Source organism: Lytechinus variegatus, chromosome 5 (genome assembly GCF_018143015.1).
Source record: "Lytechinus variegatus isolate NC3 chromosome 5, Lvar_3.0, whole genome shotgun sequence".
Classification (NCBI taxonomy): Eukaryota; Metazoa; Echinodermata; class Echinoidea; order Temnopleuroida; family Toxopneustidae; genus Lytechinus; species Lytechinus variegatus.
In genome coordinates, this window is record NC_054744.1 from 47,626,185 (window position 1) to 47,698,273 (window position 72,089).

Here is a 72,089-nt window from a genome sequence, read left to right on the forward strand (position 1 = left end):
AAGGAATATAAAAACTCTCCTCGGACCCACACAAAACTCATTCTGTTTTTCTTTACTTACTCAATATGAATTGTCATGGTCTTGGGTCGTTTTCACACTCGGTTGCGAATCCTCAAGGCTTCATCAATTAATCATTGTCATTTTTTAAAAACTTCTGATACATGCACCACATTGCTTTACTTTTACCATGTTTACGGGAACTATACGCCTTCTGTTTTCCTGACATTTGTATTATTCATAACGGAAGAAAATGACTGTTTATTTGAATACATAAAATAATTTTGAAATATCATCAGTGAACATGGTGAAGCAGCACTACATAGTACTGGAAAAAAAAGTTCTTCTAATGCTTAATTAAATTCACCTGTATGGATAATAACAAAATTTCGCGGTATTTTAGGCACTGTTTAAGTAAGGAGTATCAAAGCAGCGTGTGAACGGTCTGATGATTATAAAGACAAATCTTCATTATAATGATGATTCAAGATTCTCGTGGAAAAAGGCCAAAAATCACAATAATCAATATATACATGACATATTGGGTAAAAATGCTCCATAAGGGTATTTGTGTCGAACCAACATCGAGCAATTTTTAGGGCATTTCTATTTATCCAGTGTGATGAAAATTTTGCTCATTCTAAAGCAATTGTTGCTTTTTTTAACCTTTTGCTTCCTGCATCGGGTAAAATATTGCCCAAAATTGTTTGGACACCTCATAATTACCCTCATGCTGGTTAAAATTTTACCCAATATTTTTTTTTACAGTGTACTTGTATACGTTGTTTTAGCAAAAATTTAGTGCAGTATAAATGCTGTGGACATGATGGATCGTCATGCTTGTTATCATCATCATCATCATCATTATCATCATCATCTTCCTTACCATTTTCATCAGCCTAATCATCATCATCATCATCATCATCATTATCATTATCATCATCATCTTCCTTACCATTTTCAGCAGCCTAATCATCATCATAAACATCATCATCATCATCATTATCATCATCTTCACCATCATCTTCATCATCATCTTTAGCATCAAGTTTACCACCACAACAGGGAGAGAATGTGAATAGTTAACCAAACAAACACAAGGCTGAAATTCTCATCAAATATTGAAAAGGTATTTTTTTATTTCACTAGATAACTACTCAGGCCTTCATCTTGGTTGGTAATGAGGTAACTTGTGGCGTCATCCACTTACTAGTTTTATCTTTTCTGTGATATACATGTATCTTGATTTAGTATCGTACTATGATGTGAGACAGGGTTGGTTCATCCTTCATATGGGATTGATGCAACTAATTGTGATCCAATAAATATGAAATATTCCATATTCATACAATAAAATACAAAAGAAACATTGAGTGCGTGGCATATCGTCAACTCTCTCATTTGTATGTCACCCGTTTTGTGCGTGTTTAGTTAACAGAAGGAAATCAGTAATATCATAACTAATTTTCCGCATGTTTTACGTCCGATAAAAAAAAACACCCAATGTAATGCTTGTGGGAGTCTTGTCTGTGTATTCGAATCTACTCCTCGTTGGACTGGAATTGCATAATAATTATGGTGTGGTTTGTCGTGATATCAAGTTGGTTGTAATGAGATCATGATGATCATCATGATCATATGTATGTTTTACGAAAGTCCATCAATGAAGTGAATCTTTGACATTATTCTACACTCAAAGTCAAATATAATCTCAGATTATTGCTCTTTCCGAGCACTCATTTCCTCCGGATTAGACCGAGTACCAATACATTCTAAGTGTTAACGTGTTAGGTGAAAATTGAATAATCCAGGTTGATTTTAAACAAATCAGAGTGATTGCATTACCGATTTCTGTGGAAGTATTCATATTCTTTCTTTAATATAATAAATGTAACATGGTGACGATGGGGATAATCGTTGTTCATCCGGTGGATGAGATTCGTTATACATGTAAAGGCAAATTGGTCACTATGATCACGTTCGAGATTCTAGACTGACTTAGGAACGTTCTACGTTTATATCTGCTATCAAGATTTAATATAAATTTTATTGTTACCATTAGTATTACTATCATCATTATTATCATTATTATTGTTATTACTTTAAATGACTTAACAGCTCAAAGTAATATTCTGAGAGTGGGTAAAATTCTCAACCCAGGTTTGAATTATAACAATTCATTTATATGAATATACTTCTACAAAGTATTAGGTCTCATAGAATAATGTACTAGTAGAACTTTATCAATTTACATAAGCTACTTTATTTTAATATTTGCACATTATTATTACAAAAATGGTGCTCTTCTTCCTTCGTTTTTCCCTTTCTGTCTTTGGTCTTTGTCAGCTTTCGTGTTTGTCATGAAACTCGGTTGCATGCACTGTTTTTGTACATTCGATCATTTGTAATTCAGCAAGTAGGCTGCGAAAAGGATAATGTCAATAAATAACATAATGTCTTTTCATTTCGTTTATTTCCATTTCCAACTTCATATCCAACGTCGTATTATCTCAAGTTTTCCTAACCTGCCCAGAACATAGCAAACGTTTTTAGTAAGATCCATTTCCCAATAAGATCCTAATTTGAATTAGAACATTCTTTGTTCTTTGTTGAATTAGAACATTCTTTGATCCTAATTTGAATTAGAACATTCTTTGCGGCCGAAATAATTCCATCTTAATGTTTATGCAACCAATTTCCATGATATCACCACATTATCATTTTATTATAGTACAAACTTTTTTTGATATCGATATTGTTGCCTTTAAGATTAGCACCTGTCACATGCGTTCAATATATAATGACGTGGCCTTATATACATATACCTGTCATAAGGGTACATGGTCTATAAGCGACAACTGCCATATTAATCATAATAATGAATTAACTGCTCAAATATCCTAAAAGTGAGTCTTAGTCTACCCAGCATGCCCAGTGTTGATAGGTAGCCATTTTAACCCAATTCCACCCAAATAACAAGTAACTCTGAATTAACAAAGAAAACATGAAACAAATGTTTACGTTAATGATCCAGTTAAAGAAATAGTGTTAGAATGCAACACGGATGATATTCATAGGAGGCAGTAAGTCAACATTCACTCTTTATTTTGAATTATTTTTTTATCTTATATCCTTATCGAATCTTCAAGGAATGACTAATCTTGAAATACGTAGGCGTGGGAGAATGAACCAGAGACCAACGCGTAGTAATTCTACCTCTCCTCTCTGCAGGGAGCGATGTCTAGGGTTGAGTCAAGAGATCGTGAGGTTAATTGGGATGTAGTATTGCACGATAGATGTAGTTCCATCTTAATACAAACCACATCATAATCAAGTAGTTGCATCCTTTCAATTTATTTATTTTTTGTCATCGTCATAATGATTTTAATGATGTATTTTTTATCTTTATTTTTTATCTTTATTTTTTCATACATTTTCAAAGTAGGGTTGAATTTATTTTCACAAGACCAATCTTTCAAAATTACTTTTATGATTGCAACGATATCAGCTTGATTGAAATTTGCTCACTTTCATTATTTGTTGAATAGATCAAAAGTGATGGACTATACACTCAAAAAAAGTAGGACCGCGTTACATGAATGTGAACATTGATGCTGATAGAGACTTACTTATCTTATATTACAACGCCATTTTTTCTATTTTGCCTGTTATTAAAGGAGAAGTTCACCCTTACCAATAGTTTATATTTAAAAATAGCGAAAAAATAATAATAAAAATCCAACAACGAATACAAAATTTATTCGAATTTCAGTTATTTGATTTGTGAATTCATATGCCAGCAGTTTTCCTACATGTCGTATGGTAAAATATCAATGAATTGTCATTTTCTCAGAACATTGAAAATATTTCTACTGCAACTTCATTGTATCAATAGAAAAATCATTATCACACCCGCTCTAAACGAAAAAAAAGCAACAATGTCCTCACAAACCATTACAAATTAGAAATTTATGAATTTATATTACATAACCTGTGAGACATCTGCTCATTTATGACGTACAAGGTTCAAAAATTAAAATTCTAAAAACTTTTCAATCTTAATGGATTTTCCTCAAACGTTCACCAATACTTTGTTTATTTTTCTTTCTGCAATTTTTATAACAAACTTTTCTTCAGGGTGACCTTCTCCTTTAATACTCTCCAGTCATTTTCGCGAACCAAAGGGTACCACTTATTTTGACGAAATGTGAAATACATCATGCCTTAAACTAAGAACAAGACAACAAGTATAAATCATCTCTTCGGAATAAAGATTAAAAACTCTTCAACAATTGGACTAGTGGAATTTTAATATTCTGACGCCATCAATGACTCATTCGGGTCGAAACAGAAAAGGTCAAAAGTCAAAATAAACAACTGCCACTTTCCATTTTTATTTTACTTTCGTACATTTTCATCTCAGTGCCAAGTCTTGGGTATCAAAATAGTCTAGTTTTGTAGACATGTTAAATTGTCTGTTTAACAATGAACTGTATGATGTATAGAAACGGACTAATCAATTATGGCAAGTAAACTAGAAAGCTTCAATACTATTTTTAAAGCAAGATATTAGAGATGTCTTTATTTTAATTCGGTATTATAACTAGGCCCTATGCACTTTCAACCAAGACCTTGAGAAAAGCAAGCTGTTAACAGTTACAACTTTGATCCTGCTAATTTTGTTTACTTTGGTCATTTTAGAAATAGTGATAAAAGCATTGAAATAATACTCTGTTTAATGATCTCAATTATTGTGTGTATACAGTATATTTTAAGGTACCTGGCACATATACATGACTTTGTATACGTATTATTCTCTAAACATCATCCTTTCCTAAATCATTAATATTATTCCATTACTTCAAAATAATAACTGTACATACATGGCCTTGCCTACAAATTCACAAAATTCTCTTGTGACTGTTTACCCTCATCATGCAGGCTTTTTAACATATTACTGTAATTAATCATTATTAGTTTCTCTTCAAGTGAATGTATCATTTTTACAATTTTTCTGTTTTGTTCTTTCGTTGAATTATGTTTCTCATGCATTTTCACATTTGTTATCTCGTTTCCTACACAGAAGGTATCCTAGGTTATGTATTGTAAATATGCTGGCATCAAACTAATAAAGTATATTTGCTTGAAAGAAACCCCCAAAATCAGCTCAACGTATATATGGCAGATTATGTAGACACTGACTATACACAGCAAAAACTGTGGTGTTAACGGGTGTACATAGAGGACCACACCAGTTGTTTTACACCGGTGTTAAATTGGTGGTGTTAATTTTATACCCATAGCTGTTATTACAACACCTTTGGTTGTTGCATTTACACTCTTTGGTGTTATGTTCAATCTCTAGGGTGTAATTTTAACACCTCAGGGTGTGGTCCTCTATTAACACCAACTGGTGTCAGTTTTAACACCACAGTTTTTACAGTGTACCAAACAAAGTTTGTTTCAGCGACTAAGTAAGTTTTAATAGCTCTGATCACGTGACTTGACGTCAGCTGCCTGTTGATCGAGTACCCACCACTCAGCGAAGCGAGTAAACAGTCTTTTCGAAGTTGACATTAGGATCGGGTGCACAATCTCTGAGTAATCAATGGATTGACTTTCTAAGACAGACAGGTTGTGGTTTTACGGCTAACGTATATCACAAGAAGTCATCACAGCTTCACAGTGTCGGAATCGAAAAATATGATGATTGCAGATGAAACGTATGACAGCATTCGTTCTCTTCCCAATTATTATCAAACAACTGGCTCTGAATAACGTGGACAAACATAAACGTTTATAATTTTCGGAAGAAATATTTTCAATAGCTTTTTACGCTTTCGATGCTGACATTTGTTGGAGAACCAAGGTGTAGTTGAATCAAACATTTATCTTGGAATTTTTAGAGGGATTTATGAGAGGATTTTACGGTCTACTTGTATCATCAAAAGGATGAAAATGAAAACGTACATCGTCATATCAGTGATATTAATGGTTAACTTGACGATGACTTATGCTATAAATCTTCGCCAGGGTCCCCGGGCGGCCCTAATAAGACCAGGTGCTACAGTAACACTTGTTTGTGATGTTGATCAGAAGGCTGCCATCACAGTGTACTGGTATCGGGCTGAAACGAATGAATACCTTAGTCATGATCGTACTATATTCACTCGATTACCAGCTGATAGACGACGGAGGTATTCCATCATAGGCGATCGAACACAGGACGTATTCACGCTACAGATAACCAACGTGGTTCTCGCCGATGATGGCACTTACCAATGTGGTTATGCTGATGGTATAGGCAGGTTTAACGTTCTAGCATCGGCTAAAGTGACTATTCTCATCGCTCCGTCCGAAAATTCCCCTTTGTGCTATATAACCACCTTAAATGGCGAGTCAAACGTTAGAAGGGTAAGTTCCATAACGATATTCTTGTATTCTCTTTGTCAGTCAAAATGTCTCAAACCAGGCTTACTTTTTAGGTTACTAACTACGGGGGGGGGGGGGATATGTAGAAAAAGTGGAAGAAATAAAGATAAACGTAATGGGTGAATAAAATATTATTGTATTTATTATATTGATGTTATATTATATTATATTAGTTATATTATATATATACAGTGCGTCCCAGAATAAACGAAACCGAGATTTAGCGATCATTTATCATAACTTAATCATAAATAGAATAGATAAATGACCTACCAATTTAAAGCTTAGAATCTCCTCTTTCATCTGATATTACTTAGGTTATTTCTTATTCACGCATGAGTGAGCAAAAACAATTTGAAGAAAGGATACCAAAAACTAATTTGGCGATGGGTATCTGGGTTTCAAAAAGAAACCACATTTCTGAAAAGTTCAATACCTGCTCTTTAATTTGGTACCTCAATTACAGAAAATGGTCAAGAAATAAAAAAGTTCTGGTCATTTGAAATAAGGCTTGTATTTCCATAATTTCATGAGATAATCGTGTTTTCACTGGTTTCCCACAGAAGCTTTCGCATGGTGAACAAAAGATTTAATGCATGGCTGATCGTCAACAAAACGGAGTGTTGAGTGAGTTTGAAAGCCAGCCTGGAGAACCTCTTCATTTTATGAAATTATTGAAATTCAAGCCTTATTTCAAATGACCAGAACTTTGTTATTTCTAGACCATTTTCTGTAATTTAGGTATCAAATTAAAGAGGAGATATTGAACTTTTCAAAAATGTGGTTTTCTTTTTGAAACCCAGATACCCCCCGCCAAATGAGTTTTTTATATCCTTTCTTCAAATTGTATTTGCTCACTCATGCGTGAATGAGAAATAATGTAAGTAATATCAGATGAAAGAGGAGATTCTAAGCTTTAAATTGATAGGTCATTTGTCTATTTTATTTATGATTAAGTAATGATAAATGATCGCTAAATCTCGGTTTCGTTTTTTCTGGGACGCACTGTATAATATTATATTACATTAAAAAAATTGTCACACCTTTTTTAAACATTACTTGCTAGGGTCTATTATGTGTTCCTCATTCCTGCTGTTCGCATTGTCTGTTTATATAAACATGTTGTACTAAAACATCCCGTTTTCAAGTCAATATACACCAAATATGTTTTCTCGCACTTCGAGTTATTATTGTTTTATGTAGTGACATATGCTTCATTTTCATGACTACTTAAGGTGATTGCCCCAGGCCTTTTAAGGTCTGAATATAAAACAATCCCAGTCCGTGCTTATTTTTGCATCGGTGGCGAGATATGTCTGATCTTTATGAAATCCTGAAACAGCCCTTAAAATGTCCCCTTTTCTGGTCTGAATATAAAAAATAATTAGATCGCGCTTCGCGCTCACATTATACGTATGGTCTTGGGTAATTCCCAAAAACAAGCTTTAAAATGCCCGTCTTCAGGTCTGAATATTCAAAATATTCAGCTCGCAATCTTTGATTAGTGAGATACGTAGGCCTATCGTCTTGATCGTGTTCATCATTACAATGACTACGAAATGTGCTCATGTGTTTAGGGGTACTCTAACAATATCAGCAAGTGCTTGCGCGCTCACATTAGATGAATATGCTCTTCATGATTCCTTTAAAAAGTCCTTAAAAATTCCCTTTTTTAGGTCATGAGTATAATTCAAGAATTTCAGCTCGCGCTTCCTGCTTGCATTGATTGTTAAGGGAGACAGTTACGTGTTGTGATTACACAAATTTGCTCATAATGCCAGTTTTTCATGTTCTTAGGTCTGAATGTCAAAATCTCCAGCTTGCGCTTCGCCCTCGCATTATTTGATCAGTAAGATATTACATCCCTTGAATGGCACCGTCCTTAAAGTATATCTGATAATTTAGCGCGCTTTGCGCGCCCATGCACACAGTGACTCATTTTCTTTTGCTGGTGCCCCCCTGCCGTGACCCACGGTACGCCACTGGTTACCTAGCCTATAATCTAGGCGGAGTCTATTGTCTTTGCTGTTATCTGTCGGATGGTGAAGTTTAAGGTCGTTCCCCGACTAGACGTAAGAAATCATACTCCTTTGGTGTCGACTTTTTGGCAGGGACTTTCTTGTTTGGTGCCTTCTCTTTCTTCTCAGTAGTCTTAGTCTTCTTTACTGACTTCTTCACTTTCTTTAGTTCTGCCTTTGCCATTTGTGCGGCGGCAACCTTCTGCTTCTGGTGAATACATGGCTGTAAAAAACCCCCTCAATTTCATATAAACACATACCCTAAAGCACACACACCAATTCAATTGCATGAAAATTAGACAAGGTACGTTAGTATGTACGTTTGAATGACTTCACTCTCTACTAGTTAAATCTTTGGATTAACGACAATTATTTCGTTTCCGGATTACCAGAGTCTTCGAACCTTTGAAATCTGTTTTGGTCATCAATATAATGAGCAAAGTTTATAAAAATCCATGATTTTAGGGCATTAAGGAGCGTTTCCTTCTCCCTTTTAAGAAACCTCGGAGTCCGCTTGCATTTTTTTCTTTCGTATTTAGTAAATCTTGGCTCTGTAAATTTAATATTCAAACATCTTATAATCAATCATAGGAACTTAACTTCCCTCAAAACACACATATACTAATATATTTTACAGTCATGTATACTGCGTTTGATAACCGATTCTCTCTTTTTTGTTGCTACACAGTCACCTTCAAACGTGTTTCATCATAATTAAATTGGTATGACATTTCACACTCAGTGACGATTGAGTAGCAAAAGGCTACAATTATTAATGCAGAGTCATAATTCAATTATCATAATTAAGAATGTAGTCTGGCACATAATTATTAGCAAGTACATTTTGATGATAGACTATCCTGATTTCTGATTTTGTTTAGTTTGTTCGACTATAATCTCGCCTAATGCAGAGCTTGTGATTATGCGTAAACTAGGAAATTACCAATCGTTATCCTTTTGTATCTATGAACATGATGAATTTATCAATCGATATTAGCACAATATCAGGAGTACAAATATAATTTTATGTTATTTTGATTATAGTGAGTTGTTGGATTATACAGTTCCGAGTAATCATCGAAATCCAAGTGTGATAAAGAAGATGTCACTTATCCTGACGTCAGATGGGTATTGTAGTCGTAGCGGGGGGGGGGGGGGGTTCTCGGAGTATTTTTCCAAGTGGTTGATAAAACCAGCTCCATTATAATAGATAGTCATACTTCATCTACGTGACACCATTATCCTTCGTGGCATGCATACAGAGACCTTTTTTGTGTATCTGATCTGTGATAAAAAAAACCCTATTTACCTCAGTCTGATTTCCATCAATTTAGTTCATTCAATTTTGTGCTTTATCAGCATAAAAGACCAAAGTTTTTCTTTTTCTTTTTAATACAGGAATTTTTATTAATGGAACCATATCAATATACTCTATTTTATACTTCTATTTCGTTTACAATTAACACCCATCTTGCAATCACCGATATTGTTTTTGTATATGAGGCTCATTCGCTAATTTATATCTGATCTATATTACTTTCTACAATTTTTTAATGGAAATGAAAGAATTGAATTAAATTAAGCTAAGTTATAAATATATTACCATCTCTTTCTGATAGCGATGACCTCCTTGTTATTCTGAAATACATCACGGACGGTTCACCTGTTATAATCACTATGACAGCTGATATTTGGAAGTGTCTTGTCATAATTGTTTTGGCACATTATCTAATGTAAAAGATGAAACATGTTTTACTTAATTCAGTTCAGTTAATTCAGTTTAGTTCATTTATTTTCCATTAAAAATTCAATTGAAATAAATACATACAAAGTTCACAACTAAAAATCGGAAGGACCCCAAGAAAAGCATAGCTTGCGAGGATGGGGCCCTGTACAATCATTAACAAAACAAAACAGATCTTACATTGTTAAAACGTAAAGCAGATAAACAAAAAAAAAACTGTCTCATACACACACACAATCACACCAACACACACCCATATGCAGAACATTGAGAAGTTAACAAAGAGTAAGAAAGAGAAGGAAGCGATAGAAAAGGAAAAGGAGAGATAGGGAGAAAGAAAGAAAGAAAGAGGGAAGATAGAGTTCGAGAGGGAGAAAGAATACCCTCTACTCAGAGCACATCAAACGTTTAAACAATAATTGTTTACATAAGTATTTGAATCTCGTTAAAGTTGAAGAATTTTTCACAACATAAGGTAACAAATTCCAATCATGAACACCCTGAAATTGTATGTTGGGTTAATGAGGTACGTGCAAAAGGAATAAGAAATTTTGATTTGTTTCTGGTAGCATAAGAATGATAAAAAGAATTTGTTTTAAACATATCATTGAATATTGATGGAAGCTCTTTTTTATGAAAATTGAACATAAATATTAAATTGTTTACTGTTACAAGATCAAAAACAGGCAAACATTTTAGGTCACAAAACAGAGGAGTACTTGGTGTCATGTAGTTAGAATGAGTAATTATACGGATAGCACGTTTTTGAAGAATATGAATTTTGTATAGGTGTGTCTTGTAAGAGTTGCCCCATATCATATTACAATAATTGATATGTGGTAATATAATACTGTTATAAATAGTTAATAAAATATTTTTTGGCAGTGTGTTTCTAAAGTGTGATATAATACCAACTCCCCTTGAGATTTTAGAACAAACATGAGAAATGTGGTGAGACCAATCAAGCGATTCATGAAGTTTGATGCCTAAAAATTCTACAATATTAAATTTCTTAAGAATATCATCATTTTTAATATACACAGGGGAAACCTGACAAGAAACTTTTTTCTGTTTGGAATGAAATATTATGTAATGTGTTTTATCAGCATTTAAAAAGAGTTTGTTACAAATATACCATTCACTTAGTTTCTCTAATTCAATATTTATATTACAAATTAAAATATTTATATCTTTGTGAGATGAAATGACAGCAGTATCATCAGCAAATAATGAAAATTTGAGAATATCTGAAGTATGTGTAATATCATTTATATACAACAAAAATAACAGTGGCCCAAGCACAGATCCTTGTGGAACACCAGTATTTATATATGAAAAATCGGATGCTACACCATCGACCATCACATACTGTTTCCTTTCAAATAAATAACTTCTAAACCATTCAAGAGATACACCTCTTATACCATAATAATACAATTTTTCAAGCAGTATGTGATGGTCGATGGTGTCAAATGCTTTGGAAAGATCCATAAAAACCCCACAGCAAAATTTACCTTCATCAAATTTACGTAATATATAATCTGTAATATTTAATATGCTTAAAGAAGTAGAATGTTTTTTCCGGAAGCCAAATTGTTCTGAAACTAGAAGATTATTTTTGGATAAAAATTTATAAATTCTTTTATACATTATTTTTTCCAGTAATTTTGAAAAAGTAGATAAAAGTGCAATGGGCCTGTAATTTTCTATACAGTTTACTGGACCTTTCTTATATAAAGGAATAACTTTGGCAGTTTTAAGTTTATTTGGGAATACTCCTGATACAAGAGATTTATTATAAATACAACACAAAGGTTCAACAAAAAAATGTATACATTTTTTCAGAACAGAAGTTAATACATCATCTGGGCCTGTTGCTTTAGATGATTTGAGTTCATGGCAAAGATTAATAATTTCATAAGGAGAGGTTGGATTCAGAAACAAAGAGGACATGGAGGGTGTAGTCAAAAAGTCTTTGAATGACTTAGTTGAATTAGGAATTGATGCTGAAATATTTTTAGCCATATTGATAAAAAGAGAGTTGAAAGCTTGTGCTTTATCTTTAGATGAATGGAACGATGAATTTCCATAAAACATTTTTTGTGGTAGCGAATTTTGTTTATTTTTTCCAAGTAAATTATTAATTTCTCGCCACGTTTTAACCATGTCCCCCTTGACTGATAAGAATATCATAGAATAATATTTTGCCTTTGAAGCTCTAATTATGGAAGTTAATCTATTCTTATAATCATAATATTTCCTTTTTTTCCTTGTATTCAATGTATTCATCGTACCTTTATACATTCTTTGTTTATGTTTTATTGACCTCAATATACCATTTGTAATCCAAGGTTTCTTGAAATGTGTTTTACTACTGCGTGGTTTTGCAGTACAAACAGGGAAACATTCATCATATAACATACAGAATTTGGAAATGAAAAAAGTTGTAACATATATTCACATCATCGTTACTATAAACTGTCTGCCAATCAACTGTACGAAGTTTCTCCTTAAACATTGCTATTCCTCTTTCATTTACTAATTTATTTTTATGATTCTTATTATCAATCGGTAAGACAAAATTTTCTCTATCTTTACTTACACAGAATATTGGAAAATGATCGGAGAGATCTGAATAAATGAGTCCTTGGTATTTATTTTTTTCAATTGAATTGGTAAAGATGTTGTCTATTAAAGAAGCTTTAGAAGACGAAATACGTGTGGGTTTAGTAATCAAGGGATACATATTAAAAGAAAACATTAAATCTAGAAAATCTGTTGTTTTGGAATGTGTATCATAATTCAGTAAGTCAATGTTGAAGTCTCCCATTATATAAACATCTCTCCGCTCACTTTCCAATTGTACCAAAATTTCATTCATTTTATCATGGAAACAATTAATATCAGTATTTGGAGGTCTATATACACAGCCAACAATAATCGGCTTTGTTTTTCCTTGTATTTCAATAAAAACAGTTTCATATTCTGGTGCATTAAAAGAAATGTCAGACCGAAATTGTATATTCAAGTCTTTTTTAACATAAAGTGCAACTCCACCACCTTTTCGAGTGGCTCTACTTGATTGTACAAGATTATAATTGTCCATCTTAAATAATGACAACTCTGTGTTTTTACTGAACCATGTTTCAGATATACCAATTAATACTGAAATCATAAGAGAGTGAATGTAAAAGTATTTGAAATTCACTGAAGTTCTTCTTCAAGCTCCTAGCATTCAAATGAAGCATTGAGAATTTTGAAATATCAAATGAAAAGTTGCTACAAAAATCATCAGCAAATAAATATTTGCAAGAATTTGCAATGTTGAGCGAATTTGTATCAAAAAGTGACTTTTCATTCTCAGATATTGTCATGAAGTCTGTTGCAAATGGATTGAACTTCAAAACTTGAAGTTTATCAATGTCAATATGTGAATTCAAATGAAAGAAGGTATAGACAGACATATAAAATTCATAATCATCGACAATATAATTAAATGGAAATATAATAGAGTTACAATCAATACAAAATGAAGACTGAGTAGAAGGAGAGGTGAAAGAAGTTCTGCAATTTGCACAAATACATAACCTAGACATTTCACTACACACACACACACACAGAATCACACACAAAAGATAAAATGATCAAATTGTACACATCAAACGTATATTATAAAGAAGCTATCTGATGAAAACATGAAGTAGCCATAAGTAACATACTAAAGAGTCAAGTTCATGCATCAGCAACATGATCAATGTCTAAAGATATAAGTCTATTTACAAGAATTCTATCAGCATCATGAACATGTCTTCTGATATAAGTCTATGTACAGGAGTTCCATCAGCATCCTTATCATGTCTGATATAATTAGTCTACTTACAGGAGTTGTAAATCATCTTCATTTCGTATCAGTTTTCGCACAGATTTTCCTCCACTTGTTATTGACACGAAAATGCGACCATCTGATGACCAAGCTGTGGTGACATTCTTGTGAGCCCGAGACTTCGCTAAAAGTGATTGCTTTTTAACGGTCAGGTCTTCAACGATCAGGATTCCTGTTCCTTTCAATTTCCTTCTGTTCAACAAAATTTCTCTTCTCTTTTGGTAGGATTGCATTTTGACTATAATAGATCTTGGTCTGGCAGTGGTGGTTGTAGTTCTTGCTGACCCGGTGCGATGTAGTCGATCAATGTCACGTGATTCATCCAGGGAAACTCCCAGCTTTGTTGTTATGATTTCTTTTACAACTGCTTCTGTGTTTTCCCCTTGTTTCTCTTCAACTCCAAGGATTCGGATGGATGAGCGCCTAGAATATTGCTCCAAAGAATCAAGGGCGACATTCAGTGATGAGATTTCTTTGGACTGATCAGCTACAGCTTTATTCAACATGCTAATTTCATTGTCCTTCGCCGAAATACTCTGTTGGAGATCAAACATCTGCCCTTGAAGAAATTCTATCTTTGTTAGAAGATCACCAATCTTCTTTTCCACTGCAGAGCTAACAATAGAATCAAGTAGATTAACAAACTCTGTATTCTTGAGTAGCTCCGTGACAACTTGAGCAGTAACAGCAGCAGTCTGTCTTGTATTCACAGTTGGAGAAGAAGAATTTGACTTAGATATTATTGTGCACTGAAGTGACTGAACCAAACAATGAGTCAATAAAGTGGTTACAAGTTTGGGCAGCAAGAAACACCACACCAGAAGTAATATATGGGACACTAGAGATTCATAACACAAATCCAATCACTCACTTTCTGAAGATATAGTAGTCCTGGCTACTCCAATTTGGTATATTTCCAGATAAAGTTACATATTCCAAAATAATCCACTATATCCAAGGCTTTGACTGATACTATTATATCACGATTGCTGAATTAAACTTTGATTTGTTGATCCTTTCAGTAGCTCCCAATGCTTTAGACATATTGGAGTGATCAGATTGTTAATCTTTGTCTCTGAACCTCACAATTGAAGGTTTGCCACCCTTTTGCTTTATGCATGAATTAATGAAATAACAATAATAATGATAATAATAGTTTATCGTGTGTATTATGATAAATTGAAGAAGACAAAGGAGAAAGAGAATTAAGAAGATGAAGAAGAATGGAGAAAAGAAAATAAGGAAGAAGATCATGACAAACTAGAGCAAGGAAAGTGAAACAAAACAGAATTATAAGAATAAAAAATAAGTAGATAAACAAAGATAAAAAAAAAATGAACATTGCTCTTGTGACAGCAAGAAAGCAATTATTTTTTATGGACTTATGCTGATTGCTATATTATTCAAATTTAAGAAAAAAAGTCATATTGGCAAGAAAATAGAAGTAATAGTAAATGCCCCTCTAATAAATTATTTCTTCTTTACTGGATGGATAGCTTTAGACTGTAATGTTATCAGTACGTATGTATCATTTCTTTTGAAAGGATTTTTGTTTTTTTACATTTAAATGATGACCGCAGACCCCATCACTGTAGTTTGGGCACTTTGGGTCTGGAAGGAACTATCACTCCGATTAAACGGTCGTTTCCTTATTAATATATCGACAACATGAATCTTGATTGTGTATTCATTGACAGATATGTTTTCACAAGATTTATTCATCATATTTCACTATGATCAGTGGCGTACCTTGGGTCAAGGAATAGGAGGAAGGGGGCACCAGCACAAAATTTGAGTCACTTAGTCGGCGCGCGAAGCGCGCTCAATTGCCAGGTATACTGAACTAAATGTAATAGAGACATACTGTACCATTAATAAATGCGAGCGCGAAGGGCGTGCTGAAAAGTTTTAATATTCAGACCTAAAAAAAAGCAAAAAAAAAGCAACTATGATACGTACCTGCCTCACTGCACTCGACAAAAATATTGGTTTAAATAATTATGTGTCCAACAACATTTGACATTTCTTTCGCGCATTTTTATATTTGCAGTGTGATGAAAATTGTGCTCATTGTAAAGTAATTGCTGATTATTTTTTAATATTACTGGACAATATGACTCCCGCATTGGGTAAAATACTGCCCAAAATAGGTTAGACATAATTACCCTCGTGGTGGTAAACATTTTACCCAATATTTTTTTACAGTGTAAGCATACAATACGAGCGCGAGCTGAAATTTGTATTGACCCAAACTAAGGACATTTTAAGGATAAATATTTTAAAGGAATTTATGAAGAACACCATAGTTATATTATGCGAGCGCCAAGCACGTGCTGAATTTGTTGGAATTACACCTTAACACATGCACGAACACGAAGCGCTTTTTGTAGTGTTTGTAATTTAACACATTTCACTAATCGAAGATTACGAGCATGATGAGCAAGCTGAAATGCTTACCTCGTTAACTTCGGATTGAAAGTAGCGAGCGAAATATGACATTTATTCATCTGCTAAAATGACTTGTATAGGTAGTAATATTATAAAGTAATATGATATTTTATATGCAATATTGAAAAAATTGTTGCTATTTGATTGGTCGAGATCCCTTCACGTGACTAATCATAATTTCACCAGAAAAATGAAATTCATCGGAGATCAAAATAGTTTTTGACGTCAAAGTAGACCCCCCCCCCTTCAGTATTTTGCGTCCGATTGAGAATCATGCAATCACTCGCGGGCGCGCAGCGCACAACGGACTGCCTCAAGTACGTCTTGCTATGGCGCAGACGCTTATCAGGCATATCAGGTGTCCGCTGAGCGCAGTGCATGCAATCAACAGTCCTTTAAAAATGCAATGCTAGCTGAATCACAAAAGACAACTAAATGTCAATATGAAATCGAGTTTTTCTTGTTTATAATGGATCTCTTTGCTAGAAATAATATTAATGATGGCCATCATTCGATCATCGAATGATTCGGGCTGCTTGATTTTAATTCAAAAGTATTGCCGCCGCGCAACACCAAACCACCGTGAGCGATGCATGCTTGCATGGATATGGTAGCCGCCCGCAGTCTATTCAGGAACCGGCTAGCCGATGATAAACCAATTTTGCTTAAATTAGAGCTAAACCGATCAAGATTTTATCCAGACCATGGAAATGGGCCAATCAGGACCAACATTTTTTCGGTCAAACTTTAATATGGAAGGGATATAAAACAAATATACCGGGCGTTTCTTTCGAAAATTTAGTGGAAATGTTCTTTCCTCGGTTGGTCCAGCAATGTTACTATTTTCCCTCGGGGCTCGTGCCCCTCGGGAAAAGTAGTATTTGCCGAACCATCCTCGGATAAAATTATTTCCACTTTACTTTCTCACACCCGGTACATTTGTATAATATATTACAATATGTATGTCTGGACGATCAATTTTAGAAAGTCATTTGGGAACAAATTCAAGCAAAGTTTCATAAATTTTTAATACAACGAAACGTCATAATATTATAGAGAAAAAAATAGAAGACGATTATAACTAATGAATTCATATTTTTAGTGTAATCCAAAGACTAAAAAAAGGCTTCAAAAATATAAAGTGTCCGGACATCCGACCCCCACCCCCCATGCTGTACACAATTAACCAAATTATTTCCGAACATCTCCTAAACGATTTTTTTCTCTCTGTGGGCAAAATAACCCCCTAAACAAGTTTATCGCGGGCTTTATTTACACATTTTGGCCCCTAAACAGGTTGTCGCCAGAATATGACCCCGGGGAAAAGGCTTGGGAAAAACATAACCTCAGCACATTGGCTAGTCTTAAAAAAAGCTCTGGAAAAATACCCTAAATACGTTTGACTATGTCTAAAAAAAAAAATTGGAATACCATACCTTACATATGCGTTTGACTCGCAATTGACCATTGACCAGTCTTTCAAAAGCACTCTTTTTCTTGAAATTTTTTGTCTTTGATACCCTTAACGAGTGCGCGCGTGGCCCGCGTCCAAAACTGGAAAAAAACCCACCCCTTTGATGCATTTTTTTTTTTTTTTTTTTTTTGGGGGGGGTCAAGAATGTGTACAGCAATGTCATGAATGTATTTGACTGCCCCCGGGTTCTTCTCCCACTACGTTCCTTTTTCTTTCTCCCTCTTTTTTTTTCTTTCTCCCGTTTTTTTTTGCCAGCCGATGGTGGGGGGGGGGGGGGGTAGCTACGCCATTGATTATGATGACTATAATGGAACCAATGAGGGTTCACTTGTTTGAAGAAAGTGATCAGAATATGCAGCTTAAAGGTCGAAGGTCCCAAACGCCAGCAAGTTGAAATTATTTACTCGTCCCAAGATCTGATTCAAGTGTCAATTTAGGTTTTATGTCTGTAGACTAAAATTTATCTTCATCTGATAAATCGTTTCCTTGAACTAATTATATTGATACCTAATTTTGTTTTATTCCATGTCCATCTTCTCCAAACCATCCCTGCCTGCATGGTTCAATACCTTAAAACGACTTAAACCGGGATATGACAAGAATAAAAAAAAATAATAAGATTTTTTTTGTGAGACTTACATTTTGCAATATAATAAATATATTATGTCCCATTCTGCATCGAAAGCTTCACACGCATATAATCTTAGAAAATACATGAAATAGTTGTTTGCTTCTTGTATGTCGTGAAATCGATTCAACTGAAATTAGGGATTACCGACAAATCGTGATTGCGAAATACAATAAATACAACAATACAAGGTGGTGTGATGGAACAATTAAAGTCAATGAAATAATTATGTATAGCTGATAAAAAATACATTGTATCACACATCATACCGAACCATGTAACCTTAATACGTTGACCTAGATTCATGGATCAAAATTGATTAGGGAATTGTATATATAATTCTCTGGTTGTACTAAAGATGAATCATACACCTATATCAAAACAATTCCATGTTTAGGATAGCCTATGTGTTATAGGTGTGTTGGTGTGTGTGTGTGTGGGGGGGGGGTCCTTAGATTATTTCATGGATGTTTCACCATCAACAATCATTTCCACTGATAATTTAAGGATCATTTTAGATGACAATGCATTATGGGTAAGATATAGTACGATGATAGTATAAGACATACAAAGTTCTACATTTGTCACTCTGTTGCATCACACACACGCGATTGGGTAATACGTGAGGTTCAACGGTTATATTTACTGTTGGAAATTAAAAGTAATTAGTGACGGCACGTAATCAATTTGGAGCAATCCATTACATAATTAATTTAGTGAAAGATATATGACGTGTGAGATGGATATATCTCAGCTTTGACGGAGTACACTATCTACATACAGACCAGATATATCACTCGCTAAGATTAGTAAATGTGGTTAGAGATAGGTGTCGAAACGAAAATGTCTCAAATGATTCAATAAATTAAAATAATTTCCTTTCCCATGTTCATTTGTTTTTGTAAACATCAATAGCCAGACGAAGATCGTACTGACATCTCTCTAACGTCGTTTACCGATATGATTATAGGATAATTTTACTAAATAATTTTTATTCAAATTTAAATTCACTTTATTCACAACCATAAAAAAGGTACAAAACATACAATAATTACATAAACAATGATAAAAAATCAATCAATACATAATTAAAAATCAATATTCAAAAATAAAATCGCACAAGCAGCATCCTGTGTGAGATAATATTAGTACCAGACACTCTTATGATCGACTTTACTATCTCATGTCTTAAATTGTGCATGCATTCGCCGAAAGATTTCGAAAGTGGGAAGGAGGGGGGGGGGGGGATGGTGTTTCAGCCTCTGGTTTCGCGGCCTCTTGTTGAATTAATAGTTGTACAAAATGTTTCACGTCTGTATCTGGACCCAGTCTGTATCTGGAGTTGTAATTACACATCAATCAGGTCTTGAAGGGCTTTTTAAAGGGGGCACTCTAGACTGATATAATATGATTTGAACAGATATAAAAAAATCAGACAATGAAATTCTATCGAAATCGGACAAGGAATAACAAAGTAATGGCATTTTTATTTACATTATCCCGGTAGTACAGTTCAGGCATGTCTTCATTAATAGTCAGTGAGCAAACTAGTGGTGTCATATCCCTTTTGTACTTTCATTGTATGAAATTGGGTATTCACATTTTCCCTAAAAAAAAAAACTATTTAAAAAATGGATTGGCAACTAATTTAATGAATTAGATATTCATTGTTGCAACTAATAGGGGGGCATATTAATAACATCCACACATGTATAAAATAAAAAAAATATAATGATTTTATGTACACGTAATAACGTAAGAAAAAGGAAATGAGACGTCATCAGCCCACCCAATGAATATTCGTGACGACGTGACTATAAATGTTGTCACAAAACATTGAGAAACTTTAAAATTCAATAACCTCGGTATTTGTTATCAGATTTTGATGGGATTTCAGCATTTTGCTTTGTGAATTTAATTTATTTAGCACGGAGTACACATTCCAATCATTTTGAATGAAAGCCCAAGGTAACGAAACTGTTCATGATCATCATGGCCCGGCTAGAGATTCCAGTATCAGGGTGAACCTGCTTGATTAACTTCTTACTATTATCCGTCACCTAAACTTTAAAGAGTACATATTAGTTTTATTTTGTTCCAGATATCATAATATACAATATTTTCTACTTGAATTCACTATGCAACGGCGATGCAGTCTATTCTAGTTAAGTACGCTCAATGCAACGGTGATCATAATTGAGGAAACAATTAGAAGCTCATATAGAAATCAAGTTAGGCACATGGCATTACAGAAACTAATACAATGTAGGCTTACATGACAATTTTGAAACAGGTCGAAAGTAGCCATACCAGCCACGTATAATATTTAGTATACGTATGATATAGGTTTAATTCCCGTTAACGTGAATTAAGAAAAAAAAAACGGCTTGGTCTTAAAGAGATGGACGGGGTGCATGTATTGGACCCTCCACCAAGGTAAGTTACACTCGGTTTGTAAGACAGAGGTGAAGTGTAATGGAACGATGTCATTCACTTGAAGAAGGCCAGTGGGGGCATATGACACCCACTCTTTCGATCATCACAATGACCTTCACTTCCTAATGTAATTCGTCATTATTTGAGGTAATGAAGAAGCTGCACTTTGTATGGAGTGTAACTGTTCGTGACACGAAATATACATCCGGTCTCCACTGACGTTTAGGGTTGTCAGGATTTTATTCATGGTTGACTCATGTCCTAAACAGTGACTCGCGTTTTAAATCACATGGTTTTATTTAACAAGTTTTCTTGTTCTTCTAAAGGTTTGCAACAGCCCTTTAGATTCATATATTGATAGTCGTAGTTAGGAGCTCTAATGGGTTATCCAGGCTCAAATCCAGAGTTAAAAAAAAGGGTCGTCGCTCCTTTTTAGGGATGCGCAATAACACATTCTATTACACTGCACCTTCAGCCCCCACTCATTGGGTCTGTCACGAGCGAAACTGCTCTAATTAACTTATTAATCTACAGGCTACTTAACCACCCTGAATAAAAGACCAAAGGATATTCAAGATATAAATGAAGTGATCAATTTAATGTCACAAAATATAATAAGTCATTTACATTGAATCGTTGATAACATAAGTATATTGGCAAAACGATATTCAATAAATCATTGCATATAGAGAAGGGCTATAATCATCTTTGATTGATAGTCCCAAGATTATGAGAGGAGATTGATCTGAAAATAGGCCTTTTCATTATGTTACCGAAAGTCTTGGAAAGTTTATCGATTGCTTGATCAAACTTTCAATCGGGTAAATGCGGAGTTCGAAAACAGAAGAGATCGACAAACCACGACGACTACGAAGATTGGACGATTATGACGAGGAACAAGTATGCCGATGATCGACGACGACGAAGAACGCGACTGACGTCATCAGCGAAGACACATGTCCTTGAAGAACGAAGAACCAGAGTTGAGTTGAAGCTCGAACTACGAAGAATTACGGTCGAGTCCGACGAACAGTAGCTTCGGCTGACTGAAGTGAGTCATTCCCCTCGAATGACATTGTGACTCATGACCTTGACCTTAACTGGGGGAAGTTCCATCGACTATATGAAAGATCAAAAGACGGATTTTAAAGATAATGATTGTGTTCAGGGCCCGGGGGGGGGCACTTACATTGACGAGTGGATACCACTTATGCGCGACCAAAAAAACACAAGGATGTCTTTTTCACGATAGGGCACGTTACGTATGTAACGTGATAAGGGTGTCAAAAACACAAAAATAATGAAAAAAGGGTATCTATTTCGCAAGGAAAATAGGGTCGAATTTGCGGGGATGATAAAACAAAATTAAATGTTTTGTAAAGGATGTCCTTTTTGCCCCAACACTTCGTGTTTAGAGTCCGATTTGCGCGAGGTGTAGAAGGTGGGGTCGTACTTAACCAAATAAGGTAAAGCCGACGACCGAAGGACCCGTAAAAATAAAACATCCCTTACTTGTTTAGGGGTTCATTTCAGGGAATATTTGCCAAGAGTATCGTTTTGTTTCCAATACTTGTTAAGGGTAGGGTTTCACGCGCCAATACTTGTTAAGGGGTGCATTTTCAGAATATGGAAATTACGTGTTTAGGGTGCTTTTTGAGACCCCATGGTCGCGCATGGTATCCACTCGTGAATGGAAGTGCCCCCCCCCCCGCGGGGCAACCAATGCTTAGTTTTCAGTATACGGATGATGCGGCTGCGCAGAATTATAATACGCGCAGCTGGATAGAGATACAGAGTTATTTTGCAACTTCCACGATTTTCCAAGTTGAGAATCTGGTAAGTTGTTAAGAAATCGTGAAGAAATGAGTGAATGTACACTTTTTTGTTGTTGTTGAGCGAGTATTTTCTTATAAAGCCAATGTTGCGCAATTGAAAACGAACTGATCTTGAATGGTAACACACTAAATCACTACTTATTCATTCTGCAATTATGGCAATTATTATGTTACTGCCTTGATTGAGTGCAGCACAATGTAGATAAATATCCTGCTGAAGGAAAACCAAGTCCTTTTACGCCGTTTGTAACCCAAGTGCGCATCTAAAGACATTTCGGCCCCAGCTCTGTTCACTATGCCCCTGGCCGGTCTGCCCCTTCAACGAGATACCTTGCATGAGCAAGAGACAGTACGCACCATATAGCGTCATCCAAGCCATGGGTTTGCTTAATTGGTAAAGGAAAACTAATTAAGTTAATCAATTATGACACTCACCGTCGCCCATAGAAATTTACCCGATATTTATGTGCAACTTACACGGCCTTTGTAACAGGCCATAAGAACAAATACTTTCCTTAAAAAAATTTTGTCTATACAAATGAACTTATTTATTTTCTCTGAATGATAATTTAGTTTTCTGAAAGGTACGCTTTAAGACTAGCTATACACACGATCAATGACATACCACACACAGTTCGATCCCCTTCAAAGACTAGCTCCATGGTGTTAACATGGTTAAGTGTATGTGCTGTGAAGATTAAAAAAAATGTTGATTTATTGAAGATGTTAGCTGATGGTAGATCGACACTATAAATACCGTGAAGAACGTAAAAATAATCGATGCCACCACCTGCGAACTATTAACTATTTAAAGATTTTTTTGGGGTGTTCAAATAAATGAAAATAATATCCATGTCAACACATAGATTCTTTGCCCCAGATATACATGTGAACGTAATAAAGAGTTACATGTCTCATCCTATATTTACATCTTCACTTACGTTCATGCCTCTTTTAATTAGAAGATGCCTCTTCTTCGATTTGAACAGAGCCAGATAGGCGTTGTAACTCGCAAATCCTCGCATCAACTCAAGAACACAGTACATAAAGTTGATAAGAAAAAAAAGAGAAAAATCCAACAAGCATATAGCAACGATTTTTTTTTATCAAAATCAGATGTTAAATAAGAAAATTATGACATTTTAAAGTTTTGCTTAATTTCACAAAACAAGTTATATACACATCCTGGTCGGTATACAAATGAGGAGTCTGATGACGTCATCCACTTACTATTTTGGGGGGTATTTTATTATGTGAAATATAAGGTATTGTTATTTTCTCCTCAGCGAAACAACGATTAATTCCCGACCATCCCGATAGACCGCGGGTCCGATAGACCGCGGGTCCGATAGTCCGCGGGACCGATAGACCGCGGGTCCGATAGTCCGCGGGTCCGATAGACCGCGGGTCCGTTAGACCGCGGGTCCGATAGACCGCGGGTCCGATAGTCCGCAGTGCGTGTAAAATTATGATCAGATATATCAAATGTCATCGAGAGGTCCAAAGGTCAAATGATACGAGACCATGGGGTTCTATCAGGTGCGGATCCATGGGGGAGGGGCGAGGGGGAACTGCCTCACTCACCCCCCCCCGCTCAAAAAAAGAGGGGGAGAGGGGAAAATTAAGGAGAGAATAAAAAGAGAGAGGAAGATGGGAAAAGAAGATAATAGAAAAGAGAGTAAGAGGGGGTACGGAAAGACAAAGAAAAAGGGAGAAGAACAGGGGGAAGAAGAGAAAAAAGAGAGGAGGGAAAAGGAAGAGAAGAAAAGAAAGCTAGGAGAAAGGAAAAGGAGGAAAAAGAAGAAGAAAAAAGAGAGGAAGGAAGAGAAGAATATTTAAGTAGAGAGGAAGATGGGAAGAAAGATAAGAAAAAGGAGAGATAGAGGAAGAGGGGAAAAGAAGAGAATAAAAAGAGAGAGAGTGGAAGGGGGAGGGAGAGAAGAAAAAAAAATAGAAAAAAGGGGAAAGGAAAGAAAAGAAAAAGAAAGAGGGATAAGTAATGGGGAAAGAGAAAAAGGAAGAAGAGGGAAAAGAAAGAAAAGAAAAGAAAGGAAAAGAAGAAGAAAAAATAGGAAGAGAATAATATTAAAAAGAGAGAAAGATGGGAAGAAAGATAAGAAAAGGAGAGATGGAAATGAATGTCGAATGTCCCATTGGGGATTTGAAATCTCATCTTTTAGGTTGGAATATCAAAAATTTTTCAATTTAATCGTTGAAATCGTATTCTCTTACACAAATAGTAACCAAACCAACACGTACTACATCTCGGTCTTCTAAATGTATTGATCTAATTTTTACAACAATACCTGACCTACATGTTTTATGTGATGTTGCTAAAATTGGGTTGAGCGACCATTATTTAATCTTTACTTTCATTAATTTTGATGTTCATGAATCGCAACATAAAACAGTCAGGTTTAGAGATTTTAAACAATTTGATGAATCTTCTTTTCTTAATGATATCAGTAAATGTGATGTTTTATGCAATTTTAATGGTAATGAATATGATAGTTCAATTATTAATGATCAGATATGGTTCAAATGGAAGGATGCATTTTTATCTATATGTAATCAACATGCTCCTATTAAAGAAGTACGGGTAAAGAATAGATATAATCCTTGGATGACTAATGATATTCTCGAACTTATATATCAACGTGATTACCTTAAAGACATGTCAGACGATAATGATGACTTTAAAGATGAATATCGTAAAGTCAGAAATAAAGTTCTCTCGTCTATTCGTGAAGCAAAAAAGAAATACTGTACTGAAATTTCATCTAAGTTTCAAAATGACTCTAAAAAGCTTTGGAAAGAACTTAATATGGCTACTGGTAATATGAAATATTCAAACTCTGTTCATAATGACCTTAGTCCAGAAAACCTGAACGAACACTTTGCTAATGTTGGGCGAAATATTACTAATTCTTTTAATCATTGCAAACTACCGAATTGGAAAAACCCAAAATGTATTCATACTTTTGATATGAAAATTATATCAGAGAGTGAGGTTTTGAGGCTTTTATCTAATCTCAGTTGCAATAGCAACTTAGACATTTTAGATTTTGATAGTAAACTTCTTAATATATCATCATCTCTCATACTTTCGTCGTTGACTGGTATTTTCAATTACTCTTTGAAAAATGGAATCGTATTTGATGACTGGAAGTATTCAAGAGTAACACCTATTTATAAAGGAAAGGGGTCAAAGGATTCATGTTCTAATTACAGACCGATTTCAGTTGTATGCCATCTTGCCAAAATGATGGAGAAATTAGTTCAGAAATGTCTTCATTCTTATTTAATTGACAATGATTTGATAACTTCTGATCAGTCTACTTTTTTAAAACATCACTCTACAGTAACTTGTCTCCATCGTGTTATAGATGACTGGTATGATTCACTTAATAATCACGAAATGGTAGGCGCTTGTTTTTTAGATATATCTAAATGTTTTGACACAATTAAAGTGATTGGTTAACATTGGTTTGACTTTTAAAAAATCTGAGCTAGAAGGTCACACTTGTCACCTGTGTCTGTGATATTTTCCAAAAATGAAGCCCAGAAAAAATTGCGTTCGAAAATGATTATTTAGTGCTTCAAAAATTGAAATATAAAGTGACCGGAAACACCATCTTAATTTCATCCCATACACTTATGTGTACTATTTAGGTGTCTATAAGACGCCTATTTACAAAATCGGGGTTTGCCCCTTAGTTTTAGCTTTTCATTCTCAATAATGGTTGTTTTCAGGGTTTATTAGTTCTAATACATGCACTTGTACACATGTTTCATCTTGGTTTGAGAATTTTTTAAATCGGCTGCTCACAAAGTTAAATAATACCTTTAATCATGAAATGTTGTTATTTAAATTAGAAAAGTATGGAGTATCTGGTACAGAACTTATGTGGTTCAAAAGTTACTTAACAAACCGGAAACAATCAGTAAGATGTCATGGTAAACAGTCAAACCCTATTGATTTAACAGTTGGAATTCCACAGGGGGGAGTATTAGGCCCGGATTTATTTTTGATATTTATAAATGATATTGTACAATGCATTTCGACTGCTGTTTGTAATATTTTTGCTGATGATGTTATTGTGTATATTTCCGATTCTAAATTAAGTAATATTCAACGTGATTTACAGGTATGTTTACATGAAATTGATAAGTGGTATAATGACAATTGTTTAAAGATCAATATTACTAAAACAAATATTATGCTTATTTCAACTCGTTATTCAAAAAAACAAAGGAAAATTGGATATAAAGCTTAATGGTGAGCCACTCAAACAAGTTAATTCTGTAAGATATTTAGGTGTTGAAGTTGATAGTAATCTCATATGGAATGTTCATGTCAAACATCTTTGTAGATCAATATCATTTAAGTTACATGCTTTAAGACATTTAAGTTCAACTCTTCAACCAGATTTACTTAATACTTTATATAAAACAACTATTCAGCCATGTATAGATTATGCTTGTTCCGTTTGGGGGTAATTGTTCATTGAAAAATAGGGAACTTATTATAAGACTGCAAAGGCGAGCGGCACGTATTGTAATGAAAGAATATGATTTTTCTATTAGTTGTACAGATTTAATGAAGAAACTAAAATGGCAATCTTTTGATACAAGGAGGGATTATTTTTTATGTAATTTAGCTTACCAATGTATATATGGACTTGCCCCTATTAGACTCTGTAATGATATTGAACTATTTATTGATAGACATGGAATGTATACACGTAACGCTGATTCACTGAATGCTGTATTACCTAAGCCAAATATTGAAAGTTTCAAGCAATCCTTTAAATTTAGTGCAATAAAGACACGGAACTCCTTGCCAAATGAACTCCAGAATATTTCTAACCTCCTACATTTCAAGAGGTCGTACAAAAACAAGTATTTTTAAACTGACAGTAGACTGATTTTTTTATCCATATTTTATTGTATAGTTGATTGTATAGTTAATTCGGTATTATGTTGTTGCACTCCTTTCTTTCCCCTCACCCTCTCTCTCGCTCTCTCTCTCTACTTCTGCCATTTACTTAACCACACTATCTCTGTCTTACCTCTCTTTATCTTCCTGCTCTATTTTTTGTGCAACTTTTATTGTAAATTAAGCATACCCTGTATTTTAACTTAATTAAGTTTGTATGCATTTTTATTGTTGTTTGATATTTTTATGTAACAGGACCGTGTTGAAAAGCAGTGTATTTTATCTGAACATGTTATCCTGTATAAAGATGTTTTAATAAAATAAATAAAATAAAATAAATATGAATCGTCTTGATGACTAACTTTCCGACCAGTCCATAGTATTTAACATTTCTGCTCGCGCTTCGCGCTCATGGTAATTATCTAGTTACATACGCGTCCTGTTCAGGTTCGCAAACATTTCCCAGAATGTTAAATTTTCAGGACAATATACATGAAATTTAATTTTTAGCTTGCATATGGCTTATGAGATAAACACGTTTATGTTGCTTATAAAGTAAATCTAGGAAATGACTGTTAGGACATGGGCGTTTGCCCCCCCCCCAACAAAAAAAGAGAGAATCAAGGCTAAGAAAAAATAGAGAGAAAAGGAAAGGGATTAGGATGAAATATCCTATTATTTTCCAAATATTATGTCAAAATCTATCACAACCTTGTATTTTTGTAATAAAAGTGTCAAAATATTTGCTTGCTCGCTTCGCTCACCGCCAACTTCTTATTAATATTATGCGATACGCCATATCGAGCCCCCTCGAAATTGTTGGCTCATTACGGCACTTGGACAAATCAGCTTTGAGCGGCCGATCGGGGAAAATATGGGTGAAAAAATGGCCCCTCCCCCTATTGGCAGAAGCTGGGTTCGCCCCTGACTTAGGCTTTCAGGATAAAATACAGGAAAATTCTTTTTAAAAAATCAGATCTCGCTTCGCGTTCTCATTATTTATTTAGGCCTTGTGAGATACCTCAGTGTGTTTTTCAAGAATAAAATCTCAGATTTTCTTTAACGTCTACCCCCCCTCCCATTTCATTTATTTTTTTTATCTTGGTGCCCTCGGCCCCCCCTGCACCCATGCTGAATAAATACGCCACTGATGAGGATAATTAGTCGAGATTGCATATTTCCTAGAGGTACAATGATCATTGATAATATTGAAGGGTATACTTAAACAACAGTACAGAAACTACAGCTCCCGTTCACAATATTCTAGTAGGGCCTACTCTGGTGAGAAGTTAGACCAAATTGAAACCCCCCAAAATCACTCGTGCTTCGCGCTCCCTTTGATATTACATCATGGGCGGAAATCCGAGGGGGGACGTGTCCCACCTACTCAAAATAGTAGGGGGACACAATATCAAATGTCCCCCTATTATTTTGGTCTTTGATAATCATAGAAATACATCATTCTAAATCGAAATAAAACATGTATTTTTGGACGAGATTTGGCGATGATAGCCTTTTTTCCCGCCCTTTGTCCCCATAGGCGGATCCAGGGGGCCGAGCTCCCCCCCCCTCCCCTCTTGGCGGAGCAAAAAAGGGAAAGAAAGAAGGAAATAAGGAGGAAAAAGAGAGGAGAAAAGGAAGAGAAGGACGACGAAGGCATAAAATAAGATAAGGGGAAGACTTGGAAAATAAAAAGAATCTTTCGTGCAACTATATAAAACTTTCGCTCGCGCTTCGCGCTCACATTGCCTATTAGGTGATTTACATATCTTGTTCAATATGGAGTTCGAATATGAAGTTTGGAAGTCAATATACAACACATATTTCACCTCGGAAATCGAACTTTCATTATTTTGTGTAATTTACAATTGGTTTTTAAAAAGTGCTCTGTAAAAATGTCAATCTTATGGTTTGAATGTTAACATTTGCTGCTTGCGCTACGCGCTCGCAAATTTTGATTTTTTTTTTAGGTACCTATATTTTCGTGTAATCCATAAAGTTTTCAAAATATCCCTTTTTCTGGTCTGATTGTTAAGGCGCATCAGCTAGAGCGCTGCACGCTCGCATTTTGATTGGCGAGTTATATGAATGTTTCAATATTGTTTATACAACAAACTACTTAAAATATTAATGGTTAAAGTATATAAACTGATGCATCCTATTCATAATCACAAAAATGAAATGTCCAGTTTTATGCCAGGATATCATCAGATTTCGCGCCCTCATTTGGCATTAATAAATATGATATCAATTTAATAATTTAATTGTCCCTTTGTTTCATCTCGCGCTTTTCAAGATGAATAGGAAGATAGTCATTATTTTCATATGATGGCATGTCGTAAGGATGTCCCGGTCCTATGTCAAAACTCAAAGTAATAATAATATCAGCTCTTTTTTAAGTGCGATCCATATCCACCTTACAATTTTTCTACAAAGTGCGAGAAATATAAAGCTGAAATTGACTCTTTTTTTCAGATCGGACTATCAAAGTTTCATGATTTTCATGATTAAAGTTGCATTTAGAATGCCTAGATTCTAGGTCTAAATATGAAACACGCTCGCGCATGTTTATTCAGATACCCAACCAGTGTACCCAACTTGTTCTCTAATTTAAATCATTATCTAGTGTCAGATCACAATATCAAAAATTTTCTGCTCGCGCTTTGTGCTCGCATTATTAATGTAGGAAGACGCCATATTACTCATCCTTTTGATGATTTACAAAACATGAACAGAGTGGCCCACTTTTAGGTCTAAATCTCGATTTTTTTTATTCTGCTCGCGCTTCGCACTCGTATCAATCATTAAATTACATAGCTATCCTGTTCACGATTACAAAAACTGATTGAAATTTTCCATTCTTTCTTCAAAAAAGTTAAAAAAATGTTCAGCTTGCGCTTCGCGTTCGCATTTTTTGATTGTTGAAATATGTGACGCCTTCATGCATGGCTAAGTGCAAGTAGTCCTTAACCAGTTTAAAACGTATAATTTTTTTTTTGCTCGCGCTTTGCGCTCGCATTATTAATACTCATTTTTTAAGGATTTACAAATCATGAATAGAGTGTCTCGTTCAGTAAATATTATAGGATTAAATCTAGAAATTTTCCGCTCGCGCTTCGCGCTTGCTTTAATTGTTTACTCATATACCTATTCTGCTTGAGTTAAAAAAAGTGCTTAGAATTTCCTTTCTTTGGGTGAAAATTTCCAAAAGATTTAGCTCGCGCTTCGCGCTAGCATTATTTGATTGTTAAATGCTATTTTAACAGGTATATTTTTCATCAGTTCATTTCCCCTCGCGCTTTGCGTTCGTAGTAATTATTAAGTTGCATACATGTCTTTTTCAGGATAACAAACATTGCCCAGAATCAGTTCAAATTTTAGGAAAAAATGCATAAAATTTCCCCCAAAATTAGCTCGCGCTTCGTGCTCGCATCATATAAATGAGGATTACGATATTATGTATTAATTTATAAGAATAAAGCCAAGAAGTGACTAATGAGGACTACTCCTTCAAAGAAACAAACAAAATTATCTTCGAGCTGCCGATCGGGGAAAATATGGCTGAAACAAATTTCCGCCCCACCCCCCCCTATTGGCGAAGGCTGGAACCGCCCCTGTGTCCCCCCTACCTTTTGGTATTTATGTATTCATGGATTTTTTTTCAAGAACACATTAAAAAGTGGTCTTTATTTTTTTTATGTGATTATAAGATAATTTAAGTTAGCCTGGCCGGGAGGGAGTGGGCGCCATTTTTCGAAAAGTACACATGGGCGCCAAACATCAGGTAAAATTTGCTCTCCCTCCCTCCCCTTGAAATCCTGGATCCGCGCCTGGGTTCTATAACAATAACCCAATTAGGGCAATCAGCCCCTGACAACTACTTCAAGGAAAATATTATCCCCATATTTTTTTACCGCCGGGGACTGTTACCCCCCGGAAATTTACTCTCCAGACAATTACCCCAGATAATTATGAAAATAATAATTGTGAAAATGCCTTAACGTGACGACATGGCGTGGTACTTTATCTTACCATGTCTTACTTAATCATTGGCGGCCGAAGGCAAAACATTTAGGGGGATCCACCTGAAATTTTTGGATGGACACAGGTAAAAAATTAACAAGCAAATCAACCAAAATTTTAGGAGGGACCACCAAAATATTTTGACAAGGAAAAAAAAGAAGTTTATCAACCAAAATTAGGGAGGGGGGAATATTCTAGGGTGGTCTACCTCAATTTAGGGGGGGGGGGGACGTAGAAAAGAAATTGACGACCAAAAAAAGGTTCTCAACTAAAAATTTAGGGGGACCGTCCTCCCACCTCAAATTCAGGGGGAAGCCCCCCCCCGCTTCCGCCGCCTATTAAAGTAATTCATAAGCTTATATTATTTCGACATAGCGATATATTCTATCTTGTCAAGTCGATATGTCCACAAGGCGAGATATGAAGTGTACAAGTCCCGGCAAGAATCCCGATATATCGCCATGTTGACATGTAACATATTTAAGTCGACTTGGCAAGATACAATATCTCGCCATGTTGACATATAACTTTTTACAAGTGGACTGACTTGGCAGGATAACGTATCTCGCCATGCGGACATGATAAGCTAATTTAGTCGACATGGCAAGATAAAGTATCTCGCCATGTCGTCAAGTCGATGGCATTTTAGAGGCTCCGTATGGCGTCTAGAGGGCATATTTCCGGGGGGGGGGGGTGTAACAGTCCCCGACGATAAAAATATGGAGATAATATTTTCCTTGAAGTAGATAGATAGATAGATAGATAAATGGTTTTATTAAAAAAACAATTCATGGTAGCCCAAAGGCTAAATTACATTGTTTTACATTGTAAAGATCTTGTTACATGTAAGATAAGATATATACAAAGACCATTTTGAACAACATGAAAATTTCAAAGTAAACTATCGTAGTAGATGTCAGGGGGCGATTTGTCCTGTGGGTCATCGTTATAGAACCCAATGGACTCGTATCAATGACCTTTTGACCTCTTGATGACATGGATTTCACTATGTTGACCTGATCATAATTTTACACACACCGCGGACTATCGGACCCGCGGTCTATCGGGCCCGCGGTCTATCGGACCCGCGGTCTAACGGACCCGCGGTCTATCGGACCCGCGGTCTATCGGACCCGCGGTCTATCGGGCTGTAACCATTAATTCCCCCTGAACGTTTAAATTAGCATTGTTTATTATTATATGGTTCAGTCAAGTTGGTCCTTATTGTCAAATCAGTATAAAATTAAAGATTGTATTATTCAAACAATTTAAAAAATAGTGAGGGACATCATCGTCTGTCTCATTTGCATGTCACTGAGTTATGCATATCACTGTTTTTTGGAAAATAAGCGAAATTTAAAATGTCATAACTTTTTTATTTAACATCCGATTTTGATGAAACTTTCAGCGTTAAGCCTGTTTGATTTTTCTCTTTATATTCAAATCAACTCTTTTGCCTGAGGTGGACTTGACCTTTAAGCAGTAAGGGAACTGAGGCTGGAAATAATTTATCTAAATTGATAGAATAAAATACACAGAGCAAAATGCAAAAAAATATATATTTTAATCTCATAACAAATACTAAAGTTAAGTTTACCAATATTATTTTTGCGAAAACCGTTTAATGCACACCGTCTTAAATATTCAATAGGTAAGTTAATGACATTTCACCACTCTCCCTTTCCTACAAAGTAAAAAAAATAAACAACGCTGTTTACTAAATGAACCTTGCAGTAATAGTTTAAACGTTTTAAACAACTGTTTAAATCTTAAGCAACAGTTTACTTTTCAATAAATTAATCATGATTGTTTAAACGGTTAAACAAATACTGTAAGGTTCATATAGTAAACAGCTTTGTATAACATCTCAAACAGCGTTTTTACTGTGTATGTTATTATATGAAATCATAATTAATTTATATTTTTAGACATTTGATACATGTATATTTCCCGGGTATGTTTCCCTTTTGACGGAAATAATGAATATCATATGGCAAGCAAATTCTGCTAATTCTTGGAGTACAAAACTTTAATAAATACAATTACTTAAATGAATAAATTACAAAATAATAAATGGAATAGGACATCATTAATTTCCTAATTGCATAATCATGAACACAGGCATATAACTATTTGACGTAATACAGAGCTTATATTTCATTTCTATCTTAGTCCTTGTCTGAGTTTGATGAAATTTTCAGTGTTTTATTTGTATGATTTACTTTATCTGTTCAAATTATATATTCAGATTGAAGTTGCCCTTTAAATCGTGCTAGTCATTTTTTTTTCGTCATGGTACCTGTATTCCAGAATAAGGTATGTTTAAACAAACACAACAGACAGAAGCTCATGGGTTTTTTTTCAATACGTTTTTTTTGTAGAAGAACCACAAAAGGACCAAACAAGTTCGAAACTACAACTCCATATTGCCATGGGGCTTCAGATATATCCGGTTATTATACAGATCAAACGATATTTGACAAGAGCCTGTCTAGAAAACAAGAATATTTTCGACGATGACACATGTTCTAAAAATTCCTCGTTCTGTTGTCATCTTAAATTCCAAGACGATGAACATGAATCCGATTCACTTTCGGAGTCAAAGAGGTCATTACACTGAGTCTATACATGCAAGGGCGTAACAAGGGAAGTCATGGGCAAACACTTAACAGAGCCTACCAAATCAGTACAAGAATCTATGCCCTTAAAACATTAACTGATTGTTCTTTAATTAAATAGTTAATTGATTAACTATTTTTTATTTAATTAATTATTTATTCATTTATTTTATTGCAAATCTTTATTTACAGTTTCCTTCTCAGAAAAAAAGATTATATTAAATTTCATATGTACAAGAAATATATTCAAAGAAAAAAAACACCGGTCTTCCAAAGGGCTTTGCATTATTATTGCCATACATGATATAAAAAAACGCATAATGCACAAACATAACATGAAGAAAGCAGAAAAATGATTCATTACAAAAAATCATCACAACAATACAAACGAAGACAGAAAAATACAAATATGGTAGGAAGAGAGAGGGAGAGAGAGAGAGAGAGAGAACGATAGACAAAAAAGGGGGAGGGGTGGAGAAAATTAAAGGACAAATCCCACCAACAAAAAGTAGATTTGAATGAAAAAGAGACACATCCAGCAAGCAAAACACTGAAAAATGTCATCAAAATCGGATGTAAAATAAGAAAAAGGAGGAAATCTTAAAATTTTGCTTAATTTCACAAAATAGTTATATGCTTGTCCTCCTGGTCGGTATGCAAATGAGGAGATTGATGTCATCCACTCACTATTTCTTTTGTAGTTTATTAGGCCTATATAAAATGTGAATTTTTCTAATTTTCTCCTCATTGTCAAGAGAAACAATGTTTCCTCCCTGAACATGTGAGATAAGCATTGGTTGATACTATATGGTTCAGTCCAATTGGCCCTTACTGCTAAATCTGTAAAAAAAATGAAATGATGTATGATTAAAAAAAAGAAACAGTGAGTGAGAGACACAATCGACTGGCTCAGTCACCGAGTTGTGCGTATTGCTATGTTGTAAAAAAAAAAATTAAATGTCATAACATTATGTTTTACTTTCGATTGTGATAATATATTTAATGTTATTCTAGTTTGATTTTCATCTATTTACTTGCCTCAACATTTTTCGAGGGAAAAATTTGTAATTCTGACCAATCAGAATTATTCTTATAGGAGATAAATTAAATTTTTGGAGGAGCACTACATTCATATTGAAACAAAATAGCATTTAGCGAAAGTGCTATATACACTGCATGAGATGTGATGTCATTATACCCCTAACTTTGAATGCATTTAGTTTATTCAAGGAGTAGTTGAGAATATCTCTCTGAGTTACACGCCACCTATTCACGTGACAAGATGAACCTGACTTCTCAGGTCTACGTTGTCTATTGTTCGTTATACCCCTTTTCCACTAGGCGCAGGACGCGCGTTTCCGTTTTACACCCTGGCGAAGGCATTTTCCGGAAAAGTAGCCAAAAAGCGACTAGTGAAGAGTCTACGTCTACGTTTGTTTACATTATCAGCTGGGCGCGCGATCCAAAGTCCGCACCGAGGTTATCCGCAGAACATACCGTACTTGCAAATGCAGCTGAGCTTATACTTTCCAGGTTCAATACGAATGTTTGCCTTGATAATTTGCCTTGCCGATTTGCTGATGTCTGTCTTTCTCTCTATCTGTCTATATATCTATCTCTCAAATTCTATCTCTATCTATCTATCATGTCTATGTAACTGCAGTATCTATCTATCTAATAATCTTCTCTGTCTCTCTCATTCTTTATCTTACATCTATCTATCTCAAATTCTCTATCTCTCTCTATCTATTCATCCATCTGTCTGTCTTTCTCTATTTCTCTCTCTCTACCTACCTATGTAACTACAGTATCTATCTGTTAATTTGTCGCTCTTCTCTCTCATTCTTGATCTATCTGACATCTATCTATCTCTCAAATTCTCCAGCTCTCTCTCTCTCTATCCATCTGTCTGTCTTGTTCTATCCATTTATCTATCTATGAAACTACAGTATCGGTTAATTTGTCTATCTTCTCTGTTTCTCTCATTCTTTATCTATCTAACATCTATTTATCTCTCAAATTCTCTATCTCTCTCCCTCCCTTTATCTATCCATCTGTCTGTCTTTTTCTCTATTTCTCTTTTTCCGTCCATATATCTATAACATATCTCCATCTCTCAAGTTCTCTCCCCAATCCATCTATCTATCTTCTATCTATTTTTGTAACTACAGTATCTATCCATCTGTCTGTCTTTCTATATTTCTCTCTATCTATATATCTATCTATGTATCTATCTATCTGTTAATTTGTCTATCCTGTCTCTCTCATTCTTCATCTTTCTATCTATCTAACATCTATCTATCTGTCTCTCAAATTCTCTATCTCCATCTCTCCCTCTTTCTCTCTCTTTCTATCTATCCACCCCTCTCTCTCTCTCTCTATTTCTATATCTATCTATCTATCGATCGATCTATCTATCTATCTATCTTGTCTCTATCTAATTATCACGGTCTTCTATATCTATCTTTCGGCAGCTTCTAAGTGTATCAATCCATCAAACTTCAATTTGTCTTTCCATTATGGTATCTGTTTATTTTGATTTTGTCTGTCATTCTATTCATTTTAATTTATTTTTAGAAAAAAAAACTATCATAAACAACGCGACTGCAAAAGCATGTTCGGATTTCACTCATAGAGATGTATATTGATTTCACTCCTGACTGCCGCTCTCTCTGTACATGAAGTGCCGAGGAACTAGCTGTGGTCGTGACTCAGTAACTGTGCAAATTGCATGCGGTGGTGGACTCGCCTGTGTCGCACGCTGCATGCAACTAGCGAGGTGTGTAGACTCTTCACTAGTCGCTTTTTGGCTACTTTTCCGGAAAATGCCTTCGCCAGGGTGTAAAACGGAAACGCGCGGCCAGCGCAGCGTCAGGACAAGGCGCGGAATGTAATAATTACAATCCGCGACCCTTCCGCAACCAGGGCAGTCACCAGCTTTTTTCTTGGGGGGTGCTTTTTATGAAAAAAAAACACAAAAACACAAAAAACAACGTATTAACTCAATTTCATGCAGTTAAATAGCCCGCCGGCCAGATCTATTTCAAAAGAGCCCTCAAGTATCCCTACCCCCCCCCTCCGGTTTTTTTTATTTTATTTATTTATTTATTTTTTTTTTTGTTCTGAAGGGGGGTGCGTTCGCATCCTCCGCACCCCCCCTGGCGACGGCCCTGCGCAACCTAAACCCTTCCTGGTTTTCGAAAAATCAAAATTTGTCCGCATCCAAATTTTGGTCGAGACCAAAATTTGGACGCGGATATTGAATACCTGACACCTTCGGGACCCTGTCCTGACGATGTCCTGAAGATGTCCTGCCCTTCCTAAACCCTTCCGCGTCTTCCGGAAACCATCCGCAATCAGGTCAGCTTCAAGAAGGAAAGAAGAAGCCATGCGGAATGTTTCAGGAACATGTGGATTGGAATAAGAAGGCAAGCGGACAGTTTCAGGAACGTGCGGACAGGAATAAGAAGGCAAGCGGACTGTTTCAGGAACGTTCCGACAGGAATAGGAAGGCAAGCGGAGTAATTCAGGAATGTGTGGATCCAATGCTAATATGTATGGAACGAGTACACAAGTAGCAAAAACAATTTGCAAAAGCACTAGATGGGGTAACGGGATAATACAAGACAAGAAAATTAAAAAAAATAAAGAAGTACGGGGTCAAGGGGCCTAATTTATGGAAGCAGGAGACCGTCAAAAACACGGATATACGTCGTGTCGTAATTCAATTTACTACACGACGTAAATAATTACGTAGTGTAGCAATTCGAATTACTACACGACGTAAATAATTACGTAGTGTAGTAATTCGAATTACTACACGACGCAATTCCGAATTACTGCCCAACGATTTAATGTCATGACGTTAAATGAATAGTGTCGCTACATCAAATAATTAAGGTCGTGTAGTAATTCGAATTACTACACTACCTAAATAATTACGTAGTGTAGCAATACCAATTACTACACTACCTAAATAATTACGTCGTGTAGTAAATAATTACTACACGACGTAATTCCGAATTACTGCTCAACGATTTAACGTCATGACGTTAAATGAATTAGTGTAGTGACGTTAAATCAACCAATGAGACCGTTCGTTATATGAGCGCAATGCGAAGAGCTGAGACTACAGAGTATTGTACAGGAACGTACCGGCAGGAAGTTAGTGCTCATTTTTGTGAATATTAGTTTTCCCTATTCATATTGTACATGATAGTGTATACAATGGCCTATGGCGGCCATTTTGAATATCGGGAAAATTAATATTTTATTAAAAATTCTTTTTTAAGATTGTATTTCACTCCTGCCACACAATTTCATGCATTTCACAGCCAATGTGCGGACAATTTCATGATTTTCATGGGTAATTTGCATATTTTGGCGGCAATATTGGATTTTGCCAATTTGCGGAAAATGCTCAAGGTTACACGAGTGGCATCATTCAGATTCGCAATCAGCACCCTCGAATTGACAAGAAACCATCAAAAAATATTGTATATATAAAAAAAAAACAAGGTTATGCCTCTTCTATCCTGGACTAATACACTTCATGTGAGCGCGACAAACGAGCCGAGCTGATCTAAAAAAAAAATGTAAGCGCAGTTACGAATTGGATATGGATCTCGCTTAATAAATGATGCGAGTGCGAAGCTCAAGTTTATTTTTTTTATTACATATATTTTGGAGCGTTGTGGCCCAGTGGATTAGTCTCCGGACTCTGAAACAAAGGGTCGTGGGTTCGAATCCCAACCATGGCGTAATTTCCTTCAGTAAGTAATTGATCCACAATGTGCTGCACTCAACCCAGGTGAGGTAAATGGGTACCTGGCAGGAATTTATTCCTTGAAACGCAGCGCGCGTAATAGCTGCACTGCTAAAGCCAGGGTAATTATGCTGCATATACTGTAGAGCGCTTAGAGACTTCTTACAAAGTGCGTATTAAGCGCTATATAAGCAAGTATAATTATTATTTTGAGTTGCGACCGGGATATTTCAAGGACATTTTTTGTCTTCATATGACTATGATGACTATCTTCCTAAGCGAGAGATGAAACTTGTCGTTATTTCATTCTGAAAAAACGGACAATGATTATTAGGAAATCATGAAAATATTGTTACATTACTTATTAATCTAATAAGCCCAAATGAGGGCGCGAAATTGATATTAAGGTCAGATAACTGGACATTTTGTAATCATGAATAGGATGCATGGGTTGATATATTTTTAACAAAAATAATGCGAGCGCAAACTACTGAACTACTGAACTACGAGCCGAAATTTTGTTTTGATAAGCTGGCATAAAAGAGGAATTTAAAATAATTTGTTACAATTGATACAGGTATACATAACTCCCCAATCAAAATGCAAGCGAGCAGATTTAGCTGATACTATGCACAATCAGACCATCCTAAAAGGGATATTTTTCAAAAAATTATGGAATACACGAAGAGAATATTTATATGACAAATCTAATTATGCTAGCACGCAGCGCGAGCGGAAAATGTTCATATTTCGACCATAAAATATAGTTATTTTACAGAAAACTATAAAATTTATTTGTAAATCAAACAAATTGAAAACTTAATGTCCGAGAAATGTTTTGTATATTTACTTCAAAACTTGATATTTTAAGCTCAATATAAGTCTATTAAGCAAGTTATGTATCTCATAGATTAGGCAATGCGAGCACAAAGTGTGAGCGAAAATTTAACATAGTGACATGAAATCCTCCTCCCCCCTCATCTTATTTAATTCACTCGTCTTTCTCCTCTTGTTTATCCTCTTCGTTTTCTCTTCTCTTTTCCCTTCTGGTTCTTTCCCTCTCTTTCCATTTTTTTCTTTTTTCCTCCTTCCAAATATTTGATATCAAATGCCCCCCTTCCAAAAAGTGAGGGGACGCGTCGCCCCTGTCCCCCTGGGATGTCCACCAATGTATGCAATTTGATTTGAAATAAAAGAAAATCCTATATAGTCTTTGTAATCGAAGAAAACCCAAATAACACCCCTAAATTCATCAAAAAATAATATATGAATGATAATTTTCATGGAGTATTCGCAAGTTGTCCGATTGCCCTAGTCCTTGAATTTACCACTCGTGACGTTGTCCTAAATGTCTCCGGTTCTGTCCTGATACGATCTGCATGCTGTCCGCACCGAACGCCGACAAATTCATTTAGATAATCTTGTCCTAGGACAGTCCCAGGAATGTCCTACGACAATACGCAGACAGTCCTGGTTGTGTCCTAGGACAAGATCATTTGCATAATCTTTTACGGAATTTGGTTGCGGACAGCATGCCGAAATGACAAAAGTAGCTTCCGTGGAAAACCGCCTTTAGCAACAACTCTTGTTCGTCATTTCGAGTTCAATGGTCATGCCGATGTGCGGATGTGGGACCACTATTGACGGTGACACATACCAATTGCTAGACTAATGCCGGTGTGAAGGCTCCTTCAAACCACATCCATGACATCCAAAGGTGGACTCACTCCGACATTTGAAAAAGGGCGATAAAAACATAAGTCGAGCCACCTCCGATACCAGCTTCATAATAATATGATCAACTGAGATTGACGCTGGTCGGTTTTCCAGTTATCAGTAAGGTCAAGGTGCATCGGAACAGAGGAAAGAAGTTTGGTATCAGAAAGTAATGGAACATTCTGGGAGTTTTTAGGTGGTCTTCCTTTTCCTGCTCCCCCTCATCCCCCTCTCCTTCTCCTTCTCCTTTCTTCTTCCTCTTCTTTTCCTCCTCCTTCCTCTTCCTCTTCTTTTCCTCCTCCTTCCTCTTCCTCTTCTTGTCCTCCTTCTTGCTTTTGATACGCTCAAAATACAAATTTGGAAAAACAATTGTCACCCCCACCCAATGGGGCCCCCCTTTGACCCGGGACGGATCCAGGATAATATAGGGAGGGCGGCCATTTCAAATCACGGGATAGATTTTTCTTTTCTTGGGCACTTGCATGAGTTTATTTGTATTGTACAATCACTCCTCATATATATTTTCTCATTTTAAACAAGTCATTTATTTTTTTTTGACAATGAACCTTCTTTGTTGTTACGTCGGTTTTTTTTTCTAAATCAATCAAATGTAATTTCGGTGTGATGAAAATATCCCTGAAATGTTAATGATAATTTTATGCTGCCTTCGAATCGAAGTTTTTTCCGCTTTTTAAGGGGGATGGGTGCAGTTCATGCATGTTATATTACATAACATATAGGGCAGCTGCTCGTTTATGGCGTAACAACTCCATAATTTAAGATTCCAATTACGTAATCTTTAACCGATTTTCCTAAAACCTTCACCAGTGTTTTATTTCCCTACTATTTTTACAATAAACTTATATTCAGGGTGGACATTCCTTTTAATGTTCGGTCCCACTGCACTTACGGATGCAAAGCGGGTGTACAACAGAAAAAATTGTCGTGCCGTCCGTTGAAAAACGCTATGCATCCGTTGTGTACTAATTGCATACGTGCTTCATACGCTCTATCCATTAGATCCGTCAACTGTGATTTATAGTATAGCGCAAGTATCCACCTTGCTAGGTGCTCAATGCGCTCATATGTTACCCCGTCTGACAATTGTGGTGCGCACAGCTTGTTGACGAATTACTTCCTGCCAGTACCCATTTACCTCACCTGGGTTGAGTGCAGCACAATGTGGCTAAATTTCTTGCTAAAGGAAAACACGCCATGGCGTGAATTTGACCCACGTCCTTCAGATTGAAAGACGAGAGTCTGAACCACTAGACCACAAGGTGAATTATCCGATGGTCTAATACCACGTGGTCTACTTATCAGCTGTCCAACTTCACATAGTCTAAACTCATTTCGTCTACAACCAGTTCGCGTAGTATCTAATTCGTCTAATTTCCATTGTTCAATTGTTCTATGAAAACTAATACCCTCTTTAAACAGGATTCTCTTAGCCCCGGACTATCGCTAACCCCGTACTATCCTTAACCCCGTACTATTTTTTTTCCTTTTCACACATGCCAAATTGTTATTGCTAACCCCGGATAAGGAATGCTTGCTTTTCACACACGAAACCCGCTAACCCCGGACTGTAGTGGTAGCTCATGCTTTAAATACATTTGTCGATCATTCGTAGTGCAAGTACTTCACTCGTACAATTTTTACACACGCTAAAATTTCCTTAACCCCGTACTATAGGTGGGGCTAAATTGCCATAGTACGGGGTTAAGGTTAGCCCACTTTCGTTTTACACTAGCGATCTTAACCCCGTACTATCGCTCTTAGCACCGCAATTGCTTTTTTGCAGGGCCAAATAATCCCGTGCTAAAGGTGGGGTTAGCCCACTTTGCAAAAAATGCTGTGTAAAAAGAAAGTGGGCTAAGCTTAACCCCGTACTATAGGTGGGGCTAAATGGCAATTTAGCCCCACCTATAGTACGGGGTTAATAACATTTTAGCGTGTGTAAAAAGGGTATAAGAACGAGGGCAAGTTTACACATTTTCTGATGAATATATGCATAGCCAAACGGGAGGTTTCGGGTGCACCCCCCCCCCATTTTTTAGGATGTACAAGGCGCCGCTAAACAAAAAAAAAGAAAAAAAGAAAACTAGACAACACGAAGAAGAGCAATATAAAAGAGAAAGAAAATGTTATCAACGTAAGATAAAGTAGAAAATATTTCGAAAACCTGTGTCACCGACCAAAACTTACAATAGGTCCCGCTTAATTCTAACATTGATGCTGGAGAAAAGGGAGGATTTTCTGGGGTAATGGTCCAGGGGGTAATTGTCCTCGGGGGTAATTGTCCGGGGGATAATTGTCCGGGGGGTAGTTGTCCGGGGGAAGTTGTCCGGGGGTAGTTGTCCAGGGGGTAGGTGTCCGGGGGTAGTTGTCCAGGGGGTAGTTGTCCGGGGGTAATTGTCCGGGGTGTAGTTGTCCTGGGGTTGTCCGGGGGTAATTGTCCGGGGGGTAATTGTCCGGGGGTGATTGTCCAGGGGTAGTTGTCCAGGGGGAAGTTGTCCGGGGTAATTATCTGGGGGGTAATTGTCCGGGGGAATCATCCGGGGGGTAGTTGTCCTAGAATTACTTTTAAGATCGATGCCTTGAAAAGAGATTATTTTAGGTGTGTAGGGATATCTTCATGACTTCTCATCATGTAAGAACTCGAGTGCTAATTATGATGTAAATTTATGTGGATGCAAATCAGATTATTATTAAAAAATGTTTTATTTCATGATGCCTGCGTTCTATGCAGAGTAGTCTCTCCCAAAGTGTAAAGGATATTAAAACCCTAAATAGTTTCATATGAAGGCTTAAAAATGCCACCCATATGTTCATAATCATCTCATCATGACTACATCCCGTTGGAGAGATGATCAGATGACAAGATCTTAGATCTCGTCATGTTTACACTTTTTTAAAGATATGATCAGATGGCGAGATCTCGGCTCCAAGATCTTGCCATCTGATCATCTCTCACCCGGATGTAAACATGGCGAGATCCAAGACCTTGTCATGTGATCATCTTTTCCATGTTGACATGACGAGATCCGAGGCCATGCCTTCTGACCATTTTTTGCTGAAAGATGTAGAATGACGATATCCAAGATCTTGCAATCTAATCATCTCTCACATGGGATGTAGATACGACGAGATCTAAGATCTTGTCGTCTGATCATCTCTCACACGGAATGTAGACATGACGAGATCCGAGATCACGTCATCTTATCCTTTTCCCTAAGAGATGTAGACATGACGAGATGACCAAATGAACATCTGGGTGGCATTTTTGAGCTTCCATAAATTTCAAATTCTCTGTCAGTCTGTCAGAAATCATTTCCTCAATCTTGTATTACTTTATATAATGATGTTGTCACTTTGTATTTTAACAATATCTTTGATCTGATGATTGTACATGTATTTGGTTCTGGTAATCAATTCATTTAATTTGTAGTTCAATACGTTTGGCAATCAGTTGCACTTCAGATTATCTTGAAAATAGCATTGCAGGTTAATAGTCCGGTGATTTATTAATGCAAAAATAAATACTCAAATCCATCAACGTGTTGATATACATCACATATCAAATTTATCCCAAATGGCCATCAGACGTCTGCATTTCGTTTTGTTTTTATCATTAATAATAATATTGTTCTGCTGATTCACCTTTGTTAGGATACCAACAATATTGTCTATCGTATGGGACGTTGATGATTTGATAGAGCGCAGAGGATACTAATTTACTACTTCCTTGCTTCCCCCATGCAAGACTCGTTGACAGAGCGGACATCCATTCCTTCCAGATTTTAACATTGTTTTTTTTTCTTTCCTGTTGGTAAATAGAGAATAAACTTGAAAACTATACATACTCCCAACGCGTCCCATTGAATCAAGTCAATGATGACTCATTTTGTCGGACATTATTCATCTATTTTAGATTCATCTTTTATCAGGAGAAGAATACAAATACATGCCACCCTCTTTTGATGCAGTTTAAATTGTTACACGAGTTATTTTGGGGGATTGCGCGGTGTCATTTTATACGGGGTATAACCAACGCACTCTTGAAAAAATATTGGATAAAACATAAATATGGTCCATGACCAAAAATGGGTAAAAAGCATCCCAAACTTTGGTCGGCTGTAAACGAAGATTTTATTCTTTATTGGATGCCATCGATTCGATTACATTAAAAATGCAGATTTAAGTTGACCGTTATACGGTGATGTTTAATTCGGACCCCCCACCCCCCCAAAAAAGTGAAACACTTCATATACTTAAAGGTCAAATCTACCCCATCACCAAAAGTTTATTTATTTAAAAAGTGAAAAATCAAGCTACCATAACACTAAAGATTGATACATTTCAAAGAGGACGTCAACCCTGAAAAATTTCTTATGAAAATACCAGATAAAAAATTGATGAGGAGGATTTGAGGAAAATCCATCAAAGATTCAAAAAAAGTTTATAGAATTTTCAATATGTTATTGTTGACGCCATATAGGGGCAGCTGCCCATATGGTAATGGTTCTTAAAAAATGCATTTCTTCAAAGAGCGGATGTGAAATGATTTGTTTTTCTCATACAGTCAATGTACAATAAAACTTGATTTCATCTCGTGAGAAAATCACATTTCATTTATTTTTTTGCTAATCGATATTTGGAAAGTTGCTTGCACATGACGTAACAACTAAAAAGTCCTAATAACTTACACATTCATTAATTTTTGTTTTCTATTATTTTCTATACTAGGTTTTCCCGTCCAATTTCATCAGAGTTGCAATTAAATTAATGAAAGGACGTTCAAATTCGAAATATTTCGCCCACCCTCTGCACACATAGTTCATTTTCATTCATTTAGCATTTAATTCCGTTCTATATCATTCCTTTGAATTTTGTAGAAATTCAATTCAGAGAGAAGCTCGTTCAAAATTAATGGCCCTAAGGTGTCATTTAATTTCGCGACGACTAACTGATCGTTTAATTTCGCCTGAAACACAATTTTCAATTTCATTTATTGGCACACATATCTGCACTTTAAACTTCCAAATTCTGATAAAGTTTCTGTATTCATTTTTTTTTCAAACTTTACCCTATATTTCTATTTTTTGCTGATCTTTTCAGTTAGAATCATTTTAATCCATTATGTTTGATAAAGAGGTAATTCACGTAACACTTACAGGATATTGTTGTAAACGCTTATTCTTTTAGTGATTGATGAGTGGGTGCAGGGGCGGATCCAGGATTTCCCCCAAAGGGGGCACATTTTCCGGAGGAATTTGACGAGTAAAAAAAAAGAAGGTTGTTAACTAAAGAATAAGGGTATTTCGTCCACGAAAAAAAAATTGTGCCTTTAAAAAGGAGGGGGGGGGGGGCACGAGTCGGCTGTGCCCTCCCCCCGGATCTGCCATTGAGTGGTATGCCAATGGTAGGTATTTTTTCTTCATCATCTTGTTCTTTTGTATTTTACATAATTTAAATCGTTTAGGGGAAGGGATGGGTATCATGGAATTGACCACAGTCTCGAGTTATGAAAGTGGAACAAAAACGAGTTGTTCCGATGATGGTCTGTCAGATGTAAAATTCAGCAAAATTTAGGAGTAAAACCCATTTCCATAATTATTCAAAAGAAGTATAAAAAACAACAACGAAAAACACTGTCCATATCTTGTAAGTGATTGCATATTAATGATTTTGAATTCCTAAACGTTCGCAAGGAAGGTACCGGTGCGAATTTGAAAACACTACTCAGCTATTTCAATTTGATCGTTCTTTATAAATGTTTAAATGAAATAACTATGAAATCGCGTGCCAGTAGAATTAAATTGAATTAAGTATTTGGCTATTTAAATGCTGATCTTATAGGTCAATCAAATAAGTTGCAAATTGAATTATTACATCATTAAATCGGTTGAAATTTTGACGAAATTGGACGGGAAAACCTATATTATTTAAGTAAGCATGCTGTCAGAGTGATCTTGAAATTTCACTTATATTTCACAGAACCATTATTGCACTACACGGTGTCATTCAAAATGACACGAGTTATTATTTCCCACACCAACCCTTTCTTCGGGGAGTGGAGGTATTTTATAATATTAATATGAAATATTTCACTTTTTGAAAATTTTACAATAACAAAACCTCTTCATTCATCAAATCACAATACGTTTACAACAATGGTAATTTTACACATTCGGGGCTGGGGATGATCAAGAGTTGTTTGAATTTGGTGATAAATACCTACTCTCACGGTGCTTGAAGAACGTAATGTCTTATCGCCACTCACAATTCTTAATGTTACTGGTTACCTTTGGAAGGTCGAATGACTTTTATTCTTTACTGTCTATTGACTGGCTGTTTTGATTAACTGAATTGTGATAGAGATATCGAATAGAGGAGAAAACAAAGCGTTTGACACTGAATGAATTTAATAAACTTCTTGATTATTCATGCTGTTACTAATTCAATCCTAAGAATTAACAAGTCACAACTGATTTCCAAAACTGTTCATGAGTCAAAAACTGATGATCGCTAGCATTAGCAGCTAGGGTAAGTCTAGACATGAACGGTATGAAGAGATTAACATTGTAATCTTCACCTTTTTTTCTCCCTCAGTCAATTTCCTTCACCATTTCGAAAAGAACGACAATGTCAAATATTCCCCTTTTGTTGACAATATGTTGTGATTAGGTTTGTTCCCAAATGTAAATGTGATTGATTCTTAAATTGAATTCCACGATATGCTAATTAACTTTCATAAAATAAACGACATTGTAACGAATATGAAATTTCAAGAAAATGAGACGATTTCTATATTGAGAAGATTTCTATATTTTGGGGAAAAATATCATATTATTGAATTGGATTTGAATTCAATTTAGATATCGATGAACACGTAGTACATGAGTGGATCTACAATTTGGCAATAAGGGAAGAGGGTGATATTTTCATCCATATTTACCCAAAACCCTGCCGATCGGCCGCAAGAAAACCTGTGAAGAAAAAATTGGTGTGTTTTTTTCAAGGAAGGGGTCTAAGTACATTGGAACTTACCCTAAAGGGGCAGGGGGTATTCATAAAGACTGAAAGCTAACATATGTGTTTTATTCATACAGACTAGGTAAGGTATATCATGGGGCCTGAATGGGTAATGCAAATGCGAAGCGCGCTATTTTTTTTTCAAACCTATCTATAAACCTGAAAATCGAAATTTTTTAGCTCTTAATTTACATTCGGACCTTAAACGTGTCATTTTACATGTTCCAAACACCATTTCATAATATCAAGTATGAGGCTATCTCACTGAATAAAACAATGAAAACTCTACTTGCGAGCAGAAATATTTATTGTATGATGTCTTGAAAATGCTTTAATCCCTATGCAACTCACTTAAAGGTATTGTTTAACTTTGTGAGCAGCCGATTTAAAAAATTCTCAAACCAAGATGAAACATGTGTACAAGTGCATGTATAGACCAGTCGTAGTTACTTCATGGACAATTTTGGTCAAATGACCTTTCATTTCTTTCATCATGATAGGCAGATTTCAAAGAAAGATATTACGTAAGCTTGCCTTACATAGCAGGATGAAGAAATTGAAAAGACCTGATGACTAGAATAGCACACCAATGAACACTTGATGAAGGCATTTGTTGCCTCCCTTCTTTGAATGCATATCTTAGCATGTTGCACAATGTACTTTGCAAACTGTGAAATACCAGTCGTTCGTGGAAGCCTATTGTTGTTTTTTGTGGATGTAAATGAAAACGACAATTCAAAAGAATAAATGAATAATCAAGACATCAAAGTCGGTGCTTTTAAAGCGCCATGTCACTTTAGTACAAATTACCTTCTGATCATGCGTAGAATCTTTTGATCATGCGCAGAAAGGAACTACGAACTGGCTTATTAGAACTAATAAACCCTGAAAACAACCATTATTGAGAATGAAAAGCTAAAACTACAAGGCACTACTATTATTTAGGTGTCTACTATTTAGGTGTCTATAAGACGCCTATTTACAAAATAGGCGTCTTATAGACACCTAAATAGTACACATAAGTGTATGGGATGAAACTAAGATGGTATTTCCGGTCACTTTATATTTCAATTTTTGAAGCACTAAATAATCATTTTCGAACGCAATTTTTTCTAGGCTTCATTTTCGGAACATCACAGACACAAGTGACAAGTGTGACCTTCTAGCTCAGATTTTTTAAAAGTCACACCAATGTTAAACAATCACTTTAAGCAGAGTTTGCATATTTTGTAAAGAAACTTCAAATTTGTCTATTTTAAAATTATTCTCCCATCCCTTTTTTTAACCACTTATTTTTCTCTTGGCTTCTCTTGTTCTTGGAGAAGGAAAAACAATTCCTTAAGGTAAAAAGTACAAGGGGGGTGTGATATCATGATGACAGAAAAAATGTAGGACCGTACAACAAAATAATGTAAAACTTTCCATGGGGTCCATCTGAGTTTGATTTTCGTTGTTTTGAGCTGACTTTACTATGTTAAAACAAAAAGTTCAAATTTAGGACAAGACTTTTTCATATTAACGGTATTGGTTTATTAAAGAATTAATGAATCAGAATAGTAATACAATCTCTAAAAACAAACTAACTTAAATAGATGAGTGTATCATGCATTTTGAAAAAAAAAACACGTAATCACACACACCAAAATATGTATGTTTATATATATGTATATATGGATGAAGATAACAATGGTAGACGTAGCTTAACCCGTTCGCGACGGCATAGTAGAATAGGTTCTAACACCCCAAACGAGATTAATCAGCCGACCATGTCAAGTTCGAACAGCTCCATTGTTCCGTGCGTGCGAGCTGGATCGTTGATTACAAAAGCGTGTGTGCGATCCACGATGAGTGAATTGATCGATCGATAGTTTTCGCGCATGCGTAGTTCATTTCCTGTTTTGGCTGCACGGAGTTCAGAGCTCACCCGTCGCTCAAGAGCAATAATTATGTCCGCACAAAGTGACTTCTTTGAGAATGTATTGTTTGTGATGTGGGTTTTGAAGTTCTTCTTGGACTTCTTCTTTTTTGATATTACTATTATCATAATATTATCATTCTCCCTTCCTTTCTTCTTCCTTTTCTTCTTTTCGATCTTATTATTATCAAAATTATTATTCTCATTTCTTTTCTTCTCATATTCTTCTTTTTTGATATTCTTATCTTATCATCCTCATTTCCTTTCTTCTGTTCGATCTGTGTCTCATCTTTTTGTTCTTATACTTCCTATTTATAGACCCCCCCCCCTTCTCCCTTGATATAGTCTTGCTTTGTTTCCTCCTGCAAATGAAATCCTCCTTTTTTTCCTTTTTTCTTTTTTATAATGCTCCCTTTTCCTTTTCTCCTCCTTCTTCTTCACTGATAATTGTGCAATCCTACACCTCCTCCATCTCCAAAGTTTTCTTTTTCTATTTCCCTTCTATTTATTCTTGTTATGATTTTGCTTGTGCTTCTTCCTTTTCGTTTTTTTTCTTCGTCGTCTTATCTTCTCTTACCTATTCTCATTCTTTTACTCCCGTCATCCTATTTTACTTTATTTTGTTCTCTCTCTGTTTTTCTTTTCTTTCAAAATGAAAAAAATGAAGAATATGATATTTCTTTTTAAAAGTATGTCCGCCAAAACATGAATCTTCAAAATATCTTTATATGCATACAAGTAATATTTTCTGAACGAGAAATCATAATCTTCTCGATAGGGAGCAGTTCTTACCAATCCAAAAGATTGCAAGGTGGTATACGACAGTTATTTTGAAGATTATTAATCTTTTATCATCCAATTATTTAATTTAGCCCACCCCATCCCCCATGATCACCATTATCTTCTCCTTTCATCTTTTTTTTCTGTTTCGTCTGCTTTTTTTATTTTATCTTTTTTCTTTGTCTTATCAATATTATATTCATAATCTTGATCATTGTTGTTATTGTCAAAATCATTGTTATTATTTTTATTATTCGATTGTTATCTTTTCTTTAATTATTTGTTATTATCACTGTTAGTGTTGATAGTAATGTTTATAATTGTTATAATTGATATTATGTAAACATTTGAATATTTACATGTAAAGAATAAAAGAATTTAGTTTAATTCGATTGAAAAAGTATTATTGCTATTGTCATGTTTGTTTGGCGCAGCCCGAAAGAATCAGTTTCGCTGAATGCCATCCCCTCTACCCTCTCTAATCCCCTTACCTCTAGTCAACCTCTACTCTCCTCTATTTTCCCTTTACTTTTTCCCTTCTTTTCAATCAGTAGCTTACGCAGGGGGGGGGTAGGGTTCTATTTCATACGAGGCGCTTTTAATCGAAAAAAAAATGTACTACAACACTGCGCAGACAAGTGGGTTATGTTCTCCCTCTCTTCTTCATCTCCTGTTCCGTGCCCCCGGCCCTCTCTCTATTTTTTCCCTTCTTAGTATTATCTCGTCATCACAGAAATATGTCCAAACCCGGCCCTCCAAGCCCAACCGATAATAAAAATAGAACCTATTTTAGGATAGGTGCCCGGCATATTCGGCACATAATCAATTTTAAATGATGTCTAGATTTTACGTCGTCTAGAAATGTTTAACAAAAAACTCCAAATTATTTCCTTAATTCAAAATCCAAAGGAGACGTTGCCATGTATTTGTGTAAAAAAATGAATATTATGTATCACATGATTCTAGTAATTAAATTTGTATTATAAACAAGACATTCTGCCTTTCTTTCATTATCCAAGAATATACAATAAGTCGCTGCAATCCGTTTTATTTATTGTGGACTAACTCAATTCTCAGTTTATTTCACTAGTTTAGAACGTGTGTGGTTATTTTCTTGACATTTATGTGCACAGGATTTAATGATCAACAAATGATTAGTAATGCATGGAAAAATGCAAGAAAGAATAACATAAGTATATGTTGGACAATTTAAAATGGAAATAAAAAATGAGTGTGACCAGAAAGACATTTTCGGTTTTACTGGTAATCTATTTGTTAGAGATCGGCGGTGAACCAAGGAATTCTCGGTGGAGGGGACTATAAATGCGCTACTTTTTCTTTACTTTTTTTCTGACAAGCAAAGGGGGGAGGAAATAGAGGTCAGCAATGAAATCGCAACCCAAGTTACACCATTACTATTTTATACCCCTTTTTTCTAATTCTAGTGCATATGAATTATATTCCATTGTCTAACCCCACCCCCCTATTTGATTCACCACACTCACTGTCAAATTTTCGGACAATATGATTTGATTACATTTTAGGAACTTTCTTTTTGGAAATTATTATTTCCTGCGTTCAGTTTGTATTAATATACAATTTCGTCAAGATGGAAAAGGACTCTGAAAATGATAACCTGCATTGCCAAAGTAAAATTCTAAAATGTCGTAAGTGTATATAATTTCTCACCCGGTACATTCACCTTTACAGAATTTCGATGTATTAAAATAATTCTTATGTTGTATTTCTCCCCTTCCTTTTTCCTTGTAGCCAACAATCCATAAGAGCTCCGATGAAAATACAAATATAACGAGTTAATTAGAGAACTGTAAGAGGAAGAGCGTGCTTAAAAAGAGAAAGGCCATTCTCGCCTGCCTAAATATCATATTACAGCTCATATTGACTGATACATATTATCTCTAATTAATTAATTAATTTATTGTCTTTATTAATTAATTCATGTACTGATTGCTTTATCTCATATCTTTATCCAACTTGAGCGTCTGTTATGGTCTATGGAGTACGGCTAAAAATAAAACAAATAACCGAATGGACGTATATGGAATCACAATATGCTTTATGCCGTTTTTCTCGCACCCTTCTAACAAGCAATTAAAAAAAAATAAACGAGCCGCATGATGATAATGATAGATAATTCATATAATATCCACTAAACATTGTGATCAAGGCGCTCTACTTATTTATTACCCGGCTTACATCAATTTTGTTCCGTGAAAAGCATTATAGGCCTGTTTGCAGACATAAACATAGATATTTTATTTTAATATATTCTGCTTTTCATTCCCTCTATCTTCTCGAATAATATATCCATGGAATGCATATTTACTCCATGCTCTGGATTCCTATCGCATCACATTTTTTATATGCAGGTCAAACCAAACCACGATAACATGCATCAGAATAAAATCAATCGGGGAAACCTTAGATTTTTCGAATATTCATATAATGAGATTATATGGATAAAACATGCTTCATATACTTTGTACATCGTAAATAACACATATTAGTCTTAATTAGCATGATTATGCCTATGTCACGGTGTTTATCACTCCTTGGTGTTAAACCAAACTGACAAAGGGTGAATTCATCCGTACATCCTTCCCCTTCAAGTCACTCTTTTATATTGTTAGTAAGTGGCAACTTTATTGATCTTCGCTCGATGCCCTTTTGTTATTTTCAAAGGAAAGGGGGCCATGCCTCCATCAATTACCCCATCCGTATCGTTAGAACAAAATAGAGTGTATGTACGATCCGAGGTATTCTCAATAGCCAGCTGTATACACTTTTGTTTAGGATTATAGAAATCGATATCAACTTAAAGTCGTGTACTCTCTTCTAGTTTGATCTAGCTTGATCAGTTCATGAAGTTGAATATTATGACAACCATTTTCAAGAGGCAAAATAATGCACCTAAATGAAAGAAGAAAACAAAAATCGATGTGTTATAAACTGAAATCATGATTTTTTTTTCTTCCTATATTCTACCAACCGCGCAATTTTGAAACCTCACTAGCAATTTTTTTTTGTATTGAGTAGTTTTTATTGACAACTTCAATTCATATACAAAATAAAATATATGTAACAAATAAAACTTTGAAACATAATATTTTCATGAATGTTACAATAAAACACAATGTCAAACATCTTCCAATATATAATTATAAATAACATTGATTATAATATATGCATCAAGAAGAAACTTCTACAGAAAATTCCAACATGATTGATTTTTTTTCCAGTGTCAAATAAAAAACATAAGAAAAATTTTCCAAATACAAAAATAAATCATTAATAAAACCTAAACGAATTGAAGCCATCAGCATATATATTTTTGACCCATCTCCTCGGCCTCCTCACCCAAATAAATTCAAACACAAACTCAGCCCTTGTCATTACCCAACCCTCCCATGAACACCCCCATCCCCTATCCGGTGGAGAACTGGCTCTGGGCTCCAATACATGGTCTAATATTTAAGTTTTCCCATTTAGAGAAAGCAATCTAATATAGTATCGATCATGTCGATCGTTTTCGATCTATCGTTGATCATATCAGCGCACGCACGCAGCTCTGCGTGCGTTTTGGGTTGCATTTCGCTGCTCCCATTATTTTCCCTCACTCTTATTGATTACGGTGTATACGTGGTCCTGCGAAACTGAAAATCAGTGAAATCAAGCTTTCATCGCGGCAATGCCCACTGTACGCGAATATTGGACTCTCATCGAAGCATAACTCGTTTTATAATGCTTTGTAAACTATAGAAACAAAAGGTAAAAACGTATGACTTTCTTGAATGTGTAGTTTAATTAATGGACATTGTAATTATAACACAGAAAAGGCAGAAACATAGCATGAAATTGTATTTTTAAGGCCTGCAAATGGATTCGAGTAATAGCCTTTGGGGAACCGACTATATACGGCTCCCGTACATGAATGAGTTTTAGGGAACCGTATATAGCCGGCTCCCGTTGGCAACGGGTTAAATCAAGGTTCCCCAGAGTTATCTACCCTTTGGAAAAATTGGTGATGCCGAAAAAATGTCTCTGCCGGGAATCGAACCCGGGCCCCAGATTTGAACGCCGGTGCCTTAACCACTAGACCACAGAGACGGGTTAGTGGCTAGGGAGAGCCCGATCCGATTGACCGTCAGGTAGACAGATTTTCGACACCATACCAATCATGTTTTCCTTTGTCGGGTGAAGGTGAGTTTTGAACAATGACAAGCCATGCCTCAGCTACGCCCCAGATAGTTCCAGCCCCAGATAGCTCTGGGGAACCTTGATTTAAGCTACGCCTACCATTGTTCTCTTCATCAATTTCTTTACAATATTTAAATAAAAAAAGAGTTGCCAAAAAGCTGTTGTACACGTTGGTTGTATACAATTACAATATACAATGTTGACCTGCACTTAGCATGATTAGGGAACTCTTTTCTAGTTGTTTTTTTTCTTCAAATGTTGATACTTGTTTTTCCTCTGTTCAACTGCAAGTAACTTTCGTTCTCACATTCCATTCCAAATAGGTTGGAGACACAGTTGACTTGGTGTGTACGTCGGAGGGCGGTAATCCTGTCCCTGACCTTACATGGTTTCGTGGTGAAGAGGAGCTGGAGGAAAATGAAGGTCTTCGATACGCAGTTCATCGCCAGATCCTACGGCCACAAGACACTAATATCAAATATACATGTTTGATGCGAGGTCCAATGATAACTACACGACGTGCATGTTCAATTCGACCAATGGCTGTACCCTCTAAGGTCCAGATAGAGCCATCGGTGAATTCTGTCAAGGTTGGAGAAACAGCCACTTTCACTTGCGCATTGATGACTACTAGCAATGTAGGTGTAAGGGGTTACTCCTGGAACGTAGAACCATCAGTAAGAGACATTCACCAGAATATACCTGGTAGAATGCAGCTAATGCACAATGATAAGGTGTTAGAGATACAGAACATTCGTGAAGAGGATGATAATACACTGGTGACTTGCCAGGCGCAGACAATCAACGGAGAGTTGCTTACCGGTACAGCTACATTGGTTATTTCAATTGAACCTACAGGGATGACGACCGATAATCCAGACTTAACGACTTTTATTCTCAACGGTGGTAATGATATGAACACGGATGAGACTGATTGGCAAAGAGCAATGAAGCCAACACAAAAAAGTACAGAGTTTCCAAACATCGTTAAGATCAATGGCTCAAATGTCACTGTTGGTATGAAACCAAAAATTCCAGCCTTCCTTACCGGGAGGATATTTATCATGACTTCATCTGCTGCAGGAGCATTCATCTTTATCGTCACTATCGTGATCATCATCGTCGTTAAAATTGTGCGACGACGTAAAGGCAAACGAATCCCGATCACATCTCCTATAACTGTAATGGAGCACGGTGGAAACGATGCCTACGCAACTATTCTTGAGATGAAACGTCAGACCGGAAGTACCTATAAGGGATCTTCTACACTCCCAATTCTCAAGTCTGAACGTAAGATTGGTCTTCCAGACATGATGCGAGGTGGTAGTAGCCTTTCATTGGCAGCTCGTAACGCAACAGCCAGAGGAAATATCACCGAGCGTTCTCCTTTATATGCAAAGCCTGAAAAAATCCGAAACAGCAAAAAAGGGCTCTTTGGTGATTCCAAAAGACAGAGTCTGGTGGAATCGGCAGAGGAACCAGGAGTTACAGAATCTAAGCAAGATGGTGATGAAGAAAATAAAGCAAAGGAATCTTCGAGTCAAGATCTGAATGCTGAGGGGTTAATCTACGCAGATCTTGTTCTCGGTGAAAAGGACACAAATTTTACATCAAAAAAGGGAACTCAATATGCCAGTATTGTACCATCCGGGAAACCATAGAGATATAGGCACATGATGCTATCAACGCTACGCTACATTCATTTGAAGAGACATTCAAGATTAGCTTTGAAACCAAGGTTCTATTTTCATGACAGTTCTCATAAATGATACTCTTTTCTGATAATTCTCCAAGAATTGCTTTCTAGAAGCATTTCATAGTCAAGTTATCAATAAAATTCATGTTCTCGATATATGTTTTATGAATATTTGCACTAAGCACGGTGTTTTTGTAGTTGTAGTTCGTACTTTTTCATGTAAATATATCCGTAGTATGGTAAACTCAAGTGCATTTATGTTTTTGTAATGTTGTAAATATGTATTCATATTATTTGGTAAGAACTAAATGCTGGTCCATTTGGAAACCAATGCAAGTACTCTTTAATGTTACTCTTTAACATGAATATGAAAGATTTATCTCTAATTGTCCTTGGCGTTAATAGAGGGTTATTGCAGTGGACCCTGTTTACATCAGAGGCAAAATACTGTGTCAGACGTGTTTGTCAGTGATCATAATAAAATTTTCTAGACAATTCAGTTTACAAATGTCACACGCCCAATAACAGCTAAAAAAGGCCAACATATTCATTCTACCAAAACCATTCCGAAGATTGGTTTTATTTGATATTTGTCTAGACTGCATGTCCCTAAGCGAGATTTATTCAAATCCTCTAGTAGCTAAATTCACTTCCCACTCAAGATCTCGTGAGTTGTTGGTCTTTCTTTCTCAAAGAATTTTAGCACCTCATCTTCAAGTTAAATTGAATGTTATTCCATCATAGGAAAGAGTAAATGTTACTTTTTTATATTGGTCTTTAATTTCGGATTTAAAAATATGAATCTAAGTGAATTCTAGGCTTGAAAGAAGACTAAAACGGATTTTTCTTCCCTTTTTGAGCCCAAATACTATTTATATCATCGTAAAACTCATTCTCTGTACTTTCTTACAATATCACTCTTGATATGTGGCGCCTTGGAAATGGGTCAATATCCATATTTTGCCAACAAGATACAAGACCATATTTCTCAAATTAATGAGTAGCATGAAATCCAGAGTTCTGATTGGCTAGATAATGTTTCAACATAACAGGCGCGGGTAATTTGAAGATATTTACCGCATGGTGAGTGTGAGAATGGAGAGGCCTCACCATGGAAACCGTTGGAATTCGGGTGGGCGTGTGGTCTCTTTGACCAATCAATATTCTTGTTTTCAAGCTGAAAAATGTAACTGGCCTATTAGTAGATGGATCTTGACCCATTTGAAGCACATTTTTTTCTGAAATCTATATCACATTAAAGCTTAGATCTTAAGCTTCATAATGATCTAAAATCGTTTGGGCTCAAATAGAATAAACTTTAGACGGAATGTTAAACTTGAGTGAGCTCTGTTCATTATTGTGAAGCTCGCAGAAATCGGTTTCCGTAGTAATGTAAAACAAACTGACTGTGAGATACATTTATTAACATTTCTTTTACATTTTTCGGGAAACAAAATAAAATAGATACATTTAAAATTTTTGTAACAACTTTGCCACCAAATTAACATTTTCAACCCTATGTAAGAACAAATTTTCGGCCCGTTTTTGTGGCAGCTGGATCTGGGGACACAACTGAATGCAAACAAAAAAGTGGGACCACATTTCATATTTCATGTAATACTTGTTTTCCACATGTTACCTAAGCTCGATGAGGATTATCAAACGTTAAATCAAGCCTAAGCCATTTCTTGTGAATCACAGCTCTGTGTAAAGCAGCTTATCATCACTATGGCCTCGGTGTGTGGGGAAGGGTTAGGGTTAGGGTCCAATTACTTAGTAGTTTAAAATGGCAATCCATATACACACTAGATTTAATTGTCAATATTGCGTTTTAGTTTTAAAAATATTAAATGGATTATCCCCCTTTATATCTAAAATGAAAAACTCATTACTTACCGCCATGCCATCTACCCTACTCGACATGTTCTTAGCAATCGATTATACCTGCCTAGACCCAAAACAGATAACAAAAACGTTGTTTTGCCTATATTGCAACCAAACTTTTCATCTCCCGAGCGGTTTACTGACGGATGGTCTATTATCACTTGGTCTAATCATCAGATGGGCTAACAAAATTCGGGCTAAATCTACTTAGTCCAATTCTCTTTTGATCAAATAGCCAATCGGTCTAATGACCACTTGGTCTAATAGCCACTTGGTCTAATGCCCAGTTGGGCTTATCGTCACTTGGTCTAATTGTCATTTCGTCTAATGTATTTTATTGTCACTTGGCCTGATTACATTTGGTCTAATACCAGTTCGTCTTATAGCCGGATGGTCTAATACTAGTTGGTATAATGGGCAGTTGGTCTAAGTTGTTCTTATTTCCAGATAGTCTAACATTCATTTCCTCTACATACTTGGTCTAATTTGTAAAGTCAGCACGGTGACTTGTTTTCAATTTTTTGGTGAAATTTTTTAAGTTCTTTCTCCGCACCGGTTTCGAATCTTCACACGCGCGCCCCTCGATATTGGAGTACAGTTAGAGTGACGTATATTTCGTCCCCAACTGCATTTTAAAAATATGGGGATTTTTGAAAGACTGTGGGGACGAAAAATATATGGGGATTAAACAAATTTTTGAAGGTTTTGGTGAAAAACAATCAAATTTGCCATTTTCTGTAAAATAACGCTGATATAGTGAGGTGGAAAAAATATGATATTTATTTATCCACCTCTATGTATACGATCTACTGTAGATAATGATTCACAACTTTTCAATAAAATAAAGATGCCTGATTTATCTCTGATGAAGTTAAAAAATAAAAAAAAACATTCCCAGTTTCTCATGTTTTCTAAGTTGTTGCAGTGAAAAACATGTCTCATTATTTTTTTAGTTATGCAATAATGTACCAATAGGCCTATCCTTGTATTGCAGTAAAAGAGGTTGCATAAAAAACACAACACTGTCATTCAATGAATACTATTAAATATGCAAAAAAATATAACAGAGTCTGAAGGACTATCGTGCTTTTTACTTTTGGGCCGATCAAAATTCTCTGATTTTGTCCTAAATTGAGGCATTTTCCCCGGATTTGGGGCAAATCCTGAGTGGAAAAACGTTTAAAAAATCCCTGATTTCCTTGATTTCCCTGATGCGGTGGGAACCTTGCTAAACCATTTTAAAGAGAAATGCCAGTAGTTGCAGTAAACACTAATTTCATGAGAAAGTCTGTAAATCAGGCTTAACTGTCAGAATATCATCGAGGATCTAGATCTGGTACAGTTACATAAACTGAACTTTGTGAAATCCTGAAATCTACGCTGAAAAATGTTCACACTTAAGATCACCAACACAGATAGGCACACGTGGGACAGTGTATTATTATTGCTGGAATAAAGACCCGACGGAAGTGACCGAATCCGCGCTTATTTTGCTGATTTCTCAGCAATTACACAATTTCTCCCAGAATCGTTTGGCACATATTTTTTATTCATTCAAACATACACTTAGGTGGTCATTATATTAGATTCTGTAAAAAGTCATTTTGAGATCGTTACCAAAACTGGAATTTATCTTTAAGGAGGACGCGAAGAAGTAGAAAAAAACAGAATGAGAAGATATATAAGATGAATGACTACTGTGGTGATAACTGATAAAAGTCTGCAAGCGTAGACTATACTGTGTTATTACACGTCAGAATGATGTGGATGCTACCAAGATGGTCGCAGTGATGTTGTTGTTGTTGTCGCTAACTTATCAAACTATACACAACAAAAAAGTAAGTCCCCCTTGAACAAACATTAATAATTTCCGAGCCAATGCGAGTTTTTGATATATTTTTACATGAGCGTGTAGGTAATTTTATAAGCTACCATCTGAGTAAATGTTATTGACGTATTTTATGTCATGCTCCAGTGAGCCCATCAGAAGGCAAAAAATGTCACTTTTCAAAAGTCACAAGCCAAATATCATGACTCTGATTCCATTTTATTGGAACTGATTCCACATTCTCATCATGAAAAATAGTTAGAAGGCTTGTAAAAGGTACTTTCTAAAAGACGATGCGACTTTTCTGGCTAAATTTCACGGTTGAATAACACAAATCAAAATTTTCTATAATTGGATTTTTTTACACATTTTATCAATAAAAATTATAGAATATGATGACAATTATTTTTGGGAAGAGTATCTTCAACAATATTCATATTCAATATTCATATTCGATAAACATTTATTGAAAACAAAAATACGATATTCAAATATCATAGGCAAGTATTGTCTCATTTTGGTAACTGAAACTGATCTTTTATCAACTTTTTCGTTATGTTCATGACCAAGTAACATGCTTCAATGATTCAAAGGCGTTTAATTAAACATTCACGCTTGAATGAATATGTGGAATGTGATTAGCTCTTTTTTACGTTATTGGAAAAATGAAATTTGTAATTATGGATATCGGTCACAAACCTTGCATGGTTCATTTGATTTGATTTTTATGAAAATCCCGATGTTTAATGCATCAGTGAGCACACCATATTCGAAAATTATGCAAATGAGAAGAAAATTCAAGGCCTCGGCCACACTCTGTGCCGTATCGAATTGTTATTTTGGTGTGCGCACATTTTGGATAGTGTTACTCTGAAGCCATGTGCGAAGTTTCATGAAACAACTATTGGCAGAAGTAACAAAAACCGTCCGTGAAACAAACCCTTATTTCATATTTGTTATTTTTTTTACTTCCTCACTCATAGACTTGTGTACATTATGGTTGCATAGGTTTAAGAATAAGTAACCCCTTATTCAATATGGTGGAACTTTTTTTAAGGCTGATGTTTATCAACCTATCGGCAGAATTCTGTGCAAAAATGGAATCGATTTGTTTATTTATGGATGAGTGAGCATGCATCAAAGTGGGAAAATGGGTATTTTCAATGTCACAGACTCATTTAAAATGGTAATAAGGTGAAAATTGCGGGCAAATTCGGTTGCAAATGTGACTTTAATTACTGTTGTTTTATCATCCATCATTTCTATCACCACACACTTTCCGAACTTTTAACATTTTCATGGTTCAGCGAGCACTTCGAAAACTTAGAAATGAATAACCTTTATACTGCATAAATGTATTCTTTTCCTGAAAATTTCTCTTGATCAGTTTAATTTAAGGACAAATCAGGGGTGGATCTAGAATTTAAAAATGGGGGAGGGGCATATAATCGGGGAGCCACCAACATTTTCAAATTTTAATATGACCTAACAAGTTGTTGACTACTACCAAAAATCCCTATGATGATACGTCACAATACAGGGGCCGCGGAACGGTTTTCAAAGTGTGAGGGGGAGGGGCTTGTTACAACCGATAATGTCGCACCAACGCATAATGTCGCAGCAACGCATAATATGGCAGATTACGACATTATGCCAAGAGCGTCCGACGCATAATGTCGCAGTCAACGCATAATGTCGTAGTTTTCTAACGCATAATGTCACATGTCGCAACGCATAATGTCGCAGCAAATTGTCAACGCATTATGTCACATGTCGCAACGCATAATGTCACAGCGGTATTTTCTTCAGGACTCGAGCTACAGATAAGATATGAAATATGCTTTTACTTAGTATTTTGAGACTCAAGAAAGAGAATGAAATTATTAGGAAATCAGGATTACTCTTTGTTGTATGGATATTTATCGGTATATTGCCATTTCGTCTACTACCTTTTTCCCCACTATCGCATGATCTGATATCATGTCGTCTACCATTAGTTAGTCAACTATCAACATAGTCCAATAACCATTTCGTCTAATTACTATGTCGTCTAATAGCCAGTTGGTCTAATAGCCGTTTTTTTATATTATCATTTAGTCTAATTGCATTTTTTTCAATTGGTCCAATATCCACTTTGTCCTTTACGTCTATTACATTTTGGTCTTATAGCCAATTGGTCTAATAACCACTTGGTGTACTCTCATTTTCGTCCATGTTCCATTTGGTCTAACTTCAGTTGGTTCGCTATATCACTTTGTCCAAACCCATTTCGGCTAACAATCATTTGGTATCGTTGCCATGGGTCCAATCACCAATAGGTCTAATCACCAGTTCTAGGACAATTACCCCCAAGACAATCACCTTCCGGACAACTACCCCTTGACAATTAGCCCCCGAGGACAATTACCCCCCCCCCGGACAATTACCCCTTGGACAATTATTCCCCAGACAATTACCCCCGAACAATTATCCCCGAACAATTACCCCCTGGACAATTACCCCCCCCCCCACCTTCTCTCCGGCATCGATGTTAGAATCAAACGTGGCCCGGGGGGGGCACTCGACCAAAAAAGTGGTAGGGGCGTGCCGCGGGCGAGAAAAAAACGGGGTCCTTGGAACAGATCGCCTCATTTTCATCCATGTTCCATTTGGTCTAACTTCAGTTGGTTCGCTATCACTTTGTCTAAACCCATTTCGGCTAACGATCTTTTGGTATCGTTGCCATGGGTCCAATCACCGTGCCGTGGCCGAGTAGTCTAAGGCGCCTGGCTATACATGGAAAGTCCGGGGTTCGATCCCCGGCCGCGGCACCTATGCCCGTGAGCAAGGCATTTAATCTACAATGCTCTTTTATCTTGCTTTCAAATAAATGGAAATGCTATTTGCATTATTGGTAACAAGGTGTGCACTTGTTTAAAAAAAAAAAAAATCACCAATAGGTCCAATCACCCGTTCTAGGACAATTACCCCCCCCCCCCGGACAATCACCCTTCCGGACAACTACCCCCTGACAATTTTACCCCCCGAGGACAATAACCCCTGGACAATTACCCTCTGGACAACTCCCCCCCCCGATGACAATTACCCCCCGACAATTACCCCTTAGGAAAATTACCCCCCCCCCGAGGACAATTACCCCCGGATAATTACCACCGGGAACAATCACCCTGCCCCGGGGACTATAACCCCCTAGACAAAGGGAGTGCACAGAGTCATACAACGGTCGTACGTTTGACGTAAGAAGTACTCAAGGCATTCTCGGGTATCTTATAATCAAACGAACGCAGTAAGAAAGCCGTAAAAAGTTAACTCCATCTGAAAATCCTTACGAAACCCAGAATTCTATCATAATTTTGATGCCACGGTAGCAAGAGATCATCAACACCTTGTAATTTTACTATTTAGGGCCTAAATTGTAATATTACAAGGCGTTCTTGTGTGTATTATCTTTGCATATTTTTTTTGGCTTACTGTATTAAGTTATAAACTTAAGCCACATCTTAATCTGGAATGTGCACCATTGTTTCATAATTCTTAGCTTCTTGTTAGATGAATTGTTTTAAAATAACAGGTTTATAGGTCCTACTTGTCAGTGGTAGTGTTGATGGTTGCATTACCGACTTTCAATATTTCTACCTGTGAAGGTGTCTTTTTAACGTTTTATCTATTTGCCTGATTTTTTCCTGAAATTAACCCCCAAATAAATCAAGAAAAAATCAGAGAATCAGATTATTATGCATTAGTGATTATGATGTCTAATCGTGTCCTTTCATGAATGTTCAATTGTTCTATGAAGACTTAGTATGAGGGCCAGTTTACACATTTTCTGATGTATATGCGTAGCTATATAGCGCAAGCCCCCACCCCCATTTTTCATGATGCAGAAGGCATTGCTAAACAAAAAAGGAAGGAAAAGGCGGAAAAGGAAGAAAAAACGAAAAAGAAGAAAATGAGATAGAGGAGAGAGAAAAAAGGAGAAAGAGAAATATAAGAGAGAAAGTTATTAACATAAGATAAAGCAGGAAATATATTGAAAACCTGTGCCACCGACCAAGACTTACAGTGGTTCACGCCCGGGGGGAGGGGGGCACTCAGTAGTAATAATGTGCCGCAGAGGGGACCCCAATTCTTACACTCAAATTTCCGTTCCAAGGCATAGCATCTTTTTCTTATTGAGAAAAAGAACAAAGAAAGCCGCTCCAGAGCAAAGCATTTTCTTCTTATCGAGAAAAAAGAAGAAAGTAATCCGCTCCAAAGCTTGGCATATTTTTCGTTACGCCGTTCCAGTCGCATTGATGTGCTACAATGAGCTGCAATTTTGGTGAAATGCGGCCGCAGAGCGCTGTCCGACCATCGCCTCTGGGCAAGCGCACCCGGGGGCCGTGCCGCCGGGCTAGCTGCATCATGCACGCATGCCCGTTCCATTGGGATGCATAAGCGCTCACATGCTGGCGATCTGTTCCAAGGACCCCGTTTTTTGTCTCGCCCGCGGAACGCCCCTACAACTTTTTTGGCCGAGTGCCCCCCCCCCCCGGTCACGTTTGATTCTAACATCGATGCCGGAGAGAAGGTGGGGGGGGGGGTAATTGTCCAGGGGGTAATTGTTCGGAGATAATTGTTCGGGGGTAATTGTCTGGGGAATAATTGTCCAGGGGTAATTGTCCCGGGGGGGGGTAATTGTCCTCAGGGGGTAATTGTCCGGGGGGGTAATTGTCCTCGGGGGCTAATTGTCAAGGGGTAGTGTCCGGAAGGTGATTGTCTGGGAGGTAATTGTCCTAGAACTGGTGATTAGACCTATTGGTGATTGGACCCATGGCAACGATACCAAATGATTGTTAGCCGAAATGGGTTTGGACAAAGTGATAGCGAACCAACTGAAGTTAGACCAAATGGAACATGGACGAAAATAAGAGTACACCAAGTGATTATTAGACCAATTGGCTATAAGACCAAAGTGTAATAGACGTAATGATATTGGACAAAGTGGATATTGGACCAATTGAAAAGAAATGCAATTAGACTAAATGATAATAAAAAAAACAGCTATAAGACCAACTGGCTATTAGACGACATGGTAATTAGACGAAATGGTTATTGGACTATGTTGATAGTTGACTAACGAATGGTAGACGAAATGATATCAGACCATGCGATAGTGGGGAAAAAGGTAGTAGACGAAATGGCAATAAACCGATAAATATCCATACAAAGAGTAATCCTGATTTCCAAATAATTTCATTCTCTTTCTTGAGTCTCAAAATACTAAGTAAAAGCATATTTCATATCTTATCTGTAGATCGATTCCTGAAGAAAATACCGCTGTGGCATTATGCGTTGCGACATGTGACATTATGCGTTGACAATTTGCTGCGACATTATGCGTTGCGACATGTGACATTATGCGTTAGAAAACTACGACATTCCCGACCTTTCGTTTGAGGACGCGGACGCTTATTTACAACGGTCGTTGACTTTGGAAGGGACTTTTTGGGCCCGTCATCATGGTCGTAAAACTCAGTCCTGCAATGCAAATTGTGTGACATGAGATTTTTTTTTCGTTTCGCATCTGCGACGGAAACATTCAATATGCGTTTCGTGTGCAAAATTCTGGTTGCTACTATGGTAACAGCGATTTATCCGATTGAGGACGACTTTCCAAAGCCACATTTGACTCCTCCTAGAGCTCGAGAGGCCGCCCGGGGGGCCCACTTCCATTGATTAGTGGATACCAGTAGCGACCACCCGTAAAAAGGGACAGAGTGCAAGGGCGCCGGAAGCGGGGGGGGGGGGGGGCAGGGGGGCACTTGCCCCCCCAAATAAAATTTTTTTGGGGGGGCAAAACGAGATTTTGCCCCCCCCACGTGCCCCCCTGAAAGATGAAAAATGATAAATTATTTAAGGACAAAAGTAAATGAAGGCACTTTTCTACCTGAAAATTGTCATTTCCATTGTCAAAAATGAAAAAATTCTGCCCCTGACGGGGCAAATACATTATCATAGTAATTAGTATCAGAGTTAATACAGTGATAACAAGAGAGCGGTGTTGGCTCAGTCGGCAACGCGTCTGCCCGTCGAAGTCGAACCAAAGATCGTAGGTTCGAGTCCACCCTGGGACAAAAAGACAAAAGGACAAAAGTAAATGAAAGCACTTTTCTGCCTGAAAATTGTCATTTCCATTGTCAAAAATGAAAAAATTTTGCCCCTGACGGGGAAAATACATTATCTAGTAAGCCTCGCTTCTTTTGACGAACAGTTCCTCTGTGAAACATAGCTTTGATAAGCCACTTTTCCATCTTATTACAGTGTGATCACGTTTAACCTTTTAATGAATACATTTCAGACTAAAAGCGAATGGCAAATTGATAGTGGTCCACCAATGATTAGGTTTATAATTCTATGATGCTGGCTGTGTCGTCTAACAAACGCGCGGTCGCCCAGAAACGCTCAGACCGGACCCGATATAACTAACGCGCGTGAACACTAGTTACTCGAGCAAGATAAGGAATCTATGTCATAGCTGTCAAGCCCAGAAACCATAACATCTCGAGAAACTTGTTTCAATTATTTCATTTTCAACTAAATATAAATTGAGTTAATACAGTGATAACAAGAGAACCGTGTTGGCTCAGTCGGTAACGCGTCTGCCCGTCGAAGTCGAAATCGTAGGTTCGAGTCCACCCTGGGCGGATGACTGAAGTCAGTGCGTTGTGTGTAAACGTCTCTCCCATGTTTCATAGATGCAGGCTATGTTACAATGGAAAACACTCCGTCCCTCGGATAGGACGTTTAATGGAGGCCCCGTGTAGAGGAGATTCACCACCTTTGCAAGTTAAGAACCCACTGCACTATTCGTATGAGAGTAGGGGGAAACCCCGGTGTCGAGGTCCACCTGCACCCCCCCCCCCATCAGTTATATCGGGAGGAGAGACCTGTGGATCATAGTGATTCAGTTCGCTTTTCGCCTCCCAGGCACAGGTGACGCCAAACAAATAATAACAATTCAGTGCCCTAAAGAAAATACCAAGGTCATTTCAACTCAATATAGACATGTTATCAGAAAATTGCACTCAGAATAATCAAGTGTAGAGGATTATAATCTATAATTTGTAAAAATGGTGAATCCCACTCGAAAGCAACTTAGAGATAATGTTTAGACATGAAAAAAATAAAATCATCTGTGAAAGTGTCTTCTTGAACGGACTCATATTATCCGAGATGTGAATAAAAATATAAAGAATATAAAAAAAAATAGCGTTACAGTAGTGCTCTACTATAAAAAAAATCTTAAAGATATTTTCACAGCCCCGTATTTTCCTCTATTCCTTTTCATTGGCATGATTGGAAGGCGTTTTGTCTGATACTATTTCAGCTCATATATAGCACTTATGCATTTTAGATTCCAAAACTTCTTCCCATTACCTGTTACTAATCAGATCGAGATGGCAGCTATGTTCTCTGGTTCATCCCAGCTTTTGTTATTCATGGACGTTTGCAAAAATATAAAAAAAAAAACCAGGAGTGGGTGGGGCTGCAAGACCTAAATTTTCGAAGAAACGTAAGAGGGAGGGGATTTGTGATGGGGGAGCTTTTGCATTTTCTAGAATGAAATTGAAGGATTTCGTGCACACTTTTGGTGAATTTTGTGAATTTTGCCCTCTCGATCGGCGGCCCCCGGCTGCGTACAGTCATGTTTGTCATCTTAAAGTCTTTAAAAGGCCTATATTACACTGGTTTGAAACAATTTCGTTTGCAATAAGGCTCGTAATTTGCTGGAACTGCGACCCTGGTCGTGAAGAAACACCAGGCTGGGTCAGAAGGGAGGAAACAGAAGGAGCTAAAAGAACTCCAAGACTGTTTAATTCTCAAGAAATTTATTTTTGAATGCACTTAGAAACGCAACTTTTATACTCCATTTTTACACAAAATCCTTACCGTGGGGGGGGGGGGTCCCATAGCCTCTCCCGCTCGATCGCTTCGGTATCTCACGCGGTCAAAAATATTGTGCTCCCTTCGGGATTTTGCCCCCCCAAAAAAAAAACTGAAAGTGTTCCGGCGCGCCTGACAGAGTGGGCAGGTACGTTACGTATATAGGCCTATGTAACGTTATAAGGGTGTCAAAACGATGTTTAAAATGCTGAAATAAGGGATACATATTCAATACTTGTAGGGTTTCACAAGCCAAATAGATGCATTTTCATAATCTGGAAAAGAATTGCTTCCCTTGTTTAGCATGTTTAGGGTACTTTTCGAAACCCCATGGTCGTGCCTGGTATCCACTCATCAATGGAAGTGGTCCCCCCGGAATTTGAATCTAATCCCCATTTCTGGGGAATGTAAAACATAATGCCCCTCACATCGTGTGCGAGAGGCATATCGTTTGTGTATAAGGAGTAAACAAAAGAAACAAAGAAACAAAAGAAACAAAAGGAAACGAGTTCAAAGGTATCGCATATGATGTGTACATATCAACGCATGCGAAATGTTCGGCTGGAGAGGTTGATCTTATCCATGAAATCAATTGCCAGTGATCCACCAATAATCCACATTAAATGTAATATCGATTCGATGGACTGTAATGATCTATATTTAAGCCTTCATTCAGTAAGTTTTTTCTCACTCAATATGTTCTCGATTTGTTTGAAAAACCACTTTCTTCTCCATGTCATAAATCTATTTTAGGTTCTGCATTTGAATATCTCCAGCCATCAGTCGTAATATACATGCATGTATGCGGTACGGGTGTCGCGGAAAGGGATTTTGCACACGAAAAGCAGATTTGTAGGGCCTGTAACCCCCCTGTTAGACAAAGCTTAGCATTGATCGTAGAGCAGTTTTCTACGTTTGATTCTATTGACTGTAATGCACAATCAATCTTAAAAATCAAGTGTATGATTAAGCGTTAACTTTTGTGTTAGGGGACCCTAATACTAGCGTCCGTGATGATTGCGAAAGGTCCCAATTATGCGTTGACTGCGACATTATGCGTCGGACGCTCTTGGCATAATTGGGACCTTTCGCAATCATCACGGACGCTAGTATTAGGGTCCCCTAACACAAAAGTTAACGCTTAATCATACACTTGATTTTTAAGATTGATTGTGCATTACAGTCAATAGAATCAAACGTAGAAAACTGCTCTACGATCAATGCTAAGCTTTGTGTAACAGGGGGGTTACAGGCCCTACAAATCTGCTTTACGTGTGCAAAATCCCTTTCCGCGACACCCGTACCGCATACATGCATGTATATTACGACTGATGGCTGGAGATATTCAAAATGCAGGACCTAAAATAGATTTATGACATGGAGAAGAAAGTGGTTTTTCAAACAAATCGAGAACATATTGAGTGAGGAAAAACTTACTGAATGAAGGCTTAAATATAGATCATTACAGTCCATCGAATCGATATTACATTTAATGTGGATTATTGGTGGATCACTGGCAATTGATTTCATGGATAAGATCAACCTCTCCAGCCGAACATTTCGCATGCGTTGATATGTACACATCATATGCGATACCTTTGAACTCGTTTCCTTTTGTTTCTTTTGTTTCTTTTGTTTACTCCTTATACACAAACGATATGCCTCTCGCACACGATGTGAGGGGCATTATGTTTTACATTCCCCAGAAATGGGGATTAGATTCAAATTCCGGGGGGACCACTTCCATTGATGAGTGATACCAGGCACGACCATGGGGTTTCGAAAAGTACCCTAAACATGCTAAACAAGGGAAGCAATTCTTTTCCAGATTATGAAAATGCATCTCTTAACAAGTATTTGGCTTGTGAAACCCTACAAGTATTGAATATATATCCCTTATTTCAGCATTTTAAACATCGTTTTGACACCCTTATAACGTTACATAGGCCTATATACGTAACGTACCTGCCCACTCTGTCCCCTTTTACGGGGTCGCTACTGGCATCCACTAATCAATGGAAGTGGGCCCCCCGGGCGGCCTCTCGAGCTCTAGGAGGAGTCAAATGTGGCTTTGGAAAGTCGTCCTCAATCGGATAAATCGCTGTTACCATAGTAGCAACCAGAATTTTGCACACGAAACGCATATTGAATGTTTCCGTCGCAGATGCGAAACGAAAAAAAAAATCTCATGTCATACAATTTGCATTGCAGGACTGAGTTTTACGACCATGATGACGGGCCCAAAAAGTCCCTTCCAAAGTCAACTACCGTTGTAAATAAGCGTCCGCGTCCTCAAACGAAAGGTCGGGAATGTCGCAATCTGCGACATTATGCGTTGGTGCGACATTCCCGACCTTTCGTTTGAGGACGCGGACGCTTATTTACAACGGTCGTTGACTTTGGAAGGGACTTTTGGGCCCGTCATCATGGTCGTAAAACTCAGTCCTGCAATGCAATTTGTGTGACATGAGATTTTTTTTTCGTTTCGCATCTGCGACGGAAACATTCAATATGCGTTTCGTGTGCAAAATTCTGGTTGCTACTATGGTAACAGCGATTTATCCGATTGAGGACGACTTTCCAAAGCCACATTTGACTCCTCCTAGAGCTCGAGAGGCCGCCCGGGGGGCCCACTTCCATTGATTAGTGGATACCAGTAGCGACCACCCGTAAAAGGGGACAGAGTGGGCAGGTACGTTACGTATATAGGCCTATGTAACGTTATAAGGGTGTCAAAACGATGTTTAAAATGCTGAAATAAGGGATATATATACTTGTAGGGTTTCACAAGCCAAATACTTGTTAAGAGATGCATTTTCATAATCTGGAATTGCTTCCCTTGTTTAGCATGTTTAGGGTACTTTTCGAAACCCCATGGTCCTGCCTGGCCTGGTATCCACTCATCAATGGAAGTGGTCCCCCCGGAATTCGAATCTAATCCCCATTTCTGGGGAATGTAAAACATAATGCCCCTCACATCGTGTGCGAGAGGCATATCGCTTGTGTATAAGGAGTAAACAAAAGAAACAAAGAAACAAAAGAAACAAAAGGAAACGAGTTCAAAGGTATCGCATATGATGTGTACATATCAACGCATGCGAAATGTTCGGCTGGAGAGGTTGATCTTATCCATGAAATCAATTGCCAGTGATCCACATTAAATGTAATATCGATTCGATGGACTGTAATGATCTATATTTAAGCCTTCATTCAGTAAGTTTTTTCCTCACTCAATATGTTCTCGATTTGTTTGAAAAACCACTTTCTTCTCCATGTCATAAATCTATTTTAGGTCCTGCATTTTGAATATCTCCAGCCATCAGTCGTAATATACATGCATGTATGCGGTACGGGTGTCGCGGAAAGGGATTTTGCACACGAAAAGCAGATTTGTAGGGCCTGTAACCCCCCTGTTACACAAAGCTTAGCATTGATCGTAGAGCAGTTTTACGTTTGATTCTATTGACTGTAATGCACAATCAATCTTAAAAATCAAGTGTACGATTAAGCGTTAACTTTTGTGTTAGGGGACCCTAATACTAGCGTCCGTGATGATTGCGAAAGGTCCCAATTATCGGTTGTATCAGGGCTTAGCCAAAAGTGGGAGGGGGGGGGGGGGTGACCATGCAAAAAATCACAATCGTATGGTCACTTTATACATTTTGTACATGCTTTTGGAAAAAAGTGGGGCCCCCAGCCCCCCCCCCCACCCCTGCTTCTGCGGCCCTGCAATATTGTGCTCACTCAACCATGAACATACGATATCAAAATTGTGTGTGGAGCGGCTAAATGATGGATATTAAAACAGCTTTAACGCCATAAAATTCACCTAATAACAACTATTGCAC

The 72,089-nt window shown here is 36.6% G+C and overlaps 1 protein-coding gene across 1 annotated transcript; it reads left to right on the forward strand.

The window, feature by feature from the left end:
- Positions 1–6,003: 6,003 nt before the first annotated feature.
- On the forward strand, positions 6,004–57,122 carry LOC121415491. The gene is made up of 2 exons (XM_041608690.1): positions 6,004–6,411; positions 55,231–57,122. Exons 1-2 carry the CDS (start codon positions 6,004–6,006, stop codon positions 56,566–56,568), a joined length of 1,746 nt encoding a protein of 581 aa, XP_041464624.1. The 3' UTR covers positions 56,569–57,122.
- The last annotated feature ends 14,967 nt before the right edge of the window (positions 57,123–72,089 follow it).

Excerpts from the sequence above, each read along its gene's own strand:
- LOC121415491 (XM_041608690.1), top strand. The coding sequence starts at position 6,004 with ATGACTTATGCTATAAATCTTCGCCAGGGTCCCCGGGCGGCCCTAATA. Across the intron at positions 6,412-55,230 it reads GCGAGTCAAACGTTAGAAGG|GTTGGAGACACAGTTGACTT; the intron begins GTAAGTTCCATA and ends CATTCCAAATAG.